Genomic DNA, 72,089 nt, shown 5'->3' on the forward strand with positions numbered 1-72,089 from the left:
GCAGGAACTCGGGCGCATGAGCTTCTTGAATCGCGCCGGACTTCATCTTCATCGGACCGTCTGAATCAGGGATCGTGACAGGACCAGGTAAGTAAATTTGCCCCAATGTCCACATATTTATGTGTCTTAGCTGGATAAATACGGATGGACACATTACAGGGTGTGGTCTATGTAATATAAAATGATGAGAATGAGAATTTTTAGTAGGGAACTTCAGATCCCTTTCTTAAAAGTGGGCTATTATGGCGGTGGTACACTTTTTACGGTTGGCAGAAAAGTCTACCTTGTCTCTCCTATACAAGACAGAGATATCACATCCTCCGGGATAACTAAGAAGTTAGTGACATGTATATATTGCAGCATGTCGGGGACTAGAACCTACACATCTATCTATGTTCCATTGCTGTTTCGAATCACTGAAACATTCTTTATCCTACACGATCCCTCGTAAAGTCTAAATACAGTAAGTAGAGTAAAGTTTGCAAGACACTGACTCAAGTGATATTAGGCAGACCTTTCCATACCCCTTCATAAATAAACTTTACTCTACTCAGGGACTTGCCAGACTCTCTGGACTTGCTATGCCTCTCCGGGAGTTCAAGGTTGCCTTTTCCTGCTGTAATAATAAATCTAAGAGCTGAAAAAAACACACAAAGAGTTGAACTATTCCTAAGGAGCAAAATACATTTTTTAATTCTAAATATCACCATAAAAATCCTTAAAACCTAAATTGCATTTGTAAAATTGAAACTACCTCAATGCTATATATTATTAAGAAATGACTAGGAGACAGGTCAGTCATTCTAAACTATCATTGTTGTTATGTTTTTATTAAATATATTTTCTACCTATCTCTAAACCAGTGATCTAGAAGAGGGTAAAACTTGGAGATGTTCGGACAATTTATGTCAGAGGAAAAAATTCCTTGTTGACCCTGAGAAAAGGCGACCAGTTCTAGAACTCTGGTTCAAGGCTAAATCTTGGTTCCCAGATCTTCTATGCTGCGTCCTGGTGGATCGGCTTCTTTAAGCAGCGTCTCTTCTTTATGTATTACTCTCCTTCCCATAACTCCTCTTCTTGTAGAGCCACTTCTTCATTTAGCTCCTCTCCATCATACGACTCCTCTTCTTCAGTGCCTACTTTTCTACGTGCAACGCTTCTACTTCATAAATCACATCTTCTTCATGTAGTACACCTCCTCTACCGAATGCATCCCTTCTGTTACATGCATTGCCTATTCTTCATGTAGAGACACTTTTTTTTGTAGCTCCTCCTTTCCATTTATCTCTTTTTCTTCATTTAGCGCCTATATCACTTCCTCTCTCCATGTAGTGCCTGTTCTTCTTATATCACCTCCTCTCTCCATGTAGTGCCTGCTCTTCTTGTGGCACCTCCTCTTCATGTAGTGCCTGTTCTTCTTATATCACCTCCTCTCTCCATGTAGTGCCTGCTCTTCTTGTGGCACCTCCTCTTCATGTAGTGCCTGTTCTTCTTATATCACCTCCTCTCTCCATGTAGTTCCTGCTCTTCATATATCACCTCCTCTTCATGTAGTGCCTGCTCTTCTTATATCACCTCCTCTCTCCATGTAGTGCCTGCTCTTCTTGTGGCACCTCCTCTTCATGTAGTGCCTGTTCTTCTTATATCACCTCCTCTCTCCATGTAGTTCCTGCTCTTCATATATCACCTCCTCTTCATGTAGTGCCTGTTCTTCTTATATCACCTCCTCTCTCCATGTAGTGCCTGCTCTTCTTGTGGCACCTCCTCTTCATGTAGTGCCTGTTCTTCTTATATCACCTCCTCTCTCCATGTAGTTCCTGCTCTTCATATATCACCTCCTCTTCATGTAGTGCCTGCTCTTCTTATATCACCTCCTCTTCATGTAGTGCCTGCTCTTCTTGTGGCACCTCCTCTTCATGTAGTGCCTGTTCTTCTTATATCACCTCCTCTCTCCATGTAGTGCCTGCTCTTCTTGTGGCACCTCCTCTTCATGTAGTGCCTGTTCTTCTTATATCACCTCCTCTCTCCATGTAGTTCCTGCTCTTCATATATCACCTCCTCTTCATGTAGTGCCTGTTCTTCTTATATCACCTCCTCTCTCCATGTAGTGCCTGCTCTTCTTGTGGCACCTCCTCTTCATGTAGTGCCTGTTCTTCTTATATCACCTCCTCTCTCCATGTAGTGCCTGCTCTTCTTGTGGCACCTCCTCTTCGTGTAGTGCCTGCTCTTATTATATCACCTCCTCTCTCCATGTAGTGCCTGCTCTTCTTGTGGCACCTCCTCTCTCCATGTAGTGCCTGCTCTTCATATATCACCTCCTCCCTCCATGTAGTGCCTGTTCTTCTTATATCACCTCCTCTCTCCATGTAGTGCCTGCTCTTCTTGTGGCACCTCCTCTCTCCATGTAGTGCCTGCTCTTCTTGTGGCACCTCCTCTTCATGTAGTGCCTGCTCTTCTTGTAGCACCTCCTCTCTCCATGTAGTGCCTGCTCTTCTTGTAGAGCCACTTCTTCATTTAGCTCCTCTCCATCATACGACTCCTCTTCTTCAGTGCCTACTTTTCTACGTGCAACGCTTCTACTTCATAAATCACATCTTCTTCATGTAGTGCATCTTCTTCATGTAGTACACCTCCTCTACCGAATGCATCCCTTCTGTTACATGCATTGCCTATTCTTCATGTAGAGACACTTTTTTTTGTAGCTCCTCCTTTCCATTTATCTCTTTTTCTTCATTTAGCGCCTATATCACTTCCTCTCTCCATGTAGTGCCTGTTCTTCTTATATCACCTCCTCTCTCCATGTAGTGCCTGCTCTTCTTGTGGCACCTCCTCTTCATGTAGTGCCTGCTCTTCTTGTAGCACCTCCTCTCTCCATGTAGTGCCTGCTCTTCTTGTAGCACCTCCTCTCTCCATGTAGTGCCTGCTCTTCTTGTGGCACCTCTTCTTCATGTAGTGCCTGCTCTTCTTGTGCCACCTCCTCTCTCCATGTAGTGCCTGCTCTTCTTGTGGCACCTCCTCTTCATGTAGTGCCTGCTCTTCTTGTGCCACCTCCTCTCTCCATGTAGTGCCTGCTCTTCTTGTGGCACCTCCTCTTCATGTAGTGCCTGCTCTTCTTGTGCCACCTCCTCTCTCCATGTCGTGCCTGCTCTTCTTGTAGCACCTACTCTCTCCATGTAGTGCCTGCTCTTCTTGTGCCACCTCCTCTTCATGTAGTGCCTGCTCTTCTTGTAGCACCTCCTCTCTCCATGTGTGCGTGATCTTCTCGGAGCACCTATTTCTCCATGTAGTGCGTGCTCTTCATATAGCACCTCCTCTCTCTATGTAGTGGGCGCTCTTCTCGGAGCACCTCCTTCTCCATGTAGTGCCTGCTCTTCATATAGCACCTCCTCTCTCCATGAGGTGCCTGCTCTTCATATAGCACCTCCTCTCTCCATGAGGTGCCTGCTCTTCATATAGCACCTCCTCTCTCCATGAGGTGCCTGCTCTTCATATAGCAACTTCTCTCTCCATGTAGTGCCTGCTCTTCATATAGCACCTCCTCTCTCCATGTAGTGCCTGCTCTTCTTGTATCTTTGCATCGCACCTCCTCTCTTCTTGTAGCTCCTCTCCATCATGTTACTCCTCTTTTTCATGTTTTTTTATGCTCCAGATGGAAACCCTCTTTAACACAGAAAGCCTGAGATCCTGAATTACACATACGACCTAATAAAATCTGCACACCCTACACCAGCATTTGGGAGACATCAATAGCATATTATTTTCCAGTTTCAATAGTTTTCAATGGTTATAAAAGAAATCTTTTGCAATAAGACATCCAGTATCATGGTTACGGAGCAAAAATGTTAAACATTTAGCGATTATCATATACGTCACAGACAAGTAATCCAGAAAATCAAAAGAACTTATGTGCGTAGGTCATGGTTGTTAATTTTCAGAAATATCTAATATAAGTATTCTAGATATAATATCTAAACAAACAATAAACTAGAAGAAATGATATCTATAACATGTATACTGGATTTTTCAGAAAATCCACCGGTACCCATACACATATGGGGGCTCATTTACTAAGGGTCCGAATCGCGCACTTTAGCGGGGTTTCCCGACGATTTCTGATTTGCGAGAAATTGCCCCGGGATTTTGGCGCATCAGTGCCGGTTTTAACGTGACAGAAATGGGGGGGCATGCCCATCGGACAATTCGACGGATACGGAAAAACCGCAGAATTTTAAAAAGAATTTGTGTCGCAAGATCAGCACTTACATGCACCGGGACGAAGAAGGTGAACTCCGGCGGACCTCGGCACAGCAGCGAAACCTTCTGGATATCGGGCGCACGAACCTTAGTGAATCCCGGCAGACCCGGATCCACATCGGAGAATGTGCCACTGGATTAGGACTGGACCAGGTAAGTAAATGAGCCCCATGGTCTTGTGATTTCCTGGATGACTTGTTTATGATGTATATAGTAACTTCAAAATATTTTACATTTTTGCTCTGTAACCATGATATTTAAAAAGATCTAAGGCTACATGCACGTGATGTAGGTACCATAGTACGGCGAACATACATCGGCCTCGGAGAGAGGAGGAGGGGATGAGCGCCGCTTTCCCTCGCCCCTTTCCTCAGCAATATATGGAGCATGGCGCCGTATTCCGGTGAAAGATGGGAAAGGTCCTATATTTTTCCCGGCTACAGAACAGTACACTGTACCGCTCCAGTAGGGCAACGTGCGCCCATTGCCGTGTATGGTGGACGTATATACACCGTATATACGTCAGCCGTATATACATCCCTCATACATTTGTGTGAATGTAGCCTAATATAGTATAATTTCTGCAGGGGGTGGGGTTGTAAATTCTTGATGACAGCTTCCATTGCAATCCCTCAGCAAGTTGGTTGAATACAACAGACCTTTTCAGAATTGGTAAAAGTAGAATGTGTGTCACACAAAGCCATGACCGGGTGGAGAGCAGACGACATCCCGGAGTCCGCGTACTATCTCGTATTTGAAATAAAAATATTTTTCTTTAATCGACCAGGAGTTTAATTTGGCTTCTTTTCAGTAAGATTAGCTCACTGTGACCCAGTTCCTCCAACCTCGCTGTGACCTTTAAGATGCCTTTTGATTCCTCTTCCTCTGCCTTGGTCTCTGCCATAAATGTTTTCCGAGCTGCGCCACGGTTCGCGGCCTTTGAGCGCAGGCAGCGTGATTTTACGGCATCGTCACTTAATAATACAACTCAGAGTAAACGCTGACTGCTGAAATCTGGATAAAGTGCCACCGCTTGTGCTCATTTTTGTTTTTTACGACTATGTTTCAGGCTCTGGGAATAGACCTGGTTTATTGTTGTAATATGTTTTCCGGATCTCTTTTTACCTCTATTGTCTCCATCGGATCAGTAATAGAAGGTGATCTGATATCATATGGAGAAGATAAAATAAATTCCGTGGGTAAGTGGAGCACTCATAGCCAAGTAATAAAGTGCTGGCTGAGGAATATAAGTTGGGGGGCTATCAATTGCTCTGAGATAGTTGAAAATCTAGCGCTATAAAAGACATAAAAGCAATATTTATAAAAGCAGTAATAATAATATTGATAGTAGTAATAATAGTAACAATGCTGCAGTTAAGAAAAGTTGGCAAGCAGTGTGAAAATTGAAAATAAGAAGGTGAAAATGCATCAAAAAGTTCTTGAATATTTGGATCAAAAAGAGGCTGGTCGCTAACCTGTCACCAGCTTTTACCTCACTATACAGTACTACTAGTCGGTTCAGGTAGAGTATGAAATGTCCTTTATGGAATTCCCAGTTTTATGTTAAATCCCATCCATTTTCCAATTTAAAAAAATTCCCCCAAATCATGTGAAAATGAGCAAAGAAGAATTATATTTGCCTAAGATGAGTCAAGTTTATAGGCTGCCCCGGAAGAAGCCGTCCAGGTGAAACCTAGGGTCGGGCACAAGATATTGCCGTCCTCATGAAATCCTGTATATATGTGCATCTTAAACACTTTTGTTTGTGAGTATAAGATAATAAAAAGTATTTTATTGGATGCAACATACAACTCTATGGGGGTCATTTACTAAGGGCCCGATTCGCATTTTCCCGACGTGATACCCGAATATTTCCGATTTGCGCTGATTTTCCCTGATTTGCCCCTGGTTTTGGCGCACGCGATCGGATTTAGGTGCATTGGCGCCGGCATGCACGCGACGGAAATCGGGGGGCGTGGCCGAACGAAAACCCGACGGATTCGGAGAAACCAGCTTGTTGAACTCCAGTGCATTCAGCGCAGCAGCGACACCTGGTGGACGTCGGAGGAACTGCCTTAGTGAATTGCCGGAAGACCCGAATCCACCGCAGAGAACGCGTCGCGGGATCGCGAATGGACCGGGTAAGTAAATCTGCCCCTATGTGTACTTGAATTTCCTCTATAGCAAACACTGTTGAGGAGCGAATCTGAAGTGTAAAGAGGATAAAGAGTTAGCATATCCAATCTGAATGGGTTTTTTTTCTTAATGGAGATCTTATAGTCGTGTTTAACTTTTAAAATATCAGATTTGAATTGGAATTGATGGAGATACAACAACAAAGGAGGAAAAAATACAGAAGAAAAGTCACTAAACAAAGCCAGGAGTCAAATACCAGAATCACAAATACAGAAGAATAGTCACTAAACAAAGCCAAGAATCAAATACCAAGAGTACAAAAGTAGCGAACTATAACGGAGCAAATAATAAGCTACCAAAAACAATCTTCTCTGCTTATTTTCAAATTAGATTTTTTTCATAGGTAACGAGAGAGATTTCTCATAAACGTAAACAATTCTAGAAAGGACATTTTGTACCCTACCTGAGGTGGGCTGGTACTTTAAAGAGGACCTGTCACCCCGAAATAGCCCCCCACCAAATGTGCCCCCCATAACCCTCTCCCTAGCCTCTTTGTCCCCAGCAATTGCCGGCTGAATATATATAACATTCGGCCGGCACTGTCAATAAGCCCGGTGCAGCCGCAGCCGCTGTCAGTGCAGTGTGGGCCGCCATGTGAATAAGCCCCGCGCCGCTGTTAGTAGGACAACGGCGGCGCGGCCGCATCGCGGAGAGACGACAGCGATTATTCAATACATGCTGCCGGCTTCTCCTATTGGTCCTAGGTGACAGGGGGCGTGCTGGGGGAGTGTCGGCCGGCCCCCTTATGAATAACACCAACTGCAGCCCACCAGATATGAGGATCCGACCTCTTATTTTGTTAGAGGTCAGATCTGTTTAAACCACCTTTCCGACCATAGATTTTTAAAAAAATTGCTGGGGAGAAAGGGGCTAGGGAGAGGTTTATGGGGGCACATTTGGGGGGGGGGCTTTTTGGGGTGACAGGTCCTCTTTAATGGTGTCAAATCTGGTGACAGAGGTGACATGCGATTCATATCCAAATGATGAATGATGGACATTTCCTCATCGCCATCCAATAGGGACTCTTCCATTGTCACGGGTCCTATTGGGACTAGTCCCTGCAGCTTTAGCATGAGACGAGCTATAGCAGGTACGTAGGAAATATTTGCCGTATAAGTATTTTTGTGATAAGTTTTGAAATTTGTTGAAATCAGACATAAATTAAAGCTACATTTTAGAAGAATAAACCACATTTGGTCCTCAGAAACCTTGTATTCTACATAAAGAGACTGTAATAATATTTCAGGTTACACGTTTCCATTGCGTGTTATTTCCCATAAGACGCGATTTAATACTAGCGACGTGCAAACTTCCACTTAGTACCGAAATGACGCCCACACATTTTCCAAGTAAGACATGCTATACACTTGTAGTCTGAGCATTTTTGTATAAGACTAAGTATCTACAGATGAGAGAGGCAATACAGATCCTTGTTTTTTTTTGGAGCGGACACTCCGAAGGGTAAGAAGCCAAGGAGTTGTGCGCAGTCTTCTCCTGGAGAGGAAAGTAATAGAAGAGGGATCATCTCTAATATAAGAAGTGACAGGTAGAGCTGTAGCTAGTCTGCGCCCTTGGAAGGCGTAATTAGAACAATCTGCAAAGATTTCCTGTTTGTGGCCAATGGGATGTTTCTGTTGGGTTCCGTCGCCATGGTAAATACTCGATAATACACAAACATTTGCAGCGCTGGAAATCCACCCACTCTTGTTGAAAGATAGGAAGGGGCTTTACAGAAATGAATTCCAGCCTCCCCGCTGCGTCTTAAGATAAGCCGTCTGAGTTTTGCATTCTGAGTGTCAAAATGAAAATGTGCGAGGTTTACGAGGCTGATTTATAGAAAACATACACATTCCTTCCCCCCAAAAGCCGCCATGCTGGAGAAATTAGGTAGCGCGCGAGACAAACTGTTTTATCCGGAGGAATATATTACGTCCAAGTGTTTACTCCAGCTGAGAATTTCTAAGACGCAGGTATAAATTCTGACAGTAAACTTGGTGATCAGAGGAATCGGAGGATTTTAATACCTCTAGATTTTACCCAGATCTAAAGATACAAATCAAGTAAGTTTTAGAGGAAAGGTCTGTTAGAAAACCTTCTTCTTACCTAACAAAGTACAGGCAAAGTACCGGGTTACATACAAGATAGGGTCCATAGGTTTGTTCTTAAGTTGAATTTGTATGTAAGTTGAAACTGTATATTTTATAATTGTAGATCCAGACAAAAAAAAAATTTTGCCCCCAGTGACAATCGGAGTTTCAAAATTTTTTGCTGTAATTGGACCAAGAATTATCAATAAAGCTTCATTACAGACACCGTACAGCTGATCATTGCAGTCTGGGACTATAGTAAAGCATCTAGAGAGCTTCACCAGAGGTCACAATGGGCAGAGGGGTCCGTCTTTAACTAGGGGTTGTCTGTAAGTCGGGTGTCCTTAAGTAGGGGACCGCCTGTAGAAGAGTAGAGAATAAAGTTTGTTGTGTCACTGCATGGGGCCTCAGTGGTCGCATTTATCTTGAAAAGGTTTTGTAGGACTAAAATATTGATCATCAACATTAAAGGGATTGACAGCTAATAATTGAACTTGTTTGTCTAAGTAAAAGTTCGATAAGTTTTCAAAATACTTTCTGTATCAATTCTTCATGGTTTTCTAGATCTCCGCTTGCTGTCATTCAATAGGAAGCTTCATTGTTTACTTCCTGTGGATAGAAAGCGGTCTCTGGTCATTTGATTGCTATATCCCTGGTCATGTGATGTCACACAGGTGCATGGCTTGTTATATATGTGGTCATATGATGCCACGCAGGTGCACGGCTCATTATATCCCTGGCCATGTGATGTCACACACGTGCACTGCTCATTATATCCCTGGTCATGTGATCAGGGCCGCTTCTGCCATGAGGCGAGGTGAAGTCCCCGCCTCAGGCGGCAGATAGCGGACCCCATTTAAAAGTGGCATTTTGCTGCTGGTAGCACGGACTTGCCAATGGCTAGCAAGTTCGTGGCCCCTGTAAAATAAATTACATTGCCGCCTTTAAGGCGGTGATGTAATTTATAGGCAGAGCGGTGCAGCACATCCCGTCAGTGCGCACCGCTCTGCAGGACACAGGTCGGCGCGACCTGTGTCCCTTCACAGAGCGGCTGTTGGCTGGAGAAGACGAGGGAGCTGCGTGGGAGCACTGAATGGTGAGTGCAGTAGGCAGTGTATACAGTAGGGGGATCGCTAGAACATCCTCTCATCACGATGTGTATCCTCAGGACACAGATCGTGATGAGACTATTTGTAGTCACTACTTCCCCCAGCAGTAGCTTCACCCTCCGGGAGTATAAGACCCCCGGAGGCTGAAGGCTGAAGGACCTTTGGTGATGTGAGGGTCACATGACCTGCCGGGGAAAGCAGTGACCACACAGCGAGAGCTGCATCTGTGAGGTGAGGGGGGAGACATGACAGGGGCCAAGGGGGAGAACATGGGGGGCTGTGTGGGCACATTACTTACTGAAGGGCTGTGTGAGGACATTACTGGGGGAGGGGGCAGTGTGTGGGCACATTACTTACTGGGGGCTGTGTGAGGACATTACTTACTGGGGGGCTGTGTGAGGCACATTACTTAGTGGGGGGCTGTGTGAGGCACATTACTTAGTGGGGGCTGTGTGAGGCACATTACTTACTGGGGGGCTGTGTGAGGACATTACTGGGGCTGTGTGAGGACATTACTTACTGGGGGGCTGTGTGAGGCACATTGCTTAGTGGGGGGCTGTGTGTGAGGCACATTACTTACTGGGGGCTGTGTGAGGCACATTACTTACTGGGAGGCTGTGTGTGAGGCACATTACTTACTGGGGGGCTGTGTGAGGACATTACTGGGGGGCTGTGTGTGGGCACATTACTTACTGGGGGCTGTGTGAGGACATTACTTACTGGGGGGCTCTGTGGGGCACATTACTTACGGGGAGCTGTGTGGGGCACATTACTTACTGGGGGCTGTGTAGGGCACATTACTTACTGGGGGGCTGTGTGTGGGCACATTACTTACTGGGGTCTGTGTGAGGCACATTACTTACTGGGGTCTGTGTGAGGCACATTACTTACTGGGGGGCTGTGTGGGGCACATTACTCACTGGGGTCTGTGTGAGGCACATTACTTACTGGAGGTCTGTGTGGGCACATTACTTACTAGGGGGCTGTGTGGGGCACATTACTTACTGGGGGCTGTGTGGGCACATTACTTACTGGGGGTTGTGTGGGGCACATTACTTACTGGGGGGCTGTGTGTGAGGACATTACTTACTGGGGGGATGTGTGGTGCACATTACTTACTGGGGGCTGTGTGGGGCACATTACTTACTGGGGGGCTGTGTGTGAGGACATTACTTACTGAGGGGCTGTGTGAGGACATTACTTACTGGGGGGGCTGTGTGTGAGGACATTACTTACTGGGGGGCTTGTATGAGGACATTACTTACTGGGGGGCTGTGTGGGCACATTACTTACTGGGGGGCAGTGTGTGAGGCACATTACTTATTGGGGGCTGTGTGGGGCACATTACTTACTGGGGGGCTGTGTGTGAGGACATTACTTACTGGGGGGCTGTGTGTGAGGACATTACTTACTGGGGGGCTGTGTGAGGACATTACTTACTGGGGGGCTGTGTGAGGACATTACTTACTGGGGGGCTGTGTGGGCACATTACTTACTGGGGGCTGTGTGAGGACATTACTTACTGGGGGGTTGTGTGAGGACATTACTTACTGGGGGGGCTGTGTGAGGACATTACTGGGGGGCTGTGTGAGGCACATTACTTACTGGGGGGCTGTGTGTGAGGCACATTACTTACTGGGGGGCTGGGGGGGGGGTTTGCTGTTCAATATAGGGGGAGGATAAATTAGGGCACCTAATTGAATTACTATATATGCTCTAATTTGGGTGACTAAAGGATGTTTTATGTTGGGAATAGTTTGTTCAGTCATGTTGTGAGGATAATATATATTGGAATCACAATCTATTATACTGTAAGTGACTGTGGTATTTTTAGGGGCGCCATGGTGAGTTGTACTGCATGGAGTTGAAGACAGCGTAAAGAAATAACCTTCCGGATGGAGTAGATGGTCACCTGTAAGGTACTAGAGGTCACTAATATCTGTGTCTAATGACTACTAGTGTGTAAGGTAGCATCACCAGGGGCATGCACGTGCGCGCTTGTACGCGTGCGGCTGGAGGGGGGGGCAGCATTTTCAAATTTCACTTCAGGCAGCAAAAAGGCTAGAATCGGCCCTGCATGTGATGTCACTCAGGTGCACTGCTCATTATATCCCTGGTCATGTGATGTCACACAGGTGCACGGCTCGTTATATCCATGGTCATGTGATGTCTCACAGGTGCACAGCTCGTTATATCCCTGGTCATGTGATATCACACAGGTGCATGGCTTGTTATATATGTGGTCATGTGATGCCACACAGGTGCACGGCTCATTAAATCCCTGGTCATGTGATGTCACACAGGTGCACGGCTTGTTATATCCCTGGTCATGTGATGTCTCACAGGTGCACGGCTCGTTATATCCCTGGTCATGTGATGTCTCACAGGTGCACAGCTCGTTATATCTCTGGTCATGTGGTGTCACACAGGAGCACAGCTCGTTATATCCCTGGTCATGTGATGTCAATCAGCTGCATGGCTTAAAATATCCCAGGTCATGTGATGTCGCGCAGGTGCATGGCTCATTATATCCCTGGTCATGTGATGTCACAGAAGTGCACGGCTCATCATATCCCTGGTCATGTGATGTCACACAGGTGCACGGCTCATTTTATCCCTGGTCATGTCATGTCACACATTTGCATAGCTCATTAATATAATGAGCCGTGCATCTGTGTGACATCGCAGGAGCATGGACAGTTTTTTATCCACAGGAAGTAAACAATGAAGCTTCCTGTTAAAGCAAGCAGAGATGTACAAAACCGTGATGAGTTGATACAGAAAATATCAATTATTTTCTGAAAGTGGACTGCACTTAGAGCCCCCACCAAGCAGCTCCATCAGATGTGGCATCCATCAGTTATACCATCTGTTTGCAGCTTAGCCCTATTGAAAGTAATGAAAGTGAGCTGCAATACCAGGTGCAGCCACAATTCAAAGCATGGCACTGTGGTTTGTAAGATCTGAAGAGGTCACAGCCCTCATACAAATGTTGCATCCTATCAAATTCACAGTGTAGGTGCTCAATGTTTGACCCTACTGAACTGATATTGATCCTCTACCAAGGATGGGTAATCAATATTTAAGCTTCTCATTCCAGTTGACCTGAAACATAAAATCATTATGGGATGATAGGGCCATTGGTTTCTATGTGTCAAACATCATCTTAAAGATATATAACAACCAACTAGCCTGATACGAGGTTATACTACCAAAGAATACAGGAGTTCCAACGTTCTTTATGTAAAAATATGTAAATACATCAAACTTTATTAGATATGTTAATATAAGTGTCTTACCCATGTTGATGCTGTGCGATTGCCCACGAACTCCCCAACTTGCGTTTCGCCAACGCTTGTTCACGTGGACATTCGCGTTTCTCTCATGAGGATCCCCTGAGGAAGCATGGGCGAAACCCGCATTGGGGAAACCGCAGGATAGCGAATAGATTGTTTATTTCTGCTTTCTCGGGCACCAAACTTATAATGTCACATAATGTATTAAGTTCTATTTTTTTGCATTGTATGTATTTGTCATGTTTTTTGTACAAGCACTGCCCTTTTTGATATTAAAACTTCAGTTAAATGACGGCCTTCTTGTGTTCCAATGATTCCATGTAATCAGAAGAGACATTACCTGAATTAATTGATTTATTAAGGAGTGTAATATTGTATTTGGGCATAATCTATGCAAGGTGTCTCGTCAACCTTATGTATGAGTAGTGGTGGCAGCTGAAATCACTCCTCCTTCTGGAGGAGGAAGAGCTGTCATAGGGCGATCCAGCATGACCCGAAATCTCCCTTTTTGATCTTAAGACCGTGATCCTGATCCATTATTATCGTTTTAGAGGTGGAAGTTGACAGCGGATGTCCAAAACCAGGTGTGAACTAAGCCTAAGAAATCTAATATCCACTACATTACAATAGATTTGAACTGCATTGCTGTTTTGAAGTCAGTCTGAAGCCCCTCTTGGGCCCTAATCAATTGGTTTGTTTGTTCTGTAGGTAAATCCTCCCAAGATTAAACTTAACTATTTTCCCCAAACCAATCATGCACATACACTCACCGGCCACTTTATTAGGTACACCATGCTAGTAACAGGTTGGACCCCCTTTTGCCTTCAGAACTGCCTCAATTCTTCGTGGCATAGATTCAACAAGGTGCTGGAAGCTCCTCAGAGATTTTGGTCCATATTGACATGATGGCATCACACAGTTGCCGCAGATTTGTCGGCTGCACATCCATGATGCGAATCTCCCGTTCCACCACATCCCAAAGATGCTGTATTGGATTGAGATCTGGTGACTGTGGAGGCCATTTGAGTCCAGTGAACTCATTGTCATGTTCAAGAAACCAGTCTGAGATGTTTCCAGCTTTATGACATGGCGCATTATCCTGCTGAAAGTAGCCATCAGATGTTACAGGGTACATTGTGGTCATAAAGGGATGGACATGGTCAGCAACAATACTCAGGTAGGCTGTGGCGTTGCAACGATGCTCAATTGGTACCAAGGGGCCCAAAGAGTGACAAGAAAATATTCCCCACACCATGACACCACCACCACGAGCCTGAACCGTTGATACAAGGCAGGATGGATCCATGCTTTCATGTTGTTGACGCCAAATTCTGACCCTACCATCCGAATGTAGCAGCAGAAATCGAGACTCATCAGACCAGGCAACGTTTTTCCAATCTTCTACTGTCCAATTTCGATGAGCTTGTGCAAATTGTAGCCTCAGTTTCCTGTTATTAGCTGAAAGGAGTGGCACCCGGTGTGGTCTTCTGCTGCTGTAGCCCATCTGCCTCAAAGTTCGACTTACTGTGTGTTCAGAGATGCTCTTCTGCCTACCTTGATTGTAACAGGTGGCGATTTAAGTCACTGTTGCCTTTCTATCAGCTCGAACCAGTCTGCCCATTCTCCTCTGACCTCTGGCATCAACAAGGCATTTCCGCCCACAGAACTGCCGCTCACTGGATGTTTTTTCTTTTTCAGACCATCCTCTGTAAACCCTAGAGATGGTTGTGCATGAAAATCCCAGTAGATCAGCAGTTTCTGAAATACTCAGACCAGCCCTTGTGGCACCAACAACCATGCCACGTTCAAAGGCCTCAAATCACCTTTCTTCCCCATACTGATGCTCGGTTTGAACTGCAGGAGATTGTCTTGACCATGTCTACATGCCGCCATGTGATTAGCTGATTAGAAATTAAGTGTTAACGAGCAGTTGGACAGGTGTACCTAATAAAGTGGCTGGTGAGTGTATATAAGGAGTCAGGAGTGATGTCAGCTGAGCAAACATTTGGTGGACATCTACTGTATGTGATGTGTATGGGAGGCTCTACGCCACACTTTCTAGACTGCACAGATATCCCCCATACAATCATTCCTACCAAATGGTTCTGATATTGACCACTACTATATAAAAGAGGCCAAACCTTATCTTCCCACAAGAATGTGTAGTAATTTCATAAGCCAGGCATATCACATTCCCCGATGTGAGGCTCCTCGCTACTAGCCGGCCTCAAGGTTAAATAAACAGCGCTGTAAGTAGACACCTATAGAAGGAACTAGACAAATGTATTCATGCAGGCCAGAACATCTCCACGTCCCTGTTATGTATAGTGGTGGGAATTTATGGATGGCTGTAAATGTCTTGCTTGAGCTAAAATAAGGTCTAGTATTACTGTTACATGAGCGAAGCCGTCTGCCCACCACTTCCTTCCATATTATTAGCCTGCTGTGTTTTGTCTATGAGCCTGTTTGGATATGTCCTGGTCACAGATAATACGAATATACACGCACCAATACTAAATTACAGGCATTTCAGCACATTGCATTAAAGAAATGTTTGTAAACTATTGACCTGACAAACTAAGTTGGACTGGTTACTGGAAGGAATAGACATGTGGGCAATCCCATAAATCCATGTTTATCTGTCAATCAGTGGTGTAATGACCATAACCGGACCGGGCGATGGAGAGGGCTTGCAGAGGCAGCAGACCGTGGCTCCATGACAGGGGAAGATAATCAATTGTATGATTATGAGGCTACTGCTAGATATTTTACTGAGGGTAGGCTTCTGGAGGGCATCTTATTAAAGAGGGGAGGCTGCTGCTGAACAAATTATTGAGGGGAGGCTTCTGTTGGACATTTTATTTGGGGAAGGCTGCTGATGGACATCTAAATGATGATGGGAGGGTGCTGCTGGACAATTATTGGAGGGAAGGCTGCTGCTGGATATTTTATTGAGGGGAGGTTGCTGATTGACATCTTATTAATGAGGGAAGGCTGCTGCTGGAGATATTATTGAGGGGAGTCTGCTGCTGGAGAAATTATTAAGGGGAGGCTGCTGCTGGACATTTTATTGGGGTAGGCTACTGATGGACATCTTATTAATGAGGGGAGGCGGCAGAAATTCTTGCAGCAATTCCCATTAAAATTTGTTTTCATTATTTCTACATCTTCTAAAAATATTACAGGCAGGTGAACATGTGAAGCCTACGCGTTTCAAGTGGAGCTCTTAGTCATGGCATTAAAAATAAAACATTTAAAACAAAGGTTCAACAATTCCGCTTTGTAGGGTGTGCCACTCCTTATCAATTTGACATTTCAAGCTACTTTCTATGTGGCTGCTCCCTCCTACATAGCCGTGATGTCACAGGTAAGTGATCACATGAGTACATCAGAATTATTATGTAATCATAGATTATAAATAGAAAAGTCATAGGGGAGGCTGTTACTGGATATCTTATTAATGTGGGGAAGCTACTGATGGACATCTTATTAATGAGGCGATGTTGGTGCTGGACATCTTATTAATGAGGGGAGGCTGTTGCTGGACATATTATTTATGAAGGGAGGTTCTGGATATTTTAATAATGAGGGGAGGCTGGTGCTGGACATCTTATTAATAAGGGGAGCTACTGATGAACATCTTATTCATTAGGGAGGTTTCTAGCAGTGGCAAAACTAGGATAGGCTGGGTTCCATAGTGAACTTCTGAATGGAGCCCCACTTACCCCTTATATACATAATACATAAATATATACATACAGTGTATACACACCATATACACAGACATACAGCATATGCACATCACATATGAATATACATTTAGAGCATACACACTTCACAAACACACACATACAGCATACTCACATGAAATATCCCAGATGCTGGGGCCCCTTGACACTGTGGACCCCATAGCATCTGCTATTGCTGCTACTCATGTAGTAATGCCCCTATTTGCTTGACAGTATATTAATAAGGGAGGCTGCTGCTGTACAGTAGAAATATTGTGTATGATTATTGGAATGTTTGTATATGTCTGTTTATTGTATATGGGTATTCTCAAGTGTAATGTGTAGGCCAGGGGTGGCAACGTGAGTTTACGTATATGGCACTCCAACCCAAACTTTGTATCAGGACCCACTGGTGTCTTTTTAAGCCCCTGCTCTAATGCATAATTTCGTCAAGACTGTTCAGCAGTCAGTTTATTGCTCCATGTTCTGATATAGCCATAAACTGGGCATTAGGGTTACTTAATGTGACTTATAGTCCCCTCTAGTTATACAACCTCCACTTACCTTATGGATAAGTGATCATTGTTTGTTATAGTAAAAACGTTTCCAGTTTCTGCAGCACCGCCACAGGGGAAACTGGGCATTACACCTGGAACTGATGGATTGCAATGTACAAGACAGGACAGGTCCTCCAGAAGGTAAGAAGTCCTGTCCTTGGGAGGATCTTGAACAAATGATGTTTTCTCTTTATTTAATTAATACATTTCATAATATTGCTGATGGAATCTGGATTTATAACCTGGACAATCCCTTTAATATACAAATCCTTAAATGTTAAAACTTGGAAAAGAGGGAAAGAGTTGTGTATAGGAGGAGGCACTATAGATTCTGTAGTTTTTGTTGATACATTAACTTTATATTCCCTCCTCTGTGCTGTTTAGCCAACAACTCCTTGTGTTTTACGCTGTCCGTAAAGTCCCTAATGTGTGTGAAAATGAGAGGAGAACAGACGTGTGATGTGTGAGGGGCCGGGAGAAAACACATTATTTACTGTCTCTCTGGGTGGTCCTGTCAGATGTATTTTGATAGAGAACCAGTTTAATGCAATTCACAGGTAATCATTTATCAAAGAACCAAGATTGGAAGACTAATTAAAGCTGTTTTAGGAATAAAAGCTCCAGGAAATGGGTTCAGGTGCCAACATCACATAGAATACAAAAACCTGCCGAGTTAAATAGTTCTCTAAAGTAGACACCATCCTGTCGGGGAGATGCCAGATTTAGAACATGGTCTCTGCTTGTGTTTGTGCTGTAACATGAAGATTTGAATAATATATTTTATATTAGATGGATGGTGTGATAATAGTTTGTCATATTTTTTATCGCACTGTGTAATACCTCATTTCTCCTGTGGTCAGGGTCGGCTCCAGGTGTCAGTAGGCCCCTTGGTGACAGTGCCTTAGTGGGCCCATTTGCAATGAACTCACATGGCGGCATTAAAAATTCAAAAACTAACACTCTCCTGTTCCCTAAAATATTCCCTAGTTCATCATATCAAACAGCCCCTCATGATTATTTTATATACAGGCCCCTCATGGTTATTTTATATACAGCCCCCTCATCGTTATTTTATATAAAGGCCCCTCATGGTTATTTTATATACAGGCCCCTCATGGTTATTTTATATACAGGCCCCTCATGGTTATTTTATATACAGGCCCCTCATGGTTATTTTATATACAGGCCCCTCATGGTTATTTTATATACAGGCCCCTCATGGTTATTTTATATACAGGCCCCTCATCGTTATTTTATATACAGGCCCCTCATGGTTATTTTATATACAGCCCCCTCATGGTTATTTTATATACAGCCCCCTCATGGTTATCTTATATACAGCCCCCTCATGGTCATCTTATATACAGCCCCCTCATGGTTATTTTATATAAAAGCCCCTCATGGTTGTTTTATATAAAGTCCCCATCCACTCCTATGGATTCCTTAGGTACAGCCTTATGTGGGCCCCCCCCCCCCCAGCAGCTCTGGGCCCCACCACTTGCCAAGGCATGCCCAGTGGTGGCGCCGGCACTGTCTGTGGTGGTACTAAACACTTAAAGGGAATTTTCCTTTTAGTACACTGCACAAGTGCCATAGGTATAGCCTTGTAAAGGTCGATTAGGGATCTTAAAGCACATATAAAGTACATAAGGACCTATAGTTGGTTTAGAGTCCCAAATCAACCTGATCTTTTTTAAAAGAGGTTGTCCCAAGTTTTCCATGGTATCTTCTATCCACAGGATAGGGGATAAAAAGTGGACCCAACCACTGGAAAACTCACAGATTCGGAGATTGGTTCCCCCATCAAACCCTGTTCTTACTATCGGTGCAGCGAGAAGATGAGCATGTATCCTGCCTCTCCATAAGAGAGCCGGGGGAAGGAGCGTCTCAGCCTACAGACCTTCACCGATCAATAAATTCAATTCCTATAGGAAAAACATAGCCATAGGCACCATTTCACCCAACATAGTAAGGGTGATATGCATCCATAACTTTCTTTTTTAACTATATAAAGCAGCATTTGTCACTTTATTTCTGTATTTAAGGGGTTGTGAGGTTTCAGCAGATCTAGTATAATAACTTCATGGACCTCTAGGTTACCCGCAGAGTATTTAATTTAATTTAGCCTAAATTTACATAATCAGCTCTGTCCTACCCTTGGGTGATCTGTGGAAGCCCTCCAGGACTGACATAGTTCCTTGATTTACGGTATTGAACTTAGGAGCTTGGCCTCACTGCTGGTAGGGTAGCCGCCTCCAGGGTCAAGTGATTTACGATGAAAGGGTCTGGCTAAGAAAGTCACAGTGTGATGAAGATCTTTAAGACATTATTTATTGCACTCAGTAGACCGTGTTCTGTATTTGGTTTTCCTAAGGTCAACATTTTATTTGAGTTTCTATACTGTACTATCAGTAAAAAAAATCTGACATGTTAGGACACTCGGTGATTGCCAAAGTTAGGTGGTCATGGTCTCTCTTGGGTTTTTGCTTCAAGATGTCCAAAATGTTTCAATAATTATTAATTCGATTTTTTAATTTCATTTTATGTAAATGTAAAAAAAGCTCAGTTTAACCAGGTGTAGTTTTTTTAACTTCAAATTAAGATTTTCAAATCGATTTAATTTACGATTTACCTTTTTAACCTCATCCTGACATGAAGGGAAGCTGTAGCTGACCCCACCAGTGGCATAGGAGGTAAAGGTCACATCCTTTCTGTGAGATACTCCATGACCTCTCCATGTTAGAGCGTTTGTGTGACCTGTTTTTCCTTTGAGACTTCATCTTTTTTTTTACTTCTCATTGACTTCATTCCAATCTTGACCTCTTTTACCCTGAAGAAAATTAAACACAGCCCTTAACTTGCTAGACACCAATTAGTTCAATAGTTCTTATGTGCGCCCCTCCTCCTCCTCACGCATTCTTCCTTACATTCCAGTCTTTCCTGCTCCCAAAAGGGGAACGTGCATGTTGTATGCAAGGAACAGGAATCTCCTAGGATAAATTAACACTTTACTTTGCCCTAAGTTTGTTGGAAAGGTGTATGTTGTAAAGTTTAGAGAATCTTCTTGCTGGTGTTGAATGCGCCTAAGGCAGGTATTATGCCTGTCCCAAATATACATGGACAGTGCCTAATCTTGAGGGAGAGCCTCTGCCATGTCCTAATCTGAAAATGGTGGGATGTTTCCCCCCCAAAGCTCCTTGTCCTGTGAGCAGCACCAACTAACACCCGAGGTTGACTTAAAGGGAACCTTGGTCACCAGTACGTGGGCAGCTGAACATCTAGATCATGTTTCCTTCAATGGCCAGAGTGGTGGCATCATCCAGAAAATCAACTTTGAGATGGAAATTGGTTGTATAATGTTAGGGGAGCAGAGAGTTTAATACTGAAGTCAAGCTCTCCCCACCTCTATGATTGACATTGTGCCCCAAGCTTCAGGAGATATGATTAGTGATGTCTCCTGATGTAGAACTATCAATGATGACCACCAAAGTTCGGTACAAACCCAAATGTTGGACCTATAGGGGGTCATTTACTAAGGGCCCGATTTGCGTTTTTGCGACGGGTTAACCAAATTTTTCAGTTTTGCGACAATTTTCCCTGTATTGCCCCGGGATTTCGGCGCACGCGATCGGATTGTGGTGCATTGGAGTGGCGTGCACGCAATGGAAATTGGGGGGCGTGGCCGTAAAAAAACCTGACGGATTCGGAAAAACTGCCGCATTTAAAAGTAAAAAAAAGTGTCTCCACCCACGATGGCTCGGTGAACTTCAGTGCATTCCGATGGTCTTAAGCGCAGCAGCGACACCTGGTGGACGTCGGAGGAACTGCCTTAGTGAATCCCAGCCGGACCCGAATCCACCACAGAGAACGCGCCGTTGGATCGTGAATGGACCAGGTAAGTAAATCTGCCCCACAGTGTACCTAATAAATTTCCACTAACCACCCAATTTTACCTATTTTAAAAATGTTTAAATATACATTGTGGAGAGGGACTGAAGTAATCAATGACAATCTCTGTCCAGCTTTGAGGGATACAGACATTTAGAACATCTTGGAGGGAATTTCTTATCACATTTGCAACAGTAAAAAACAAAAAAAAACCTTTTGGTTCAAAGTTCCCAATAGTGAACGTGTTGGTATGTGGGATCTCTACATCTGCTCAGTCATTGGCATGAATGTAAGGAGTGGTCCTGTGTCCGTATTGTAACTCCATCATCTCTACATTGAATTCATCTGTAGAGGTAAGAGAATTATTTTCTAGTGAGTGACTTATTCTCTCGCCTTAAATAAACCCGCTCTACTCTGCCGAGCTTTTTATGAATGAAATCTTTCTCATGGCTTATGTTTCCCTTGGCAACAGAAAATAACCCAGAAAATGATGTCACCTACCAATAAATAGATCCATTGTATTATCGTAAGGTGGAAAATGAAGACCGGCTGCTCAGCTCGTAGAAATGTGTTTTAACTTTTTTGTGATTACATCAGATTTGCAATTTTCATGTCAAGCTGTTTGATGAGGAGACGGATCATACAAGTCGGTCATTGTGCAGACATCAGTAATGTACATGGGTTGTAGGCTTCTTCCCACAGTTGTAAGACTACTACTACAGTCCCACCTCTCAGATAATGGGCCACATTTACTAAGTGTCCGCAAACCGCATTTTCGTTGGGTTTCCCGACTTTTTCCGTTTTGCTGGGGTTGGCGCACTCGATTGGATTTTGGAGCAATCGTGCCGACTTTCATGTGACACAAATCGGGGGGGCGTGGCCGTCAGACAATCCGACGGATTCGGACAAACCACGCGTTTTAACATTCAAATTGTGTCGCAAGACATGCACTTACATGCACCGAGAAGAAGAAGGTGAACTCCGGTGGACCTGAGCAGGGAAGCGACACATGCAGGATCTCGGGCGCACGATCTTAGTGAATCATGTCGGACTTCATCCTCGTTGGGGAACGCACCTCGGGGATCGTCACAGGACCGGGTAAGTAAATGTGCCCCAATATGACTAAATGGCACCTCCTTCAATGGCGCTGCGGTGGGATCCCGATCCTGACCGAAATATATTTCTACATGGTCTCCAGAACTATACAGACAAAGATATTGGCCACGAGGTATTTGATTGATTTTAGTTGTTTTGGTCAGTACCATCACCCCTGGGGTAAAATCCAACCACTCACCATGATCTGTAGTTTACATTCTAAAAACCCACAGAATTCCAGCATAGTACTATGAGAGGATTCACCCATTGTAGTCATTAAAATTCTTTCCTTCCTAGATTTTCCGTCAACTGTTAGGCCTCATGCACATCAACATATTCTAGCCCGGGCAAGCATACAGCCGGGTGCAGGAGAGCGGAGTGCTTAGGAGCAAAACTGTTCTACTGTGGCCGGGTGCCATAGACCTTTATGGGGGCCTTCATGCGTCTGCAAATTGTGCGGCCATATCGGCGGCCACAATGCTGTTGCGTGCATGAGCCCTTACGGGTATTGTGCAAAGGTGGTAGTGTTTCATAACCACAGAACCACAGCTCCACAGCCAAACCATGTAAAAGTACAGAAGAGGGTTCCCACATGTAAAGCACATAGGGGTGTATTTAGTATTTTTGCCTCTAAGTGTTGTTTTCTTGAACAATGTTTACAGTGTTTTGCACTGTGATGTTACGTTTTATACCGCATGAGCTTAAAGGGAATCTACCACCAGGATGAAGGACTGTATGCATATGTGCTAATTTGGATACAATCTTTCATCCTGGTGGTAGATGTCCTTTAATGTATTTGCCGCACCATAAGAAGAACAAAAGAGCATCAGAAATGTAAAACCAAATTCATGAAGGGGTTTAGAAGCTGATAGACTTGGTTTCTGTTGGTTTATTTATGTGCCAAAAAAGTGTGGGGAAACCAGAAGTACAAAAAATGTTGTGAGATTGAAGAGCTGCGCCCAAATTGAGTGACTTCCTGAGATGTCACATGTCCTGCTGGCTTCCTATGTGCATTCGTTGACCACTGCAACTAATATGGTAGTGGTAATGACAAAGGGGGCGTGCACTGACCCTTGCAACCACTTATATGGTAGCGGTTAGGACACAGGGGCGTGCACTGACCCTTGCAACCACTTATATGGTTGCGGTAAGGACACAGGGGCGTGCACTGACCCTTGCAACCACTAATATGGTAGCGGTAATGACAAAGGGGCGTGCACTGACCCTTGCAACCACTTATATGGTAGCGGTAATGACAAAGGGGCGTGCACTGACCCTTGCAACCACTTATATGGTAGCGGTAAGGACAAAGAGGGCGTGCACTGACCCTTGCAACGACTAATATATTAGCAGTAAGGACACAGGGGTGTGCACTGACCCTTGCAACCACTTATATGGTAGTGGTAAGGACAAAGAGGGCGTGCACTGACCCTTGCAACGACTAATATATTAGCAGTAAGGACACAGGGGTGTGCACTGACCCTTGCAACCACTTATATGGTAGTGATAAGGACAAAGAGGGCGTGCAAAATTAATGACTGCATGGCACCATCGATCCACAAGAAGCCGGCAGGACATGTCACAGGAAGTCCTGAGTCCTGCCGCTCTGTAACCTGCAACTCCAACAAACTTTAACAGGGTAATAATAAGATTGGTGACGCTATTCGGGTCTTAAACTAACCTGTTAGATTTTAGTATAATTAATGGCATGAGCAGTTGCCAAGCATCGGATGGATCGGTGTAAAGCACAGTTCACCAATGGACTTCGGGGCTGGGAAATTGTGTTCTGTGGAGTGATGAATCACGATTTCTGCACTGGTAGATTGTCAAGCCAACATTTGGTGGATGCCAGGATAATGTTACCTCTCTGTGTATATCGTGCCAATGCCCTTCGTGGATTTGCTCAGCTTCCTTATTTCCAATACTAAAGTAGAGATGTAGGGGAGACAAGGAGAGACTTAATGCCGCTGCCTCGTTCCGCTGCTGGCTCCCCAAAGGTCCATGTGCAGTAACTTGAAGAATAAACGGATAGCATCCAGGAAGGGCGCGTTGCTCTCCTATTTGGAACGTTTGTAAAGGAATCGGCGCTGGCTTGCTCAAAAAGTTTCTTTTATTTAAGCCAATTATGGCAATAAAATATAAAAGAATTAAAACAATAAAAGGAATGACGCGTTTCGCGCTCGTGCTGAGCGCTTCATCAGATTCACACATTCACATTCGCGCTGATTCCTTTACAAACGTTCCAAATAGGAGAGCAACGCACCCTTCCTGGATGCTATCCGTTTATTCTTATTTCCAATACTGGGATGTCTCAGGTTATCCACACACATTATGGATTGTCATGTGGAAAAAATCCTGCAAATCTGCGCACAATCTGCATAATAATATGCAAGCATTTAATGTGGATTTCTGATATATGTATCAAGTCTTTGAGGAGGATTTACAGGTGGTTATCTGCATACGTTTTTTCAGCTTTATTTTACCTGTGAATTGATTATATGATTTCTGTAAATAATATCAATCATAATTGACTCAATGGAAAGTTTGCAGGTTTCATGTGGATTTGAACTTGCTAATTGACTTTTATGTAAAAAACACACACACACCTAAATCCGCAAATCCACATCTGAAAAGTCACACAATGATTCATTTTTTCTCACAACAACATCACGTGCCAATTTCTGTGTGGTAAAAAGATTGTTTTATACAGTATATGACCATGGTCAGGATGTGTTACTAAGTGACTCCCCTAGTCCTGGCATAATGGTGTTCAAGAAAATTTACCTTCAAAATCCATCATGATAAACCAGTGACATTACTCATAGATCCAGGCACCGTGACTGTGATAATCTTCTTATATTTGTTATCCATGGCCTCCTTCCTTATAAAATCAACTTTAAAATTATGATCGTCAGCCAGAAGGGCTTAGGGGGTTTACCAAAGCCTCTCCGTGCTGCACTTTCAAAAGCCGTTACACTGTCTTCCACCCCCCTGCTCACTCAGCCCCTCTCTCTGCTGGCTGTAATCTCACACAGTGGGAGCAAGTAAGTGCTCCTGCATTGTGTAACAGCCTGTGAAGCTACAGCACAGAGGAGCTCTGGTAACACCATCCACCTTCTGGCTCATTAGCATAATTCTAAAAGTTGATTTTAGAAGGAAGGAGGCAATGGATAACAAATATAAGTATATTACCGGAGTCACGGTGCCTGGATCTATGAGTATTGTCCCTGGTTTATCATGATGGATTTTGATGGTAGATTTCCTTTAAGATATTCAATGGAGTGAAATTAGTCCTTTAAAATCTCTGAAATCCACATGATAGGATGCGATGTCTTCCACGCTGAACGGTGGATGCGATGCTGTTTGAAAAATAATAGTTTTGTTGTGACAAGAAACATATTTTATTCGACAAAACTTCCTCATTTGCATGTCATTAATTCGGAAATGATAGTTAAGGAGCTTACCATGATGAATGTGAGGAAAATCTCTTGTCATCTCCGTGACAAAGGACTGACATCCAGCAACTTCACTGATGTAATTAGAATGGTAAATTGTTAATAGACAAAAATATTCATCCACAACATTCCGGATCAGGACCGGGAGGGATAAAGTCATGTCTGAGGAGAGATGAGGCTCTGCATGGGCCGTCATATTCATCCACTCCATAGCATTGTACAGAAACTCTCATTACTATGTGTCCCTATAGGGCTCACAATCAATTTAGGCCACTGCCTACAGGGCCCATAAATGTATCTTAATGGCCAGTCCGCCCCTGATCTTAACCACAGATGAATTTCACCCAAACATTAGACGGAACCTGAAAACGTGACCTTAAAAAGATCAAGTAATCATGAGAATTGTAGCAGTGGGGATAAGTAACAAATACTATCTGCATTAGATAAGGTTAAGAAGGTTATAGAGCAGGAGGAGTAGAGCAGATTGGACATAGTGTCCAATCTGCAAGCAGCATGTTATAGAGCACAAGGAACTGAGCAGATTGTACGTAGTGTCCTATCTGCAGGCAGCATGTTATAGAGCAGGAGGAGCTGAGCAGATTGTACATAGTGTCCAATCTGTAGGCGGCATGCAATAGAGCAGGAGGAGCTGAGCAGATTGTACATAGTGTTCAATCTGCAAGCAGCATGTTATAGAGCAGGAGGAGCTGAGCAGATTGTACATAGTGTCCTATCTGCAGGCAGCATGTTATAGAGCAGGAGGAGCTAAACAGATTGTACACAGTGTCCTATCTGCAGGCAGCATGTTATAGAGCAGGAGGAGCTAAACAGATTATACACAGTGTCCTATCTGCAGGCAACATGCAATAGAGCAGGAGGAGCTGAGCAGATTGTATATAGTGTCCTATCTGCAGGCAGAATGTTATAGAGCAAGATGATTTGAGAAGATTGTACATAATGTCCCATTTCCTGGCAGCATGTGATAGAGCAGGAGGAGCTGAGCAGATTGTACAAATTGTCCTATCTGCGGGCAGCATGTTATAGAGCAAGCAGAGCTGAACAAATTGTACACAGTGTTCTATCAGCAGGTAGTATATTATAGAACAGGAGGAGCTGAGCAGATGTTATATAATGTTGCCCTATGCAGACAGTGCATAGCCTCTGATGCCACTACATTCTACATCCAGACACTAGAAATAAATAAGTCCCTACTTTACTATTGATGTGATTCATAGACCATAGAGTAATTGGCAGAAGTAAGTAACAATAGGTTTCCAACCACTAGAGGAAGCTACTCCTGATTGACCTTTCGGTGTTAGTAGCTCGTCGAGTAGGAACGGATCTTGGATTTGCCCGGTCCATCAGGAAGGTGGGTAATAGCCTCATCATTCACAAGCATTTTCCTCTCATTGAGCCCTTTAATGAGCTCTTGATGTGAACTGTTTTTTCCTCTCGCTGGCTTATTACCAAGATAGTACAAATGCAGGTTGTGCTACATGAGAGCTGGAAGCCAGGACAGCTGTCTTACAACCCTCAGGAGAGGCAGAAGAGTCGCTGATGACACAGAAAACAAGAGGAGAAAAAAGAGATTTACATGAAAACTAAAGTGAATTTTATCTTAAAATTGATCCAAACAAATATTCTTTTCTGATTTTGGTCAGATGATATGGGAGTCATGTTGGTGGTCTATATATGGAACAAATATCCAATGCAAAGCAGGGAGGAGCAGGGCTGGATTATAAGGAGGGGTCCTGCAAAGCAGGGAGGAGCAGGGCTGGATTATAAGGGGGGTCCTGCAAAGCAGGGAGGAGCAGGGCTGGATTATAAGGAGGGGTCCTGCAAAGCAGGGAGGAGCAGGGCTGGATTATAAGGAGGGGTCCTGCAAAGCAGGGAGGAGCAGGGCTGGATTATAAGGAGGGGTCCTGCAAAGCAGGGAGGATCAGGGCTGGATTATAAGGAGGGGTCCTGCAAAACAGGGAGGAGCAGGGCTGGATTATAAGGAGGGGTCCTGGGCGCATCCTCTGGGTCCCCATCACTTTCATTTTAAATTGGCACCCACCAATCAATGGTGGATTATAGTGTGGGTGCTCAAATCACAACTATATGTGGAGGATTGAATCTGTGCAGTTGACCCTGATCCCACCCACATACTGGTTTCTATGGCAGAGCGAGGGAACAATCCTGGCGCAGGCGGCGCAGTGACGTCTCACTCTGCAATGCCTGTGCCAAACATCTGACTGCTGGAAGGAGGAGGAGGTCGCGCCGAGCATCGGGGGAGAGGGAGAAAAGGTAAGTAAAGTTTTATTATTTTGTTATTTTACTGGGGGATGTATATATATTACTTATGGGCTGTATACATGTATTACTAGAAGGGCTGTATATATTACTATATATTACTTGGGGGCTGTATATATGTATTACTGGTGGACTGTATATATTACTAGGGGCTGTACACTTGTATTACTGGGGGATCTATATATCTTTTACTGGGGGATCTATATATCTATTACTGGGGGGCTGTATATATCACTGGGAGGCTGTACATATGTATTACTGGGGGCTCTATATACCTATTACTGGGGGTTGTATATATTTATTACTGGGGGCTGTATATATGTATTAATGGGATGCTGTATATATTACTTGGGGGCTGTATATATTACTGGGGGGCTGTATTTATGTATTACTAGGGGGCTGTATATCTGTATTACTTGGGAGCTGTATACTGGGTGTCTGTATACATGTATTACTGGGGTGGCTGTATCTATTACTCGGGGCTGTATATATGTTTTAATGGGGGGCTGTATATATTTATTAATGGGTAGTTGTATGTATTACATGTTTTAATGAGGGGGCTATATATATTCATTAATGTGTAGCTGTATGTACTACTGGGGGGGCTGTATGTATTTATTAATGAGTAGCTGTATGTATTACATGTATTACTGAGGGGGCTGTATATATTCATTAATGTGTAGCTGTATGTATTACTGGGGGGGCTGTATGTATTTATTAATGAGTAGCTGTATGTATTACATGTATTACTGAGGGGGCTGTATATATGTATTACTGAGGGGGCTATATATATTCATTAATGGGTAGCTGTATGTATTACTAGGGGGGCTGTATGTATCCCTAGCAACATTTACTTTATCAAAAAAATAGTTGGGAAACAAAAAGAGTAATTTTCTCCCTTCCTTATTTGATTTGTAGTAAGTTTTGTGGTCAGTCCTGTGTGCGCCACCTCTCATCACAGCGCAGCCTTCCCTCCACAGGGACATCTGCCAGCATAATGCTTAATAGGAAGAATGGCATCTTTGAAAACCAAAGCTCAAAATACTGTGAAATTACCCAAGAATGTCTAAATTAGTATCAGTTCATACCACGGCAACAGAATGAGAGGAAATCAGCAAATAACTGTTATTTTCAGTCATTTATAGTGTAATTTGGCTCCCGGAACATGACAAGTTGACAGCAGAATGAATTGCAATCGTCTGGCTCTTTACAGATCTATTGCTAAATGGGCGGTATAGGAGAGCTCTACTCTTATAGGGGGCTGTAGCTATAGCATTGTTAGGGGGATCAATTGTACAAGCATTTTATTTTTATTTTTAATAGGGCATCATTTGCTGCTGCCACATGTGGGGTTTGACAGATGTTTTAATGAATGGAAAATGTGGATATATAACAGAAGATAGATAGATAGATAGATAGATAGATAGATAGATAGATAATAGATAGATAGATAATAGATAGATAGATAGATAGATAGATAGATAGATAGATAGGAGATAGATAGATAGATGGATAGATACATAGATAGATAGATAGATAGATACATAGATAGATAGATAGATAGATAGATAGATAGATAGATACATAGATAGATAGATAGATACATAGATAGATAGATAGATAGATAGATAGATAGATAGATAGATAGATAATAGATAGATAGATAGATACATAGATAGATAGATACATAGATAGATAGATAGATAGATAGATAGATAGATAGATAGATAGATAGATAGATAGATAGATAGACAAGGGAGAGTCCTGAGCAGCACAGCTGAAGTGGTGAGTGCAGTAGCTGGTGATTCCTTGGCAGATAATGCCAAATATATCAAAGTGAAGAGGCAGCACTCCAAAATAGTGTTGAGAAAGGTGTAAATTCACACCGAAACGTCACGGTTCACCCCCTTTCAACACTATTTTGGAGTGCTGCCTCTTCACTTTTATAGATAGATAGATAGAAATCAGACGATCAGACTGATTCGGACTCCGGAGTCCGGGATTTAATATTCAAATTGTGCTGCAACCAATGCACTTACATGCATCGGGAAGAATATGGTGAACTCCGGCGGACCTGAGCGGGGAAGCGCCACATGCAAGATATCAGGTGCACGATATTTGTGAATCGCAGTAGCGTGCATTGTCGTCGGACACTTCGGGTGAACTACGTCGGGCGGTTAAGTAAATGTGCCCCAATATATAGAAAGGATACATATGAAAGAGAGAGAAAGAAAAAGCAAGAAACCGCGACCTGCCAACGGACAAATTAACACAACTCTCTTATTGACCATTTTATAAAAAAAAAGTAATCAATTCTAACCAAATTCCACCAAATCAGAAGTAGTACCAAAAATTATTCTCAATTACAGTATTGACTGATTCTATAGCTGCTTCTCCGCTGTAGTGAGGCTGCGTTCACAAGTTCTGGATAAATTGCATTTTGAAACACCAATCAGTTGGAACAGGGAGGGGCTTGTCCCCATCATATATGCGTTTCAATATAAATACACGGGACAAGCCCCTCCCCATTCCATTGAATTGTGTTTCAAAACGCAGTGCAACCGTAACGTGTGAATGTGAAATCATCAATCAGCCCAGGTTGCTAGAGTTCAGTGGCCTAAAACCCAGGTTTATGGTTCATGTAACCCCTGAGATATGCATTATGGTGGTGTCCCTGAAGAGGTTAGCGGCAGTCATGTGTAAACCATGAGTAACCCCTTGTACGTCCAACAGAGAGGAAGAATCTCTTAGTTATTTGTTGTAATCTGGTCAATTGGGTACTCTAAACCAACTATAGATCTATATGGAGCTGTGGTTTAGGGTCCCATATGGATCCTTCTGACTGCTGTTCATAGGCTCACTTAAAAAACAAACATTTATCCTCACCTGTATGTGATATGGGAGACACATTGGACTCACATCACTGCACCGGCTCCTCCTCTCACATTGCTTCATACTCAGCTACATTGCATATTCTCCATACCTACGGCACTTGCCCAGTGTACAACGCCAGCTCCATAATCCGCAATGCGCAGGCACAGAGAACTCAAGATCTTTCATGCACCAATGTTGAAAACGCATACAGGGCAATTTGGGACCTGTATTCGGTTTTGAGTCCCACCTCACCTTGACAGGTACCATTCTAGCCCTAGTTTATTTTCTCTTAGCTTTATTACAATCTGCTTCCTGCAGGCCACAACTAGTATCACAGAAGATAGGAAAAGGGTCCATCTAGGCCAACCTATAAGAATTAAACAAATGGAGCAGTGGGACAAAAAAATTGTCTGTAGTCACAATTATACAACTACAAAATATACAGTTCCAACCCAGGCACTGCCGGTACAACAGCTGCTCCATTCAGGTGAACAGAACCCCTGTTCTTGTGATCGTTGGGGGTTCTTGTTTCCTAGCCCCTCAGATCAGTATGTTCTAACCTACCCCATGGATAAGGGATAGCCTTTAATAATGGAACAATTCCTCAGCACTAAATTCTTTCAAAACTACCGTATATACTCGAGTATAAGCTGACCCAAGTATAAGCCGAGGACCCTAATTTTGCCACAAAACTTTGGAAAACCCATTGACTCGAGTATAAGCCGAGGGTGGAAAATGCATTGGTCACAGCCTCCCCAGTATATAGCCTGCCGGACCCTGCCCCATAGTATATAGCCAGCACCTGCCCCCCAGTATATAGCCTGCCAGCTCATATCCCCAGTATATAGCCAGCCTCCTGCCCCAGTATATATCCAGCCCTCTGCCCCAGTATATAGCCAGCCCTCTGCCCCAGTATATAGCCAGCAACGGGGGAAGACGGAAAGGTGAGTTTTGATTTTTTTTTTGCTCGACTATAAGCCGAGTTTGGGTTTTCAGCACATTTTTTTGTAAAAATTGAAAAACTAGGCTTATACTCGAGTATATATGGTATACAGAAATAGGGTTGCACATATTCTGGGTCTGTCATAATCAATACATTAAAATCAAGTTTTACAGTGTAACATTTCTTTATCATTTTTAAGGGAGATCCTATGGAACAAATGGAGCCCTGGATCATCACAGAGATCTTCTAATCAAACCTATATCTCCATGAATCAAATAGATAGAGCCTGTATAGGGTTAATACATAGAGGGTAAGGTCATTATCACAAGTGCTGGAGCTAAGTGGAGACAAGTGGGTTTTTTCTGCATTATCTCGCTATTCATTCATGAAATAGTCAATATCAAATGCAAGAGCGAATCAATTCGGTATTTTCGAGTAAGTGCGGAGAAGCTATTGACATCTTCTTAATACATTGCCATCATTTCTCACAAGTGAATGGCAGGTTGTGTCCCTTACATGATGATTAGGTATAATATACCTGCAGGATTACTCTTATTTTCCAGATTTATTTCCTTTTCATGTTCCTTAGTAAGCTGTAAGTCATAATCCGGGAGGTTCTTTATTAGACAGCAGGTGCATATAACATATTATTTCACATGTATTCATTACCTATTACCGATCCTTGGTGTAATGAATGTTTTATATCTTTAGAGGTTAATGGTTTCACTGCTTGCAACAGGTTTTAAGGGAGACTCCATGTCCACAATACATCCCAAGCCCATGATATTGCCACGTAGAGGGGTTTAATATGAGTAGAAACACTGGGGACACATCTATGAAGGCTTTTAGACTATTTTTTAGCACTTTTTCGACTCACCCGACAAAGGGGTGTGACTTTATGAAAGGAGGTGTGTCCTCTTGAAAGGGGTTGTGGTAGTGTGGGAAATAGTCTGTGCACCAAAAAATTAAGGTGGGGCTCCACATTTGGGGGCACAGTTAAGACCAGCTAAAAGAAGGTCTAAAAGTAGAACTCGGCAGTCTTATACTGCAACTCGGCCAGTGTTGTTGAGGTCTGGACTGTTGGAACGTGAAACACATTAATGAATTCCCCCCACATTGAATTGAGTTCTCAAACCACATACACCAGGAAGAAGAAGGTGAACTCCGGCGGACCTCAGCGGGGAAGCGACACATGCAGGATCTTGGGCGCACGATGTTGGTGAAGCGTGCCGGACTTCATCTTCGTCGGACCGTCCGGATCGGGGATCACGACAGGACCGGGTAAGTAAATGTGACCCATTGTGGCTTATTTACTAAGGGTCAGCGGACGTTCCCTCGTCAGGCTTCCCGACGTTTTCGGGTTTTGCAACAGAGGATTGTGTCGAATGGGTTTGGATTTTAGCGCAGCTGCGCTGGCTTTCATGCGACAGAAAGCGGGGGTGGGGGGTGCCGTCGGACGATCCGACTGATTCGCACTGAGCACGGGATTTAACTTTTAAATTGTGTCGCAAGAACAAGCACTTACATGCACCAGAAAGAAGAAGGTGAACTCCGGCGGACCTGAGCGGGGAAGTGACACATGCCGGAAATCGGGTGCACGATCTTAGTGAATCGCAGCACAGTGCATAATCGTCAGACAGTGCACTTACTGTGAACTACATGAGACGGGTAAGTAAATGTGCCCCTTTGAGTCTGTGAGGAACATTGCAGGTTTGGGTTCCCGAACCCGGACATCAGTCAGGACTTCACCCCACCAGTGTTAACCATTTTGCTGGTGGGTGTTCGCATTTGGGTAACATTTATTTAAGGTTCAGCTGGACTTGTGGCACAGATCTGCTCATCACTACTCACAAGTGCACTGTGGACGCATCTAGTTTGCCAGATTTGCTCACCGCTTAAAGAGGTTGTTCGGACAGTGAAAAACAGGACTGCTTTGTTCCAAAAACAGCTCCTCTCCTGACCAGTTTGTGCTTGTTTTGCAACACACCATGGTTCGGTGTGAAATGGTTTTTGGAAGAAAGCAGTCATGGTTTTCTACCTCTGGACAAACCCTTTAAGCTAAAAATTCATCACAATTTCAGCGCTGGTGCTGTGTGATGATCCCGAAGAGCATCCAGACTACATACAGCTTTTTCCATTGACAAATTGGTCCCACTTTAGTTGAAGGTTTATTTGCATATCTTCAGAAATATGATGATCTCTGCATTGCACTTAGTGACATCACTTTGCGCCTTATTAATATTTTAGCTGTGTATTTTGTGTTTTCTCCACCTTTTTAACATATAACTTTAATCATTTTAGAAAGAAGTAAAGTAGGTAAAGGAGGTGTTTCCTCTTTATTATGGGAAGCCGGGCATATGATCCAGTTAAGAGCATAGAATGACTAGTAGTAGACTCCCACTGTCTATACCAGGGCTGGCACCAGCACTGGAGATAACTGGGCAAGTGCCAGGGCCCAGAGCTGCTGGGGGCCCACATAAGGCTGTACATCAGGAATCCATAGGGGTTAGGGGGGCTGTATCTGATGAATTCATAGAGCAGTGATGGCGAACCTTTTAGAGGCCGAGTGCCCAAAATGCAACCCAAACCCTACTGACTTATAGCGAAGTGCCAACACAAAAATGTAACTAGAAAAGCAAGGTTTTAATCGAGAAAAAATAGCTCAAACGTTACAATCTTTTGTATTACAATAAAAACACTATCAAAAGAGCTCAAATGTGCGCCATATAAATAAAGAATTATTATTATATTACACACGTAGCTTCTTCCAAATCGCATCCGTTTCAGGCAAAATGCAAATGCGATCAGGCCAAGCTCAAAACGCAAGTCAACCACATTATGTAAACTAAGACTACATGTGGAGACTGCTAGTTTAGTGGTTTAAATTATCTCCCCAGAAACATTACTTACATATGTGTAAAAATAGGGAACTTTGTAGTTAATGTTAGAAAACACTGACAGTACACTGCTGCTGTCACCTGCTTGTCTAAAGTTGTGCACTGTTCAGGGGAAAGAATGGGGGGGGGGGGCAGAGCTCATAGTAAACTTGCATCTGATTGGCTGAGGCTGTGCTGTCAGCCAACCAGCATTATACATTGTGCCACATGTGGCACAATGTAGGATGTGGGTGCAGCTTTAAAATTGCCTTCTCCCAACCGCATGCAATTACAATGCATGGGTTTCTATGGGAGCGGCAATTCAGTCAGCGCTCTCTGGCCGGATAATTACTGTACATGCACGGTAACTATTCTCTGGTTTCTATGGGAGCGACTGATACTTTCAGTGCATCCCGAGTTACCGCGCATGCGCGAAAACTCTGCGTTGCTGTCTATGGAGCGGCAAGTCGTTCCACTGCTCGCATAGACAAATTTAGAAGGGTAGCGGGCTGAGGCTTACCGGCGCCGGTACGCGTGCCAACAGAAACAGCTTCGCGTGCCGTCTGTGGCATGCGTGCCATAGGTTCGCAGTGATTGTCTTTAAATCTTTCAAACGCCAGACAATGCATCTACATGATGTCAAGCTGTTTATTGTGGTGTGATTATGTTATGTGAACGTTACATGTAAAATTATAGTCAAAATATTTTATTAAAAAGTAAATCATCTACAAAGTAAAATTTCCCTTTAAATTTTGCAGCCCTGGCACTATTTCCCCTTCACGTAGAAGTGAGAAACGGCTGACAGAAGGATTATTAAGAGACCTTGGTACCACTCGCCACAAGGCATACTGATGAGCCCGGACCAGGGAAAACATTCCCAGAATTTATATTCACAGTCAACAAACTGCAAATGAACTTTCTCTTCTGCAGGAAGCAAGCGGTGGTATATAAACCCAGGAGGTGAAAAGCTACGGGCGACGTACAACGACTCGGTGCTTGACATTGGTCTGAATAACACTGCGACTATAACATAGCATAAGTTGGTTATAGAGCTCCAGCATATGTTGGTTACTATATATGTCCTCCCATGTGTACAATACAGAGCAGTTACAGATGTAGTAACACGCCCATAAATACACTTGGAGATAATTAGTTGGTGACTTTTCTGTCGTTTGCTAATTACCTTCACTGTACTAATGGGAAGGCAGAAGCTCCTGATGGTTACACAACATTGACGACTGTGATGATAATGGAACATCTTATATATTACCGGATACATTGTTTCTCAGGGGGTTTATGGTCTTGGATTGTAGATTGCGAGATCCGAAATAAAGACCTTCCACAAGTTAATTTTCAATTATACTATTGTCCTAGGCGCACTGATAATTTTGCATTTGTGTTTGCACCCACTGGTGGATTAAGACTGCCATGGGCCCCGGGCTGTATGAATATTATAGCCCCTACAAGTCTGGAGTCACTTCCTACATATGGTACCAGAATCAGCTACTTAGGGAATGGGGGATGTGTCCCTTCTGCCTGTTCTCAATCTGTGGTTTCAGGACCTTTGGAGGACCTTCACAGGTCCTGAAATGACTCAGTGGCGTAACATAGTAGACTTCTGAATGTGGCCCAACTACCCCCTCACACACCCCTATACACATTTATTCACATTTACACGCACAAACCCATTTATACACTTATGCACACACATTTAAGCACCAATATATACATTTATACATTTCCCAGTAGCTGCTGACCACATGGGGAGAGATCCCTAGTCCTGTCATTCTGCTGTCCCCTTCCTCTGTTCTGACATTTCTTATCTGTGGGCCCCATAGCAGCTTTTATGGCTGCTACCATTGTAGTCACAAATGTATGAGGCTTTCATGCGTGAAAGTCCGTCTGGGTATACCAGAGCCCCTCCATGCTGCAGCTTCACAGGCCGTTTCACCCTCCCCCCTGCTCCCTCTGAACCTCCCTTCTCCCTCTGCCCGATGGTATCTCACAGCAACGGAAATAGTTTCAGCACCGGGTGCTCCTTGGTCACTGCAGCATGGAGGAACCTTCAGACTCATTAGCATAATTTTAAAAGTCAATCTTAGAAGGAAGGAGGCCATGGATAACAAATATAAGAAGATTCCCACTGTGACAGTGCCTGGATCTAGGAGTAAGTGTCCCTGGTTTATCAAAATGGATTTTGATGGTAGATTTCCTATAATAATCATCTAATAAATCCTTCTAAACATCACTTTACCACTGCTGTAATTGTCACTGTTTTTGTTCTATTGTTGTTGTCATGTCTGGCCCCTTGTTATATCATAGGAACAACAAATGTCTGCAGCAATTATTAAAAAAAAAAAAAGGAAAACACTCCGTGGCACATTTCCTCCTCCAGACGCGTTCGCACACGGGGAAGAATCAGGAGCCTGTTATGGGTTTAGCGTTTCTGACACTAATGAGACAGGCTGTAACATTCCTGGGGGTTTGCATTGATTCCAGTGGAATTCCCAGATTTCAGGTTGTTATAAGCACTTGTCACGCATTCCCGGATTAGAGTGTTAATTTCCTGGATTAGAGAGGTGCAAAAGACAAGACACATGCTGTCATAAATAGTCCTTTCTTTGCTGTTTGGCAACCTGGTCCTAGTGGCAGGTATTGTGCCAAGACAGTAAAATATTATTGGAAGGCGGAATGCGATAGACGCCGGATCTGCAACCAGAACCCTGTCCTGATTAGTCAAGTTTTATTTCATACAGAGCCTGACATTATAATGTGAATAGAGACCGGAGACGTCCCAGCTGTTACCCATAGACAATAAAACGCCATAAGCTGCCGGATCGAAATAGTCGTTTATTAGAGAGTGTTTACTGCTTCGTGATTGGCTGCTGCTATTAATTGGGCAGCCTCCTCCTGTCAATTTACATTAGACTGCACCTGTCGCTTTTGTTGGTGCGTGACTTCACGCGACAAGATGAAAACTGTACGTGACAAGATGGCAGCTTTGAAAATAGGAAGATATATATATCTATATATTCAAATAAATCTAAGTTTACATCTGCTCCGGAGCATCCATGGCAAAATTCCATCAAAAAGATGAAAAAAGGAAATTAACGACCAGGATGAAGGATTGTAAATCACGCACACTGACATACTGGTGTGTGACCCCTCTGGCAGGATCTGCTCTTCTTTTAGATTCTTATGTCCTTGTTTTTGGATAAAAAGGCTTTAAAAATGATGCAAATGAACCACACAGAGCACCCGGCTCCATAGCATTGAATTGAGCATGAAGTCTCTTCGGCTCATTTACATAATTTTTAAAGCTTTTTTTTTGTAAATTCAAGGGCATAAGAAGCTAAAAGAAGAACAGATCCTGCCAGAGGGGGCACAGACCAGTATGTCAGTGTGCTTGGTTTACAATCCTTGATCCTGGTGGTAGATTACCCTTAATTTTCCTTTTCTTTATCAATTGTTTCAACTTTTTACAAACTTTCCAATTAATAACCAAAAAATCATTTTGAATTCTATACATACATGATATCACGGGTGCAGAACAGAATAAAAAGTGTGTCAAATATACATACATAAGAGAGTAAAGGAACAGGCTCAGGAACATGGTACAGGCTAGATTCTTGCTCAGGTACTAGTACGGGGTTCTGGATCAGGTTGAGGTTCAGGATTCCAGATCAGGTTGGGGTACAGGGTTCCAGATCAGGCAGGTTTCAGGGTTCCAGATCACACAGGATGCAGGATAAGGCACGCTTTCAGGTTTCTGGACAGGCAGGATTCAGGTACAACTATGGGGTTCTGGATCAGGCTGGGGTTCTGGATCAGACAGAATCCAGGTTGAGGTACAGATTCAGGGTTCTGCATCAGGCTGGGGTATGGGTTTATGGATACAGGACAGTAGTACTACAAATCATAGGAGAAAGTATAACCAGCCCTGAGTGAACAGAGGACGCCACCCTCGCAGCTTACTGGCTAGGCCGGTCATTACTCAACCCACAGTTGACGCTAAATGGAATGTGTTAACCAAAAATTACCAATTTTTAAAATCAAGTTCTTATGCAGTTTTGGAGTCCACCCTAAGTGCGGGTGTGATCATCTAGGAAGCTATCAAATATGAAGGTCATTCACCCCAAGAAGAGATACACAGCTCATTGATGGCTTACAGCAGCCAACTCACAGCAAGGGTCTTGGCCATCCGGTGGTCCAGTCTGGCTGCAACATAACATATAAAACCTATATGGCTATATAGCCAACCCTACCTCATCTTATATTCAGACTAGAGGCAGCCCGACAGGGTCCTAAAGCCACCCCAACAACTACTTTGTTGCATTTTCTTTCCGTCAATGAATGTAAATCCTTAATTACCTGGGAATATCGGTGGGTAGACCAAAAAGAAGAACTATTTAAGAAAATGTGGTTTCCTGTTACAAAGTTCTTAACAAAATTTGAGCCCAGTTATGGGCAGACACATCTGTAGCTATAGGCAGATGTACAGTAGCAATCACATCCAGACCATGAAGTCTTAAGAGGCCCATAAATATTACCATGGTTAGGAAGGGGTCATGCAATCTGCTTGATATTGTGTTTTAGGGCCCAGGATTTTAAGTTATGACCCTTCTTGAAACGAAAGCTGAAATTTGAGCTGGAGCACAACACACAATGCAGAAGCTTTTCCTGGAAATGACTCACTTCAATTTATTTTGGTTACCAGGGGCTACCACAAACGTTTCCTGATGTTAGAGGCTTATGCAAGGCATCTGTTTTTGCAGATATTTTGGATCCATAAAGAGCACCTGCCTGGATAGCCAACCATCTGCAGGCAGAAACAAAGCAAAGCCACCAGCGGCATTTAACAGTATGGGTCCACTCATTGCTACTTAACACCTGCGATCATGGGCCAGCACTGAATGTAAGTGTTAACCATTTAAAAGCGAGGACTTTCCCTAGAATCATTGTTCCCGGTGATGTCATTAGGGAATGACCATCCCAGGAAGAATGGATGTGCTCACGCATTGGCCGGCATTTAAAGAGTTTACACTCGCAACACCCAGCAGATGTGTTACTTGGCGGGTGAGCCCAAATGGCAAACCCAAACTTTTGCCTGAAGTCTGGTGGTGGGCCTCTGACACTGTGGTTTGGGTCCGCTCATCTCTATTCTTGACACAATAGGGATCATAAAAGAGGATCAAATAATTCTGTCCGAAGGGTGATTAGAACATTCCCATGGAACCTGAGACAATCTTATGGGTTGATTCAAGAGTAGAGATCCGATGTTCAAGTTCTGTGTCCGCACGCCCTACCCGGACATATTGGATTGATGGGAGAACAGTGGACCCCTGGCCAATCATAGCCATGGCTAATTGCTACGGCTGATCATTTTCCGGATTGGCTGTGCGGCCACCAATCCGGCAATAGGTCCAGGTCAAGTGGTGGCTGAACCTGCATACCAAATCTGAACCTGAACGTCGGGTCTGCTCACCTCTATCCTAGACCAATAAACTGAGTTTTGGATAAAAAGGGACATAATCTAAAACAATTGGGGTAGGAGGAAGATGCTTGCTTTTCCTCATCTCGCTATGCTGCTGTATGGGAATAGATATTGCATCTACATTAGAGTGTTGGCTCGGTGCCTTATTTTAGGTGCATTCCTCACCCAGGTCTTCACCTACCATAGGTTCATTGTGTGACTCCTGTAGCTCCAGGTGCTGGCACAGAATGAATGGCTGCTTGTATGGCAGATGAACTTCCTCCCCACGACCCATATTCACCTTCACTGCTACTATTATTTCACTTTCTTTGCTGCATTGTAGAGTAGATTTGGTAACCACCTTCTTAGTAGAACATTCTGACATGTTCCCGGGAGCGGCTTGACAATCGGGCACATCCCCATGAACAAGATGTTTGTTTTTCCGGAACAGATTGAAGCCAAATCTTTACACTTCCTTTTGTTGCTCTTGTAGAAGCAAAAGTTGCAGAACGATACATCTTTCACATCCTCAGCAACGACACGTTCACCTACTGATAGTTAGCAGATGATATGAAAATGTGTTGTATTTAAAGGGACTCTGAAGGGAATCTGTCTCCACGATTTATCAGAACGAACCACTATGTAGGGCTACGCCCACACTTGCCAATCATAATTTTATTTTTATTTTCTATCTGCCCCTTCCATGCCAAAATGTAACTTTAAATTATGCAAATTAGGCTCAAGTCCTTGGGCAGAGCACCTCAGGGCTCCGGCTCCACATATCGCTGGACTATGGAGAATGGGGTGTTGTTATTGCTGCGCTAACCCCTCAAAGTACTTCAGCCTTTGCATATTTCTAAAGCTAACCTTTGGCATGGAAGGAGCAGCTGGAAAATAAAAACAAAGCCATGGGTGACGTGTGCGGGCCTACATAGCATAACAATTAGGTCAAGTAGGCATCCTATTTCCGTTATTCACATACAATTGAATTGAGCGACATGATGCATGCTCGTCCTGCAGGGGTATAACTACAGTGGTAGCTGCTAAATCAGTTGCTATGAGGCCCACAGTGTCAGGGGAGCCGGCATCAGACCTGACACACTCAAGACACCCTATTATATACATAGGAGCTCATTTGCTAAGGGCTCCGCGGGCGCACTTTCGTCGGGTTTCCCGAATTTTTCCAGTATGCACCAAATTCCGCTTGGATTTTGGCGCACGCGCCAGCTTTCACGCGACAGAAATTGGGGGACGTGGCCGCCGGACAACCCGACGGATTCGGAAAAAGAGACTGATAAATGGAGAAAGAAGCAGTTTTCTCTGATAACAAATAATATTATGCAACTTTTGCTGAAAAACTACAGTACAATAACTAGTGTAATGGATAGTGGACTGTATGCTATAGTTTGCCTTAATTTTCAGCAAATACTGAGATTTTATGTATTTATAAAATGTCCTACACAATTATTATTCTGCCTGTCGAGTGACTTGGGAGCTGCTGGACTCCCTTAAAGGGAACCTCTCACCGGGGGCCCATTACACCTGCATTGCACATCTGCCTTTCTGCTTTCTGTAAGCATATGCTTTACAATATTATTGTGTGCTATAACTTACCTTGCTCCTTGACTGAATCCTCTGTGTACTCCCAGGGGTTGGGCTTTGGTTTGGATGCATTTCATAAAAATAACATGTAACTTGTCCCTGCTGCAGACTGCTCAGCTCTCAGCCCCCACCTTCCTGCTCCTGTACAGCTCCTCCCTCTCTTGCTGATGTCAGCTCACCAGGCTGTGCAAGAGCAGGAGAAAGGAGCTGTACAGGAGCAGCTGGGTGCTGAGCAGTCTGCAGCACAAAAAAGTCACATGTTGAATGCATCCAAACCAAAGCCCAACCTCTGGGACTAAACAGAGGATTCTGTCAGGGTGCAAGGTAAGTTATAACGCACAATTATATTGTACGGCAAATGCTTAAGGAAATAAGAAAGACATATATGCAATACAGCTATAATAGGCTTCTGTAATCTGTAGTCTTTATTGAAAATGAGGTCCCTGGTGACAGGTTCCCTTTAAAGGGGTCAACCACTTAACAGTGTCTTTATTAGGACATTTTTCAGATGTGATATTTAGATTTGCTGCAATACAAAATATGTCTAAATCCCATTATAAATGTTCCCATTTCATAACCAGTAATAGATAATAACAGCATACATGCCCTGACTCTCATGAACGTTGCGCTGTTTTATATTCTGGAGTCCAGGGTCTGGTGCAGGTAATCAGGATTCTGTAGAAATCTGGAGTCACTATGTCACTGCCTTTTATTAAACATCCAGACTGCAGAACTAGACAGACATTAATCAGACAGTAGATCCGAGTGGTGCTCTTTCCCCTGGTGAAACACTGTCTAAAAAGGAAAGATTACAGCATCTTACGCCCCGCTCAGACCCCAGGAATGTCACCCAGTCTATGCTTCAGTCTGTCTGTCCCAGAACCAAGTTTGTTTAACAATACAAAAGCGCCAAATAATTTATTTATGGAGAAATTGACCTGTTTAAAAAAAAATTACCATTTTGAACCAAACATAACTTGAGAATGATTTAGAAAAACTCAGCAGTGCAAAAGCCCATTCACAAGAAAGGGTCAGTGAGGCCTCAGTGACAAATCGCTGAAGCCCGGAAGAGAAAGCCAATCTGTACGTGTCCATAAGCCAAAATGAGTTCAGTAAAAAATCACTGATGTGAATAAAACACGCCAATGTGAAACAGGTCTTAAAGGGAACCTGTCACCAGGGACCTCATTTTCACCAAAGACAGGTTACAGAAGCCCATTACAGCTGCATTACACATATGTCTTTCTGCTTACCCAAAGCATTTACATTACAATACAATTGTGTGTTATAACTTGCCTTGCCCCCTGACAGAATCCTCTGTGTAGTCTTAGGGGTTGGGCTTTGGTTTGGTTGCATTTCAAAAAACAACATGTGACTTGTCTGTGCTGCAGACTCCTCAGCTCTCAGCCCCCACCTTTGTGCTCATGTACATCTCCTAAGAGCTAAAACTCTTAAACTCTTTATCCAATTTAAATGTGGATACCCTGAAATGAAACCTGAAAGTGTAAACTTTATGACCATGTCCAGTATATAACTATAACTTGAATATTTTAAGTAAACAGGAAAAATGCTACGTAAAATAATAAGTTTTCCTTAATCCAAAAATATGGGATTTACTAATAACACCAAACCTCTAATCACAGGATAAAGAATCTGACCACTGGAATCACCTGAAAATAGGGGTCCAGGTGTACCCATTGTTAACGAAACGTTCCTATTCATTACTATGGGACTTTCAGAACTGTTAGGGCAGCATGGTGGCTCAGTGGTTAGCACTACAGCCTTGCAGCGCAGGGGTCCTGGGTTGAAGCTTCATCCAGGTCAACATCTGCAAAGAGTTTGTATGTTTTCTCTGTGTTTGCGTGAGTTTCCTCCGGGTCCTCCGGTTTCCTCCCACACTCCAAAATATACTGGTAGGTTGATAAGATTATGAGCCCCATTGGGGACAGGGACTGATCTGGAAAGCTCTGTGTGCGCTATATAAATAAAGGAATTATGATGTTTATTAACTGTTATCTGTCTTGGTCCCATAAAAGTGACTCTATTTGATCGAGGCACTCAGGGACCTCCCTTATTATAATCAAATAACCAGTGCATGATGAATAAATGTAAGTGGTAAATTACTCTTACTTACACAAAGGGGACGGTTGACCAGGACCATAAAAAATCCAGTATCGTCGCCCATCCCTAAGGACAAAGGTAAATAGGCATCAATCCTAGAACCAACTGCAGTGACATCAAATCATCCCGCGTCATTCTAATAAAAATCGTTACGGCGTGAATCCTTTGCTGGGTGTCTGTGGTCTTTGGGGCTTGTCAGGTGCTGTGGGTCCTGTATTAGAAAAGATTTGCACCTTGAAGCTCTGTTCTGGATTATTGATCACTACGTGTCATTGTCAGAGCAGTTTTATGTTCCTTAGCAGCTGCTACACAGCCGACACAATTAAAACGGAGAGAGCTGGAGCCGGCTTATTTGTATTCCGAGCGCTCCACAGATGGCTGCTCTGTAGTTAGACTGAAATCTAAATCATTGCAGTTTTCTGCATTATTTCTTACCGTGTAGATTTAAAGCACCACAAAGCCTAAGCCACAACACTAAGACACAATATACAAAGCTAAGGGACGTGCTTTATGGCTGTTGGTGTAGGTGGGATTGATTTATGCTTATTTATTTTTTATCTTTTCAATTTTTTTTGCAGATGTGATAAAAAACTAAGAGAATTGTCACCTGATTTTGGATGCTCTTTCAGTGTCCATTAGAGGTGGGAATGATACCCAACTTAGGACTATCCCTGGTAAACCTAGACCAGTGATGGCTAACGTTTTAGAGCCTGAGCGCCCGAACTTCAACGAAAAGCCACTTATTTATTGAAAAGTGCCAGCACAGAAATTTAAGCAGTAATTTAATTCTCCTTGGTCTTTGACAACTTTCAATTGTTCAGCCTGATAACGGCGCCAACACAGTTGAAAGGAGGAGGGCAAATTTGTCTATCATTGTAGGAAGATTCTGCAGGAAAATTCTTTGAGTCCTGTCTGGTGAACTTCATCCTGGGGTGCTGGCCCGGGTGCCCACAGAGAGGGCTCCGAGTGCCGCCTCTGGCACCTGTGCCAGCCTGTTTGCCACCACTGACCTAGAGGAATAGACTTATAGAAGCGCATTCACGGCACATGCATTAGTACAACCAACTAGGCAGTATTAAAGCTATCAATGAAGACCAAGGTAACATCAAGGGTCAGGCTTTGGAGCGTTCACCAGGCAAATGGAACCTTACTTCATATGATATGATAATACTTTTCTGTGCAACTAGATCTCTTTTTATGGCCAAGTTATGTTTCCATGTCTGGTCCTATTATTCGATGTCAAGGTCCTATTCCTGCCCATATGAATTCTCGAGTTGTCTTTTATTATTGACATCGTAGCGTGAGCAGTACTTACCCACCAATGACACTTGGGCTACATGGGTGAAAGTTCACAGGTCATGTGCAGTTAGCTTTAGAAGGTTTTCTCTGGATCAACCTTGTAGGATAGGTTGTGTGATGATCCCCTACCATTATGTTCAGTCATGAGGTGCATCTGCACTAGGGAGCCACAATTTAGCACATAAAGCCCCCTCACCAATGCAAAATGGTGTCTTTATGTCAGATTCTACTCCCCTAGCACCCAGCACCTTTCCCTTTCTGTTTGGGAAACCAAATTCATCAGTGTCCCTAACCATACACACGAACATGCCATGGGTGCACAGCCACACTATGGGGCACATTTACTTACCCGTCCAGGAGTTCACCAAAAGTTCATTGTCTGACCAGAATGCTCTCTATCGTAATTCGCTCAGGTCCGCCGGAGTTCCCCTTCTTCTTCCTGGTGCATGTAAGTGCTTGTTCTTGCAACACAATTTGAAAGTTAAATCTCGCGCTCAGTCCGAATCAGTCGAATCGTCCGGCGGCACCCCCCCCCCCCATTTCTGTTGCATGGGACACAATCCCCAATCCCACAATCCCCAATCCCAAAAATTTAGGAAAATCTGACAAAAGTGCGTCCGCCGGCCCTTAGTAAATAAGCCCCATATGTATCCCCTACCACTTACATGCCTATGGAACACTATTGCACAGAGCCAATCTACTCCCCACTACAGATGCTTATTCCAAGCACTTCCTTGCTGCCACCACTCACTATTACGACTTACGAGATGCCTACACCTTCATAACCCATAATTTATCACAGGTTGATCTTAATGGACCTGCAACTTTTTTTTATCAAACTTATCCACTATGATACTGATTTTTAAAGCGGCTGACTACATTTCAATAAATCACTTCCATTAGGCATGTGTCTGCATATATATGTACCTGTGTCTTTGCCTCCTTTGAAAGCTTCAGCCTTTCCTTGTTCTCCCCATGCTGCCCTCTGCATATATACACAGCATCCTCTCTCCCCCTCTTCCAGCCCATCCTCATGGCATCTCCCACTGTGTCTCTCTTTTCACTATTTGTCCTCACTAGCAGACTGGGAGAGGGAGCAGGGTGAGTCATAACTCTGTTGCTACAGCTCATCTTCATCACTAGAGCTCACACACATAAACAAAGAATCACAGAGAGTCTGCACACAGCATAAAAGCAAGTAGTAAGACTAATAAAATCACATTATGAATATTCACTGATTATCCACAAGGCACATGGCCACTTATGTAAAAGAGTGGACAACCCTTTAAACATTTTTACAGACTTAACATATGGATAACCCATCCACAGGATAAGTAATAAATGTAAAACATGTGCACATAGCACCCTAACAGGTGCGTGTTCAGCTCACCCCACAGTGTGATGGTCCAAAGTCCTCTGGTATCAGCCTTGGTGCACGAAAAAGGAAAGACCACCGCAAAACAGCAAAAGGTACAAGGAATCTCGGCACTCACATGAAGCCACCAGGTTTGGTTTAAATAAATTTCTTCCACTTTATTCACACCTCCGGAACAACATGCATTAACAGCTTAAATGATCGACGCGTTTCGACGTTTGTGCATCTTAGTCATGATCAGTTAAGTAATAAATGTAACAGGATGAAAGACTAAATAGATGTATTATTGGAAGTGCTGGGAGATTGGGAGTTCTAACACTCATCTCATGATTCTAATTAGAGATGAGCGAACATGCTCGTCCGAGCTTGATGCTCGGTCGAGCATTAGGGTACTCGAAACTGCTCGTTGCTCGGACGAATACTTTGCCCGCTCGAGAAAATGGCAGCTCCCGCCGTTTTGCTTTTTGGCGGCCAGAAACAGAGCCAATCACAAGCCAGGAGACTCTGCACTCCACCCAGCATGACGTGGTACCCTTACACGTCGATAGCAGTGGTTGGCTGGCCAGATCAGGTGACCCTGGGATAGACTAGCCGCTGGCCGCGCTGCTCGGATCATTCTGTCTCTGGATGCCGCTAGGGAGAGAGCTGCTGCTGGTCAGGGAAAGCGTTAGGGTGTTCTATTAGCTTACTGTTAGGCAGGAGTGATTCTCAAAGAACCCAACAGCCCTTCTTAGGGCTACAATAACGTTCTACTTTTTTTATTTTAATTTGCATCTTTTACCATTTTGTGAGGAATTAGCAGGGGGACTTGCTACCGTTGTGTTTAGCTCTTAGTGGCACACATATCCATAGCAAAGGCTGAAGTGGCAAAATTCAGTAGGGGTTGGATTTCTATTAGGCAATAACTCAGTGTCATCTCATCTGGCATAGTAGTGTGCTTCCTTTGATACTTGGCTAGAAAATAGCCATAGGAGAATACAAATAGCTTCTTGAAGCCTACAGTAGCGTTCTATATATTTGATTTCTGGTTGATCTGCTGGTGGCTGTAGTTTCTGCAGTGCATGTACTTGCCAATTCTGAGCAATTTGTAGTGAGACTTGCGACCGCTGTGTTCTGCGCTTAGTGGCGCACATATCCATAGCAAAGGCTGAAGTGGCAAAATTCAGTAGGGGTTGGATTTCTATTAGGCAATAACTCAGTGTCATCTCATCTGGCATAGTAGTGTGCTTCCTTTGATACTTGGCTAGAAAATAGCCATAGGAGAATACAAATAGCTTCTTGAAGCCTACAGTAGCGTTCTATATATTTGATTTCTGGTTGATCTGCTGGTGGCTGTAGTTTCTGCAGTGCATGTACTTGCCAATTCTGAGCAATTTGTAGTGAGACTTGCGACCGCTGTGTTCTGCGCTTAGTGGCGCACATATCCATAGCAAAGGCTGAAGTGGCAAAATTCAGTAGGGGTTGGATTTCTATTAGGCAATAACTCAGTGTCATCTCATCTGGCATAGTAGTGTGCTTCCTTTGATACTTGGCTAGAAAATAGCCATAGGAGAATACAAATAGCTTCTTGAAGCCTACAGTAGCGTTCTATATATTTGATTTCTGGTTGATCTGCTGGTGGCTGTAGTTTCTGCAGTGCATGTACTTGCCAATTCTGAGCAATTTGTAGTGAGACTTGCGACCGCTGTGTTCTGCGCTTAGTGGCGCACATATCCATAGCAAAGGCTGAAGTGGCAAAATTCAGTAGGGGTTGGATTTCTATTAGGCAATAACTCAGTGTCATCTCATCTGGCATAGTAGTGTGCTTCCTTTGATACTTGGCTAGAAAATAGCCATAGGAGAATACAAATAGCTTCTTGAAGCCTACAGTAGCGTTCTATATATTTGATTTCTGGTTGATCTGCTGGTGGCTGTAGTTTCTGCAGTGCATGTACTTGCCAATTCTGAGCAATTTGTAGTGAGACTTGCGACCGCTGTGTTCTGCGCTTAGTGGCGCACATATCCATAGCAAAGGCTGAAGTGGCAAAATTCAGTAGGGGTTGGATTTCTATTAGGCAATAACTCAGTGTCATCTCATCTGGCATAGTAGTGTGCTTCCTTTGATACTTGGCTAGAAAATAGCCATAGGAGAATACAAATAGCTTCTTGAAGCCTACAGTAGCGTTCTATATATTTGATTTCTGGTTGATCTGCTGGTGGCTGTAGTTTCTGCAGTGCATGTACTTGCCAATTCTGAGCAATTTGTAGTGAGACTTGCGACCGCTGTGTTCTGCGCTTAGTGGCGCACATATCCATAGCAAAGGCTGAAGTGGCTAAATTCAGTAGGGGTTGGATTTCTATTAGGCAATAACTCAGTGTCATCTCATCTGGCATAGTAGTGTGCTTCCTTTGATACTTGGCTAGAAAATAGCCATAGGAGAATACAAATAGCTTCTTGAAGCCTACAGTAGCGTTCTATATATTTGATTTCTGGTTGATCTGCTGGTGGCTGTAGTTTCTGCAGTGCATGTACTTGCCAATTCTGAGCAATTTGTAGTGAGACTTGCGACCGCTGTGTTCTGCGCTTAGTGGCGCACATATCCATAGCAAAGGCTGAAGTGGCAAAATTCAGTAGGGGTTGGATTTCTATTAGGCAATAACTCAGTGTCATCTCATCTGGCATAGTAGTGTGCTTCCTTTGATACTTGGCTAGAAAATAGCCATAGGAGAATACAAATAGCTTCTTGAAGCCTACAGTAGCGTTCTATATATTTGATTTCTGGTTGATCTGCTGGTGGCTGTAGTTTCTGCAGTGCATGTACTTGCCAATTCTGAGCAATTTGTAGTGAGACTTGCGACCGCTGTGTTCTGCGCTTAGTGGCGCACATATCCATAGCAAAGGCTGAAGTGGGAAAATTCAGTAGGGGTTGGATTTCTATTAGGCAATAACTCAGTGTCATCTCATCTGGCATAGTAGTGTGCTTCCTTTGATACTTGGCTAGAAAATAGCCATAGGAGAATACAAATAGCTTCTTGAAGCCTACAGTAGCGTTCTATATATTTGATTTCTGGTTGATCTGCTGGTGGCTGTAGTTTCTGCAGTGCATGTACTTGCCAATTCTGAGCAATTTGTAGTGAGACTTGCGACCGCTGTGTTCTGCGCTTAGTGGCGCACATATCCATAGCAAAGGCTGAAGTGGCTAAATTCAGTAGGGGTTGGATTTCTATTAGGCAATAACTCAGTGTCATCTCATCTGGCATAGTAGTGTGCTTCCTTTGATACTTGGCTAGAAAATAGCCATAGGAGAATACAAATAGCTTCTTGAAGCCTACAGTAGCGTTCTATATATTTGATTTCTGGTTGATCTGCTGGTGGCTGTAGTTTCTGCAGTGCATGTACTTGCCAATTCTGAGCAATTTGTAGTGAGACTTGCGACCGCTGTGTTCTGCGCTTAGTGGCGCACATATCCATAGCAAAGGCTGAAGTGGCAAAATTCAGTAGGGGTTGGATTTCTATTAGGCAATAACTCAGTGTCATCTCATCTGGCATAGTAGTGTGCTTCCTTTGATACTTGGCTAGAAAATAGCCATAGCAATAGGATAGGATTGTTTGGTTCTAAAAACTCAAAAAAAAACAAAAAACACAAAAAAAAACAAAAAACACAAAAAAACACACAAAAAAAAAAAAAAAAAAGAAAAAAAAAAAAAAAGTTATAACTCTCATTTTAAAAATGTTTAACCCCAGGGCTAGGGGTAGAGGACGAGGGCGGGGACGTGGGCGTCCAACTACTGCAGGGGTCAGAGGCCGTGGTCCTGGGCGGGGTGAGACACCACCTGCTGATGAGGGAGCAGGGGAACGCCGCAGAGCTACACTCCCTAGGTTCATGTCTGAAGTTACTGGGACTCGTGGTAGAGCACTGTTGAGGCCAGAACAGTGCGAACAGGTGATGTCGTGGATTGCTGACAATGCTTCGAGCAATTTGTCCACCACCAGTCAGTCTTCCACGCAGTCCACCCATGTCACCGAAATCCCCACTCCTCCAGCTCCTGCACCTCAGCCTCCTCCCCCCCAGTCTGCCCCCTCCCAGGAAAATTTGCCATTTGAACCGGCATACTCTGAGGAACTGTTTTCTGGACCCTTCCCACAGTCACAAACCACTTGTCCGGTTGCTGCTGAGCAATTTTCCGATGCCCAGGTTTTCCACCAGTCACAGTCTGTGGGTGATGATGACCTTCTTGACGTAGTGGAAGTGTGTAAAGAGGTGTCCGACGATGAGGAGACACGGTTGTCAGACAGTGGGGAAGTTGTTGTCAGGGCAGGAAGTCCGAGGGGGGAGCAGACTGAGGGATCGGAGGATGATGAGGTGACAGACCCAAGCTGGGTTGAGAGGCCGGGTGAACACAGTGCTTCTGAGACGGAGGAGAGTCCTCGACCTGAACAGGTTGGAAGAGGCAGTGGTGGGGCCAGACGGAGAGGCAGGGCCAGAGCTGGTGCATCAGCGCCACTGTCAACTAGTGAAGCTCCCGTGGTGAGGGCTCTTGCGGCGAGGGCTAGATCTTCAGAAGTGTGGAGGTTCTTTAAGGAAACACCGGATGACCGACGGACTGTGGTGTGCAACATTTGCCAAACCAGGCTCAGCAGGGGTTCCACCACTACTAGCTTAACTACCACCAGTATGCGCAGGCATATGAATGCTAAGCACCCCACTCAGTGGCAACAAGCCCGTTCACCTCCGGCCGTGCACACCACTGCTCCTTCCCCTGTGTCAGCTGCTAGTCAGCCCCCTGCCCAGGACCCTGGCACAAAAACCCCATCGTCGCCTCCACGATCCTCCACAGCATCCACCAGCGTTCAGCTCTCCATACCCCAGACGCTGGAGCGGAAACGCAAATATAGTGCAACCCACCCGCACGCCCAAGCCCTTAATGTGCACATCTCCAGATTGCTTAGCCTGGAGAAGCTGCCCTATAGGCTAGTAGAGACCGAGGCCTTTCGCAACCTCATGGCGGCGGCCGCCCCTCGGTATTCGGTCCCCAGCCGCCACTACTTTTCCCGATGTGCCGTCCCAGCCCTGCACCAGCACGTGTCAGACAACATCATCCGTGCCCTGACCAACGCCGTTTCTGACAAGGTCCACCTGACCACGGACACGTGGACGAGTGCTGCCGGGCAGGGCCACTATATATCGCTGACGGCACATTGGGTTAACTTGGTGGAGGCTGGGACCGAGACTGACCCTGGGGCTGCTCATATACTGCCGACGCCGAGGATTGCGGGGCCTACCTCGGTCCAGGTGTTTCAGGCCTACTATGCCTCCTCCTCCTCCCACCCCTCCTCCACCTCCTCCTCCGAACTACCATCCGTGGGCACGGCGCCATCAGTCGGTAGCTCTAGGCACAGCAGCAGTGCCGTCGCTAAGCGACAGCAGGCGGTGCTCAAACTGCTGAGCCTAGGCGACAAAAGGCACACCGCCCAAGAGCTATTACAGGGCATCACGGCGCAGACTGATCTGTGGCTGGCACCGCTGAACCTCAAGCCGGGAATGGTTGTGTGTGACAACGGCCGTAACCTGGTGGCGGCTCTGCAACTCGGCAGACTGACACATGTGCCATGCCTGGCCCATGTGTTAAATCTGATAGTGCAGCGTTTCCTCAAGACATACCCCAATCTGTCTGATTTGCTCACGAAGGTGCGCCGCATCTGTGCGCATTTCAGGAAGTCCAGCCCAGATGCTGCCACTCTCAGGGCAGCGCAGCGCCGCCTCCAACTGCCCGCTCACCGACTGTTGTGCGACGTGCCCACGAGGTGGAATTCAACACTGACCATGTTATCCAGAGTTTACCAGCAGCGCAGAGCGATTGTAGACTGCCAGATGTCAACTTCCACCAGAACTGGTAGTCAGGTCAGTCAGCTTCCTCAAGTCTACAATGAGGAGTGGACGTGGATGTCTGATATCTGTCAGGTGCTGAGTAACTTTGAGGAGTCAACACAGATGGTCAGTGGCGATGCCGCCATCATCAGCCTCACCATCCCGCTGCTTGGCCTGTTGAAAAACTCTCTGGTCAGCATGAAGTCGGAAGCTTTGCGCTCGTCACAAGAGACGGGGGAAGAATATTCCCTTGTTGATAGCCAAAGCACCCTGAGGTCTGTTTCTCAGCGCATATCGGAGGAGGTGGAGGTGGAGGAGGATGAGGAGGAAGAGGAGGAGAATGTTGGCGAGACACAAGAGGGGACCATTGTTGAGTCCTTCACTGTTCAGCGTGTATGGGCAGAAGAAGAGGAGTTGGAGGAGTTGGAGGAGGAGGAAATGGACAGTCAGGCCAGTGAGGGGAGTGAATTCTTACGCGTTGGTACTCTGGCGCATATGGCAGATTTCATGCTAGGCTGCCTATCCCGTGACCCTCGCGTTCAAAGAATTTATTCCAGCACCGATTACTGGGTGTTCACTCTCCTGGACCCACGGTACAAGCAAAATCTTGCCACTCTCATCCCTGCAGAGGAAAGGAGTGTGAGAATGCATGAATACCAGCAGGCCCTGGTGCACAAGCTGAAACAGTATTTCCCTTCTGACAGCGCTAGCGGCAGAGTGCGTAGTTCTGCGGGACAAGTAGCGAGGGAGAGTAGGCGAGCAGGCAGCTTGTCCAGCACTGGCAAGGGTACGCTTTACAAGGCTTTTGCCAGCTTTATGTCACCCCAGCAAGACACTGTCACCTGTCCCCAGTCTCGGCAGAGTAGGGCTGATCTTTACAGAAAGATGGTGAGGGAGTACGTAGCTGACCATACCATCGTCCTAAATGATCACACAGCTCCCTACAACTACTGGGTTTCAAAGCTGGACATGTGGCACGAACTGGCGCTGTACGCCTTGGAGGTTCTTGCCTGCCCTGCCGCTAGCGTCTTGTCCGAGCGGGTTTTCAGTGCAGCTGGTGGCATCATCACCGATAAGCGTACACGCCTGTCGACTGACAGCGCTGACAGGCTGACGCTTATTAAAATGAATAAAGGCTGGATTTCTCAGAATTTCCAATCTCCACCAGGTGAAGGAAGCTCAACCTGAATAATTGATCCACTCCTCCTCCTCCTCCTCATTTTCCTCCTTCTCCTCCTCTTTGTACAGTAAAGCAGAGGAAAATGGCTATTTTTTGACAGGGCCCACTGGCTCTTGCTATACTTCATGCATTTAATTTTTCTGGAGGGCCACCTACCCGGTCCTCTGTTTGAAACAATTTTTGTGAGTGCCACATACAGGCACTCAATCTATTCCATTTTTCTGGAGGGCCACCTACCCGGTCCTCTGGTTTGAACAATTTTTGGGACTGCCACATACAGGCACTCAATCTATTCCATTTTACTGGAGGGCCACCTACCTGCTCCTCTGGTTTGAAGAATTTTTGGGACTGCCACATACAGGCACTCAATCTATTCCATTTTACTGGAGGGCCACCTACCTGCTCCTCTGGTTTGAAACATTTTTGGGACTGCCACATACAGGCACTCAATCTATTCCATTTTACTGCAGGGCCACCTACCTGCTCCTCTGGTTTGAAGAATTTTTGGGACTGCCACATACAGGCACTCAATCTATTCCATTTTACTGGAGGGCCACCTACCTGCTCCTCTGGTTTGAAGAATTTTTGGGACTGCCACATACAGGCACTCAATCTATTCCATTTTACTGCAGGGCCACCTACCTGCTCCTCTGGTTTGAAGAATTTTTGGGACTGCCACATACAGGCACTCAATCTATTCCATTTTACTGGAGGGCCACCTACCTGCTCCTCTGGTTTGAAGAATTTTTGGGACTGCCACATACAGGCACTCAATCTATTCCATTTTACTGCAGGGCCACCTACCTGCTCCTCTGGTTTGAACAATTTTTGGGACTGCCACATACAGGCACTCAATCTATTCCATTTTACTGGAGGGCCACCTACCTGCTCCTCTGGTTTGAAACATTTTTGGGACTGCCACATACAGGCACTCAATCTATCCCATTTTACTGGAGGGCCACCTACCTGCTCCTCTGGTTTGAAACATTTTTGGGACTGCCACATACAGGCACTCAATCTATTCCATTTTACTGCAGGGCCACCTACCTGCTCCTCTGGTTTGAACAATTTTTGGGACTGCCACATACAGGCACTCAATCTATTCCATTTTACTGGAGGGCCACCTACCTGCTCCTCTGGTTTGAACAATTTTTGGGACTGCCACATACAGGCACTCAATCTATCCCATTTTACTGGAGGGCCACCTACCTGCTCCTCTGGTTTGAAAAATGTTTGGGACTGCCACATACAGGCACTATCCAAATTAAATTGTCTCCATAGCAGCCTCCACACGTTGTCTCCATTGCTACCTCCAAAAGTCGTCCATATAGCTGCCTCCATACATCGTCCCTTTATCAAACGAGGTGTGTCAGGCAGAAATTTGGGTTGTTTTCATGGATTCCACATCAAAGTTGTTAACTTTGTCGCCACCCTGCTGTGTTATCCACAAAATATACTGGCAAACTTTTACCATTTAGGGATATTATTTCAGCGCTTCTTGCGCATCTGTTTACATTCCCCTCACCCGCCATATCCTAAACTTATAAGAACGCTACTACACTTGATCTTATACAAAAGTGCTGTTTGGGGAGTAGCCTAGAGACAGGGGCTTGGATTGGCGAAAGCTCGCCTGGCAGCGGAGCGCCAGCTCCATGCGCATCATGCGCTTCTTGCGTATCTGTTTACATTCCCCTCACCCGGCATATCCTAAACTTATAAGAACGCTACTACACTTGATCTTATACAAAAGTGCTGTTTGGGGAGTAGCCTAGAGACAGGGGCTTGGATTGGCGAAAGCTCGCCTGGCAGCGGAGCGCCAGCTCCATGCCAAGATCCAACTAACATAGTTTTAACTGCAGCACCTTTAATCTACTACTAGTTCACTGCCTCCATACATGGTCCCCTTATCAAACGAGCTGTGTCAGGCAGAATTTTGGGTTGTTTTCATGGCTTCCATGTTAACTTTGTCGCCACCCTGCTGTGTAATCCACAAAATATACTGGCAAACTTTTATCATGTACCGATATTATTTGAGCACTTCTTGCTCACCTCCTTTGGTTCCTCTCTGCCACCCATTGGTTTGAAGCCTGAGTCCATTTAGGGTATGTCGCCATGACACTCTCTAGCCTGCTGCCGCTGCCTCTGCCTCTGCATGCCGTCCCCTATAGTGTCAGGGTCAATTATTGCATGTTTTAGATGCTATCTAGCTTCATTCTGTCACTCTGTCATGGCCATGCTGTTGCCCATAATTTTGGCATAATGGTGCGTTTAAGCAGCCTCAGAGGCATCCATGCATGCTGCCCCTGCTGTTTCCTGTCCATTTCCGTGGTGTTTCCATCCTTTTCTGAGGTTCCCAGGTGTTTGGCCAAGCTTCCCTGTGCAGAGCCTTGGTCCCCTTGAAAAATGCTCGAGTCTCCCATTGACTTCAATGGGGTTCGTTATTCGAGACGAGCACTCGAGCATCGGGAAAAGTTCGTCTCGAATAACGAGTACCCGAGCATTTTAGTGTTCGCTCATCTCTAATTCTAATCTTATGATTTTGAATAGTAAATAAATTTGTAAAGCCTGAAAAACCCCTTTAAGAAACACTTTTTTAAAACATAATTAAAAAAAAAATATATATATATATATATATATATATATATATATATATAGTTAAAATATCATGTAACAATTTGCAAGCAATGAATCCAATGACTGTACTAAAATGTCTTATTATTCAGTGGTAAAAAAATTACCTACCGAAATATGCTCTTTTTATTATTTGGTATATATGATAAGCTATAGACCTTTATGGCGGAATATTGTTCTTACATGCTCAGCAATATGTGCAGGGGGAGGGAGGAGATGCTGAGCTGTCTCCATCACCTATTGTCATTTGTCTCATCCAATATTATCTGCCTCCAGAGTGTACCGAGCACAAACCGAAACATAATATCTACAAGACAAGAAAATGTCCGCCTATTTGTCAGGACCTACTACATAAACTGCAGTGTTTAAGTGTCTTTTTTTGTTTGTTATCTAGCTGTTGACACGGATATTGGATTTAAAAAATAGCACCAAAAATATAAGAAAAAATAATTTTTACATAATTTCAGCTCAGGTGAATTTTAGTCATGATCCTAACGCCCACAGTTAACCTTTTACTGCTACACTGAACAACATGGAGGATGGGAAGAGGGGAGAAAAAAGTGTGGTCAACAATCAAGAGAATATGTCAGAGACTTAAGAATATTGTGAACCAAGATCACAATGAGATGGCAAGACAATACTGTGCATGAACAGGAGACAAGGAATACTCCGGATACATATAAGAAGGTCCAATCACACAAATCTAGGTGAGGCAGATTGAACAAGCTAAGATTAGTAAAGAGAAAATCACTGGCAGAGAAGTCCAGCCCCAAGGATAGTTTTATAGCTGGCTAATGAACTGTCTAATGAAAGAGTCAGCTGAGAATAACCACGAAACATTCTAATCCTTTCGGACCAGCACTGTAAACAGGGAAGGTGATGCCTATTATCTCTCCGGATGTGTCTATTTTCAGTAAAATATAAGAATTCTGGACTATCTTAGATTATAACTCTGTGCTATGCTGTTCCTCATTATACATCTTACAAATGTATAAATATAATGACTACTGGGTGTAGTCAATTGCCAGCATCAGTGTAAAGACAAACCTTACTGACAAGGGGAATGGTAACGCCCAGTTGTCAATTTATTCATAATATTGGTGCAAAGTAATGAGATAGGATGCCCCAGAATTGATATTTTGTGGGGACGAATACAAGTATTACAAGTTAGTACTGTCAATCATTTGGACCCTGTCTAGTTATAAGATCATCCTCCGATCCTTGGATACTACGCCATATTGTATCCGACATGTTTTTACCTACACATTTCCTTGCACTGGTAATTCATATGATAATATAGATCAGTTTCCGCGCTGGATAATCTTGCTATTTTTTGACACGCCTGAAATATTAATGAGCTTGCAGATCTTTTTATTGTATTCATATATTATTTATCGATAACCGATGGTGATGTCATATTTAATTCATCTATCATCTGTTTGGCAGGCATTGGCCCATCTGCATTGTTGAGGGCTCCGCATGAAGACACAGGTATTTTTCTGCTTTCCCAGCTTTGAAATCAACAAATATGGACCTTATACTAGTTCCATGGTTCTAAGAAAATTGAACTGACTTGGTATCTTTGGTGCCCAAGACAGGAAAGTTTAAGGTTCTGAACAATTTGGCATATACACATGGACAAAAAGTGCACGCATGACGTTGGATTGCAATATGTATTATCAACCTGTAAGGTTGGGGGTTGTCAAAAAACAGAATCGGCTTCCCCATGCAGGAAAAATTTGGGCCCACTGGTTGCATTTTTGTCTTTGTTTGCATTTAAACAAATTGGGGCTCATTTACTAAGGGTTGTGGATTGCACTTTCCTCTGATTTTCCGTCGTTTTTGGGTTTTGCGCCGCTGGGACAAGTATTTAACTGGGGATTGTGTCGCACGCGATTGGATAGTGTCGCAGGGGCGCTGGCTTTCATGCGACAGAAATCGGGGACGGGCCATCGGACGATCCAACTGATTCTGACTGAGCGCGGAATTTAACTTTCAAATTGTGTTGCAAGATCCAGCACTCACATGCACCAGGAAGAAGAAGGTGAGTTCCGGGGACCTAAGCGGGGAAGTGACACATGCAGGATATCGGGCGCACGATCTTAGTGAATCGCAGCACAGTGCATGATCGTCGGACAATGCACTTTGGATGAACTCCTCGGACGGGTAAGTACCCCACTGTTTATATATCAGCAGGGCTGCCACTACGAATTTTGGGGCTTCTGACTGGATATTTTTTTGGGCCCCCCCTTCCAAACACATGAGGGGACATCAGTTCCTGTACCCTGTAGGCAGTAGGTCAGCGTGGGGCATTCCCATCCTCATGCCTGCGCACTCACTGCTGCTGGCAAATTTTCATATGTGAAAATTGTTGGATGCGCAGACCCCTGCCAGATAAATGAAGATGGAAGGAGCCTCTTGATGTATCCGGCTTCGCCAGAGCAGCGCCAGGGCTATCATGCGCCAGTGCACAAGCGGCAGAATATGATAAATAGCCCCCTATGGATGAACGGACCCAAACATTGCAGGTACAAGTGCCCAGAACCAGACTTCAGCCAGAAGTTAGGGTTCAGCGGTTTGATTCACCCCTGCTGGTATTTCCCATGATCGATCCCAAAGATTGGTGGGTGTTAACCCTTTAAACGCTTCCGGCAGTGATTAAATACCAATGTGGGTTCAGGTACCCAAATCTTTTTTCAAGGTTTGGCCAAACCCCACTCATCCCTAATAGTGACAGTACCTGCAAAGAAGTGTTGCAAGCTACCACAAAAACAATACATGCAGTCACCGGGGTTACGTACAAGATAGGTTCTGTAGGTTTGTTCTTAAGTTGAATTTGTATGTAAGTTGGAACAGTATATTTTATAATTGTAACTTCAGACAAATTTCTTTTTGTCCCTGTGACAATTGGATTTTAAAAATGTTGGGTCGTATTAAGAACCAGGATTAACACTAAAGCTTCATTACAGACACCTGTGATAACTGTTACAGCTGATTATTAAAACAAAAGTGGAAAAATAATCGTTTTACTGGCAAAATAAAAACGGATTTATGTCACACATAAAATGGCGGCTTCCACTGTATTAAATACATTTGTGCCTTTGCAGATCTCGGAGGCCGGCTCCTCCAGACTTGTGCTCTTTCCCCTCTTGCGGCTCAGGCAGTGATTCAGTCCTTCGCCTGCATTCATATGTGATTGAGACAAAACAGGAAATTCTTCTCTGGCAGCCGTCATCATTATGCACGAATCAGCCGACATAGCTGCACAGCAAGTATGAGTCCTGGAGAAGCCGGAGGCCTCTGCTTCAAATATTTTAACAGAATTAGGGGCGCACGGAGAATATGTTTTAATCCAATAAGTACTAAAAATGGTAATAAACATAAATCGTTTTGAAAAACAATTCATCAAAAATGTTTTTTTTTTTTTACTTTTCCTTTGAAAATTTCATACATTACACAGGGAAGTTGAATTTTAGATATTTTCCAGATCTTCACCCAAAAATGAACATAAATCTCCTATCAAATTTTCTAACTTTCAGGGTTTTTTTAAAAAAAATAAAATTTACCTTTGCTTCTTTTTTATTTTTTTAATACTTTTTGCAACAAATTTGAGTATTTAATTTTTTGGGGGCATTTTTTTATAGATTAAATCGGTAAATGTAAATTATCAACATCACATTAAAAAACATATTAGTAAATTCTACATTCCTTTTTGACACCCAAATACATTTTTATTCATTGTAGATAGGATTTTACAGGGTGATGCATATTAAATTTAAGTCTGTAACCTTCTGCCTTTGCCATGTTAAAAACACATAAGGGGAGATTTATCATCAAGTTTCTAAGGTAAAACTGTTGTAGCTCATGGAAACCAATCAGAGCTCAGCTTTAATTTTATAAACAGCTGTGGGAATATGAAAGCTGAGCTCCAATTGGTTGCCATGGGCAACTAGAACAGTTCTGCTCTTAGAAACTTATGATGAATCTCCCCCATAATCCTTATGGACATTTATGGAGAATGCAGTGGCCTCAAGCACACTACCAAGGGCTCATCTGGACCAGATCACAGTTGAGCACAAAGCCAAGTGGAGAAGGGAGGGGGAGCCAGCCTTCCTCATTACTCCCCTCTCTATTGAGAGCCAAGCGGCTGCACCATTAAACCGCATCTACATTTTGCCCGGTGGCCACCCGGCTAGGTCGTAGTGCGATAAGACCATTGGGGCTCATTTACTAAGGGTCCGAATTGCTCTTTTTTGTTGGGTTTCCTGAAAATTACCGGTTTGCACCGAATAGCCCCTGGTTTTTGGCGCACGCGATCGGATTGTGGCGCATCGGCACCGACATGCATGCGACGGAAATCGGGGGGCGTGGATTCGGAAAAACCACAGTATTTTTTTTTTAAAAAATGTGTCGCTTGACACGCGCTTACATGCACCCAGGATAGGTTGGTGAACTCCAGTGAACCTTGGTGGACTTTGGTGCAGCAGCAACACCTGGTGGACATTGGGTACACGACCTTAGTGAATCGCCGGAAGACCCGAATCCTCGACGGAGGAGTAATTAGTGGTTTGCACCCAGGTTGGCAAGAGGGGAGTTGAGCCTCTTGCCCCAGGCAGCACCACCTGTAGCAAAATGGGGGCAGCACAGTCACCTTCTACACAGCAGGATCTGACACTTAAAAATATTCATACCTTCAATACCAAATATCAGCATGGGTGTGAGACACTTCATGGAGAATCCACTTACTAAAAAATAAGCCTGATATATAACTACTAAATGGGAAAGAGGGGGCGCCATACTATAGCCCCCTCAGGCAGCAGAGAGTTTAGGTTCTCCCATGTTTGCACCTTAAGGCTATATGTGTCAAAGTTCAGAAACTTCTTCAGCTACAACGGAGACACTGCTCTACAAAGACTACTCAAGTCATTGACCTACCGTAAAGGACATCTACAATCAGATTTTTTGGTGGTAGACTGTCGCCAATGTAATGCTCGTTACCTTAGGGTTTAACTGGAAGCGTTTTTCTTATCATCTTCTACATCCGTTTTGCAGCAAAAACTACTTTATAAAAATATCGGAGGAGCTCAGGCCTACATACCCTGAGCGCTTCCTGGCTTTGTCCGCCAATAAATTGTACAACCCCTTCATAAAAATTCATGCTTTGACCTCCCACAAGATGCAGACAGCCGGTGATGTCACCCGATTGTCTGCAAATCTTGCAGTCTCCGGCCGGCTGCGCGAGGTGTAGAGCCACTGCACATGCGTGAGATTTGCAGACAGCTGGGTGACGTCACCAGATATCTGCATCTTGTGGGAGGTTCAAAGCATGATTTTTTATGAAGGGGGCGTACATAATTTATTAGTGGACATAGCTCATTAGCATATTTTTATAAAGTAGTTTTTGCGGCAAAACAGACGTACAAGAAAATAAGAAGAACGCTTCCAGTTAACCCCCAAGATAACGAGTATCACATTGGTGACTGTAAATCTGGTGGTGGATGTCCTTTAAAAAATAAGTTGATGACCGAGAGTTACCCCATTCATTTGTGTGAATTGACTGTAGGCACCAAAAGTTGGACTAGCTTCGGCTAACGTCAATTTATGTGGCAACATCTAAAAAATTCCTATATGTTTCAAACTAATTTTGTGTATTATATTTTACTATGATGCACCTCCAATAACTTAATAATCAAAATTTGACGTTTTCAGTGTCCACATATCATACATTTCCAACCATCACCGAATAACTGATACAAATAACTGGCTATGGGTCATTACGCTCAATGAATAGTGTTTATTCAATTTATCTGAGCGGTTATCTCATTATGACATTGTAAACTGCGATTTTGGAATCAATAAATGTCAAAACACTGATGAGAGCGACCGGAATTTAGAATATAATAAAACCTAATATCAATAATTCTGCAACATAATTATCCCTTGCAACAAAACAAAGGTCACGGTTACTTGTTAATCACCTCTAAATTAGCATTAATTATTGGATGTTCATTCTGAAAATGAGTAATTGTATATAAATGTACAAAAACATCCAAATATCCACGCTACAGAATATAATCCTTATATACCGTATTTTTTGGACTTTAAGGCGCACAAAAAATACTTTGATTTTCTCAGAAATCAAAGGTGCGCCTTCTAGTCCAGTGCGCCTTATATATGAACCTTACTTACAGACAACAGTTGCCTTGAACTGTGCACAGGTCTGCCACCTGCTGGCCATTCATTCTTATAATCAGGTGCACCTTATAGTCCAGTGAACCTTATATATGAACCTAGACATGGTGCGCCTTATACTCCGGTATGCCTTATAGTCCGAAAAATACTGTAAATAAAGCTTATTATGATTCATATTCAGCACAAGTTTGGTAAAGCTTCGACTTGTATCTTTATTCTTGCATATGAAAATAGAACAGATACAGATGAGCGATCGATGGATATCGGCCTAACCGGCTTTAGTCATGATGTGTATCAATTAAACATATGAAATGAAAAATTTGTATGAAATGAAACCTAAATAATTGATAGCACAATAAGAAAACAATTGATAAAACAATAAATACAATTCAGAATTCTGTTTGCTATATAGTCTCAATGTAAAATACTGTACCAAAGCATTTCTCTCCTTCTAGATCTCAAAGGTTCTTCAGCACTTTCCACTTTTAGAAAACATATGGCATTTCTATAGGATAGGTCATAAATAATGATAAACGGACACATTCGGGGCCCAGCGAGTTTGGTTTGTGGAACAAGGCTGGAATCAAAACACCTTCTTGCACCGGTTGCGAGTGTTATACTATATATGCTCTAGACAGCGTAATCTTGTTAGGAAAATGGCAACGGCAATAGTCGTTCCACGTGACTTCACGGGGAAACCACAAGATCGCTGCCAAAATGTAAAGAATAAAACCCACAATTGGTGACAGTATCAATCGTGGGTGTAACTGGTGGGGGGTCGTGTTCTGCAAACCCGAACCTGTACTGTTAGGTACAAACTTTCGGTTCGGGACCACTCATCACAAGTCATATATATATATCAAATCGATGGAGTCTAGAACATTGATATCCATTATTTGTTGAGCTTTAGTTCCCTGGACTGACCACTATATAGGAAACAAAGCTAAGCATTTGGTTATGTTGCCTGTGTGTCGGGAAAAGCTGATTGATGAGGGTCATTAATATCTTAAAGGTGGCAATCCCCCTTATTGGTCTTAGAATAGGCCACCAATATCAGATCATCCAAGGTTTACCAAATAGCTGCCGGAGACATGAACATCTACTCTGCTGTCACTACACAGCGGCCAGTCCCTCTTCAGTCATCATCAAGGAAATTCCAGGCCATGACAAGTTGTCTTAATAGGACATCCTTGTCTAGTGCTTTATTGTCTGATTAGCCAGTTATCTTGATGATCTACCTTCTCACTAGGTGGTGCCACCTTAAACAAGAGGCTTAGCTTGTTTCTGATTTTTTGACACCTCAGCCCTATGGGGGTTCAACTCTAAGAGAATATGTAGTCTGTGAGATAATATCCACTCTGTGAGGAATTGAGTCAGCAGGACTCTGAGGGCTACATGAGACCTTCAGCCTTGTGGGAAACCATATTGAGGTCAGTGTGGGCTGTGTGAAAGTGAGATAGTGACCTATACACAATGCGACTGCACCATAGGCTAAGAAGTAGCTGAGTCGTTTTCCAGTCTTGAAAGCAAGTAGACCGGGTTAGCACTGTGTGGTGACTGGGTTAGCACTGTGGGGTGACTGGGTTAGCACCGCGAGGTGACTGGGTTAGCACTGTGGGGTGACTCTGTTAGCACTTTGAGGTGACTGGGTTAGCACTGTAAGGTGACTGGGTTAGCACTGTGAGGTTACTGGGTTAGCACTGTGAGGTGACTGGGTTAGCACTGTGAGGTGACCGGGTTAGCACTGTGAGGTGACTGGGTTAGCACTGTGAGGTGGCTGGGTTAGCACTGTGAGGTGACTGGGTAAGCACTGTGAGGTGACTGGGTTAGCACTGTGAGGTGACTGGGTTAGCACTGTGAGGTGACTGGGTTAGCAACGCGAGGTGACTGGGTTAGCACTGTGAGGTGACTGGGTTAGCACTGTGAGGTGACTGGGTTAGCACTGTAAGGTGACTGCGTTATCACTGTGAGGTGACCGGGTTAGCACTGTGAGGTGACTGGGTTAGCACTGTGAGGTGACTGGGTAAGCACTGTGAGGTGACTGGGTTAGCACTGTGAGGTGACTGGGTTAGCACTGTGAGGTGACTGGGTAAGCACTGTGAGGTGACTGGGTTAGCACTGTGAGGTGACTGGGTTAGCACTGTAAGGTGACTGGGTTAGCACTGTGAGGTGACTGGGTTAGCACTGTGAGGTGACTAGGTTAGCACTGTGAGGTGTACAAATGCATAAAGTAAACTGCATGTTCTGTTAAAGGGAACCTACCACCACATATCTATCTTTTAAGGGCTAATCCTCACGTCCCTGCAATCTTTAGCAAACTTTTTTTCAGTATATATGTAAATTTCCGTACGCGGCTACTGGGGCGTGGAGCAGCCGGAGCTGAGGCCACACGTCGCGGCTACTCCACGCCCCGGTAGCCTTTTTGTTCCGCCTACCAAAATCTTAGACGAGCTGCGTGCCCTCACCCGATGATTCTTCTGTCTGCACATGTGCAGAACAGCGGGCCCGCAGCTGCCCGGTCATTGATCCGAACACGGAGCCACTGCGCATGCGCAGACAGCAGGATCATCGGACGAGGGCGTGAGTCTACGACGAGCTGCACGCCGAAGATTTTGGTAGGCGGAACAAAAAGGCTACCGGGGCGTGTAGTAGCCGCGACGTGTGGCCTCAGCTCCGGCTACTCCACGCCCCAGTAGCCTTGTACGGAAATTTACATATATACTGAATAAAAGTTTGCTAAAGATTGCAGGGACGTGAGGATTAGCCCTTAAAAGGGCTTTCCTCAAGTCCTATAGGTCCACCTAACACCCTATCTAGCTTTATAGGTAGATATGTGGTGGTAGGTTCCCTTTAACAATGACCTGTGTAAAGTTAATGGACTATTATGTAAGTCAACATGTTTACCACCAAGAGCAAGTAAAATCCTTTCCACAGAAAGTATGAATTAAGGATTCATAGAGTTGTTGGGCACATCATTAAGGAGTGGCTGGTGTTTTCATCCTTGAAGAAACACCTAGGAGAAGCATGCTGAGTAGGTGGCATTTCCTGAAGATGCATATGTAGCTTCACTTAATAACAGGCAAAAGATTGGAGTCCTAACTTTAGGCACCACCCAAAATCAAAGTGGACCAGTTAAGTGTCCATTCCTGAAGCTCCAGAAAGCTACAGAATAAGTGTGATGCACCATTTGGGGATGGTCTGGATAGAGGTAGACCACTGGGAATACACTAGCCACCAATGTACCATTGGGATGCTCTTCCAAGTGATGGACTACTGAGGTTGCTTGGCCCAGTATTGGACCAGTGGGAATTCTCTGTGCAGTAGAAGACCACTGAGGATGCTCTTTCCAATGATAGACCATTTGGGATGCTCAAGTAAGGGGGTAGACCTTCTGGAGGTGCATGCTGAGTGAGTATGTTTGTGAAGATTTCAAGATTTAGGACAGGAACAAAATAATATCACAAATTTTTAGCAAAACCCAACCTCTTAGTGGTCAAGTCAAATGTTGTACATTTCTGCAACTGCAGAAAAGTAATGCTAAAAAAAAATGATGAACCTCGGGGCATGCTCTGGCCAGTACCATGTGGGATTTTCTGTCCAGGCATGGGAATTTGGGGAATTTGTGGTCAGTGAAGGACCATTGAAGACCTTCTTACAAGTGATGGACTATTTGAGACATTCTGGCCAGTGGTGGACGATGGGGGCCAATGATGGAGGAAACAACAGATTGCTTGGCACTCTACATTGTAGCATCACTCCTCTATTCCTGAAAGAATTGATAAATAGGTGTTACCATTCCCTTTGTCAGTGGTGTCACTGGGACACCCCTTTATCAAGGAGAATTTTGGCAAACTCTTGTCTTTCTCTACATTTGCAAGAGGAAGAGTAATCACAGAAGTTTATGTATGCATATGCTATAACAAATACTTTATACATCCTAAATATTTAGCCCAAAAGTCCATTGTCACAGAGCATTATAATTCTCATCTATCTTCCACCACAAGCACGAAGTTCTATTACGTTACCTTCACTTTTGTTATATTTCACTATATTCAGTCTGAAATTTGTTTTACAAAATATGATAAGTCCTCTGAGATTTACTTACCTGAATATTTCTTTATGAATGTACTCAAAAACATATGTTCTCTGTATGTGGAATTGTTTTTCTCCTTTTAGATGATAAGTAATGATCCTCTTGTATATGAACTCAAAACTCAACCATCACTTCACAAGAAATGCTGAACTCACAGTCATTGGGGCAAATTTACTTACCCGGCCCATTCGCGATCCAGCGGCGCGTTCTCTGCTCTGGATTCGGGTCCGGCCGGGATTTAAGAAGGTAGTTCCTCCGCCGTCCACCAGGTGGCGCTGCTGCGCTGAAAGTCATCTCATCGCGCCGGAATGCACCACCTCGGACCAGGTGAAGGTAAGCGCTCCCCAAGCGACACTTTTTCGTTTTTTAAATGCGGCGGTTTTTCCGAATACGTCAGGCTTTCGTTCGGCCACGCCCCCCGATTTCCGTCGCGCGCATGCCGGCGCCGATGCGCCACAATCCGATCGCGTGCGCCACAATCCCGGGGCAATTCACGTACAATCGGCGCAAATCGGAAATATTCGGGTAACACGTCGGGAAAACGCGAATCGGGCCCTTAGTAAATGACCCCCATTGTGTAGGTGGTGTTTTTGGATCTATGTGACTATCTGACCTTGCTTGATGCCTGATGTCTTATGTAAGCAGCTGACAGTAAAATGGAAAGACATGATCCTGTTACAACCACTTTACTGAGTGTTTACAATCAGAACACAATGGGGCAGATTTACTTACCCGGTCCGTTCGCGATCCAGCGGCGCGTTCTCTGCACTGGATTCGGGTCCGGCCGGGATTCATCAAAGCAGTTCCTCCGACGTCTACCAGGTGGCGCTGCTGCGCTGAAGTCCGCTGGAATGCCTCGAAATACACCGGCCTATCCAGGATGAAGGTGAGTGAAATTTTCGCGACACAATTTTTTTTTTTAAATGCGGCGGTTTTTCCGAATACGTCGGGTTTTCGTTCGGCCACACCCCCCGATTTCCGTCGCGTGCATACCGGCGTCGATGTGCCAAATTCCGACCGTGTGCGCCAAAAACCCGGGGCAATTCAGGTACAATCGGCGCAAATCGGAAATATTCGGGTAACACGTCGGGAAAATGCGAATCGGGCCCTTAGTAAATGACCCCCAATGTGGAATCAACGTGAACATCCAATGGATTTTCCAGTAGGGGACCTCCACTGCTAGAATCACTACTATTACGACACCCAACATTAAGACATTCATCTTGTGTCCCAATTTGAGGTTGAAGGCATACATATTTTGGTTCTAGCAATAACACTCTCATTGGTCAGATGTTTAAATTGAAACTTTTTGAACTTTTTTAACAGAGTTGTCCCATGTTTAACTGTTATCCCCTTTCCACGGGTAAGGGGATCAGTGATGGTTCAACTGTTGGGATCCTCATCAACCACGATAATGGTGTTAAAGTTGTTCAATTTTATCCATTTTCCCCAATAAATTCTTTTGGTAAAACCATTCTGATCAGTGATGGTCAAACCGTTGGGATTCAAGGTCAAACCGATGATGGGGATCCCATTCCCAGTAAATGCCAGGTTAATTTATCTTGCGCCATAGGTAACCATAAGCTGTTTCAGACATTATTTGTAGCAGTAGGACACGTGCCCAAAGCCCCAAACTATTGCTCCATCAGGTAGAGAGAACTGGAAGCCAATTATCATGATCAGTGGTGGATCACAGTGGTCAGACCTCCACCAAGTAGAATGTTATACCTTATTGTGTACATAGGGAGCAACAGTTTAACATGGGTGACCATTTTAACCGTCAGATTAGGTTGTCAATATTTCAATGGTAAGTTATCACTTCCAAACATATGGCGATGGTTATGATGAAGACTATCTTTAGAGCAGAGGGACTCTTTGCGGGCGTTGGCCTACAACCAACCATCTTGGAAAGTTTAAAGAAGTGCACTAAAGTAGTTACAATTATATTTGTCAACTCTGTGCCATGCAGGTTTTACTCCATAACATTCAACATTCATTGGGCACCACTTGGACACTTTAAAAAAGTTTACCAAGATAAGTAGAATACTTTAATAGGGCCACCCATATTGTTCTTTGTCTTTGTAAATTCTCTTCTGTCCATCAAAACCACGGGTCATGTAGCCCACCAGCAGCCACTTTCAGGAATTCCTGTGACTGGTCACATGACCCGTGGTTCCAATGGGTAAAAAGTTTACCAGGGTGAATACAATATAGTTGACCCTATAAGGGTATTTTACTTACAATCTCACAATCTAATCAACCTACTAGCATGTTTTGGAGGAAACCCACACAAACATGGAGAGAACATACAAACCCTTTGCAGATGTTGACCTGGATGGGATTTGAACCCAGGACCCCAGCACTGGAGGGCTGTAGTGCTAACCATTGAGCCACTCTTTATCTTGATTCCTGCTTAGCCTCTTTAAGTAAAATTGTGAGATAAAAAAAAAGGATATGAAATTTGGGTCTCGTTCAGGTTTTTATATTGGTGACTACCAGGAGGAACTGACGATTATTCATATTTTATATTGCCGCCCTTTCGTTCCATCAATGTCATGTACACAGATCTTTTTTGTCATGGTTGTGTAGCAGGGAAATACTGGGGTCTCCACTATAAATGTCACAGATGGAGCGATGTTATTGTTCTTGCCTGGTAATAGATAATCTCAGACACTTTCTATCTCGTGCCACATGTGTCCTTTCCCATCTCAGATGATTGACTGCCCATATTACAATTCCGGAAAGTCCAGAGTAGGAATACTTTTATGGGTAATATGTTCTCAAGCATCACACTTTCATGCAGAGTTAGCAAAAAATATTGCCACTAAATTCCTATTTGCTCTATATAAAGTAGACTGATGGCAGAATAAAATAAAGGGAAATGTTCTACTTCCAGGTTCAGTGTTAACCAAAATGCATTTACATTTTCACGGGTCTTCAAAATGAAGCTCAAATGTAAACAGGTCTAGACCTCCAATATATCAAGACTGGTGTTTCCTATCTCAACTTTGAGATATTAATTTGATGAAGTCAGGGAGGCGGAGAGTTTAACACTGAAGTCAAGCTCTCCCTATCTCTGATCACCTTCCTGTGATTGAAATCATGTGCAGGAGATTTAGTTAACAACGTCCCTACATGCAAGACCTTCAACTACAATGAACGGGGCTTTCTGAGGTAGAGTGAGACTGACTGACTTTAGTGTTAAACTCTCCGCCTTCTTGACTTCATAAAACCAATTTACATCTCACTTCAAATTTGATTTTCTATATGATGCCACAACACCAGGCCATAAAAGAAATAGGATATAGAACCTACTCTGCTGCTTGACAACATATTGGTAGTGGTTTATTAGGCCAATTTCTGGTGACAGGTTCCCTTTAAGCTCACATCCTAGCTTTACATTGTGTACGGGATAATTTTAGGAGACTTTCCAACTCCAGTTCTACCTGTCTCATATGTTTATAGGGGCAAAATCCCATTAATACATTAAATCTCCTGACTAATCCTGGATTGGTGTGAGCAAAAACCACCAAAAAGGGGGAGCCACTAACACATTAGCATCAGTTCTCCATTCAAGATCGGTTAATAAGTTGCAACAGTTTGACCTCCACTGGTAATAATTGAGTGGGGAGCCCTTGTAATTGGGGGAACCCCATTACACTGGATGAGCATATGCACTGCTTCTTTTTACACTGGGGGTGATCCATTGGGGCTTATTTACCAATGGTCGCGGATCTCTCTTTCGTCAGACTGTTCAGGGTTTTCCGGATTTGCGCAGCTTTGAGAGGTATTTAACAGGGTTTTGCACTGGGATTGTGTCGCATGCAGATTTTGGGGTAGCTGCGCCGGCTTCCAAGCGACAGAAATGGGGCGGGCCATCGGACGATCGGACTGAGTGCGGGATTTGACTTTTAATATGTGTCACAAGACAATGCACTTACATGGACCAGGAAGAAGAAGGTGAACTCTGTCGGACCTGAGCGGGGAAGCGACACATGCAGGATATCGGGCGCACGATCTTAGTGAATTGTGGCACAGTGCATTATCGTTGCACTCCGTCGAACAGGTAACTAAATGTGCTCCATTATGCCTTCTCCAGCAATTTTTTGCCTTCCCCCTCCCCTCCAGTTTCCTGTCTTTTCCAACCTGTGCTTTGGCCTTGTGAGACAGGGGCGTGAATTTCCTGCCCGCCTGATTTACTATAGTCTCCACCAAAAAACAGGCATAAACTTTAACAAAATACTCGGCAAGATCAGACTTGGTATTAGGACCAAACTGGGGCCTGTACCTACTAAGAGGCCAATGGGGGGAATTTTAAAATGTTTTTAAAACGCCAGTAATGAATTTCCCCCATTGTCTGTAGGTCTGCCAGAGATAACTGACTACAGTGCTTAGTTATATCCAAAAATGTTGCATAGGGGAAGAGGTATGAATGCTCCCCTTATCACTCTGTGCATTCGAGGAGCTAAAAACAGATTAAATCTTTGGACAACCCTTTGAGAAATGTTATAAATTCATTTTCCTGTATTACCATATAAATTCTATGTACAGGATAATCACCCTAAAGTGTAAGATTATAATATCGTTCACTTTCCAGCGGGTCTAATTATGTCTGCAATACGTTACTCGAATCTTATCTCGCTTCCATAAAACAGACCGTTTTACAAAAAACATGCCCGTTCACGAGAGCTTTCATGTTTCGAAGGCCTCATTTCCATTTTTAGAGCACAGAGGAGTTCTGCGGATTGTGATTTAAGGGATTGTATATAGCACACAGTCAACTTTGCACTTTAGTTCAAACAGGGATTTCAACTTGACATTCCTCCCTGAAGAAGGCCCGCTGCTTTCTCCGACTACTACATCTTATTTTCTTCCGCATTTGAAGGCAGCGATAGAACAAGACAAAGGTCTTCAGTAAATGTGACTTCACAGCGGCGGAGGTGAATATCAGAATTTTTATTCAAATTCAAATGTACTTTATAGTCAAGTCTTATTGTTCCTGATAACAAGCTGTGCATGGAAAGTGTCTCTTAAATCCTTCCTGTTCTTATGAAATGCTTAGAGTAAGACGTATAAAACAATCTCTTTGACTTTGTCTCAATATTCTATGACTTAGAGTGAGCGTCTACCCTTAAACATCACTTTAGGGGCCATTCACGTCTCAATTTAATCCCTCTTGTAAAAGGGGGTTTCTGGTTATGGATGCATTTTTGATACCGGTGGTCTATTTTTGGTATAGTGAGTGGAAAATAGGTGATCTGTGTCAGTTTACAGGCGGTCCCCTACTTAAGGACACCCGACTTACAGACAACCCATAGTTACAGACAGACCCCTCTGCCCACTGTGACCTCTGGTGAAGCTCTCTGGATGTTACTATAGTCCCAGACTGCAATGATCAGCAGTAAGATGTCTGTAATGAAGCTTTATTGATAATTCTTGGTCCAATTACACCAAAAATTTTGAAACTCCAATTGTCACTGGGGCAAAAGAGAAAAAATTGTCTAGAACTTCCATTATAAAATATACAGTTTCGACTTACATACAAATTCAACTTAAGAACAAACCTCCAGACCCTATCTTGTATGTAACCCGGGGACTGCCTGTACTTGGAGTCCGACCCA

The sequence above is a fragment of the Engystomops pustulosus genome, chromosome 8 (genome assembly GCF_040894005.1).
Source record: "Engystomops pustulosus chromosome 8, aEngPut4.maternal, whole genome shotgun sequence".
Taxonomy (NCBI): domain Eukaryota; kingdom Metazoa; phylum Chordata; class Amphibia; order Anura; family Leptodactylidae; genus Engystomops; species Engystomops pustulosus.